Source organism: Mauremys reevesii, linkage group 19 (assembly GCF_016161935.1).
Source record: "Mauremys reevesii isolate NIE-2019 linkage group 19, ASM1616193v1, whole genome shotgun sequence".
NCBI lineage: Eukaryota > Metazoa > Chordata > Testudines > Geoemydidae > Mauremys > Mauremys reevesii.
Genome location: NC_052641.1, coordinates 397,778 through 469,540, shown reverse-complemented (window position 1 = coordinate 469,540; position 71,763 = coordinate 397,778). Strand labels below are relative to the sequence as shown.

The window sequence follows — 71,763 nt, the reverse complement described above, 5'->3', positions numbered from 1 at the left end:
GTCATGGGGATAATCAGCTCCCCATGAGTTCCCAGTGGCCAAAGGGGCAAATGTGACTCTTGGAGCCATACAAAGAGCAGAATCTCAAGTAGAAATAGAGAGGTTCCATATTTGTGTACTGAGCACTGGTGCAACCACTCCTGGAAAATTGTGTCCACTTCTGGTGTCCACAGTTTGAGACAGATGCTCTCACATTGGACAGGGTTCACAGAAGAGCCACATGAATGATGAAAGGATTAGAAAACACTCCTTGTGCTGACAGAGTACAGGAGCTCATTCAAAGAGAAGGGTAAGCGGTGAGCATAAGGGAAGAAATATTTACTAATGAGCTCTTCACTTTAGCAGATAAAGGTTAAGAGCAGACAATGGCTGAAAGTTGAAGCCTAGACCAATTCACACTAGAGAGAAAGCGCGCATTTTTAACCTCAGGGTTTGAAGCCATTCACCGAGGGTTGTGCTGGATCCTCCACAACTGGCCTTTTTTAAAAAAAATCAAGATTGTGTGATTTTCTAAACAATCTGCTTTAATTTCTGTGGGAATTATTTTCAGGGAAATTCAATGGCCGATGTTAAACAGAAAGTCAGACCAGAGTTGTTCCTTTTGGCCTTGGAATTTATGAATCTGTGACTCGCTGCGGGTGTTTGAAATTTGTCCTTTTGGGCTTCCCTCTTCCTCCTTTCCTCTTTTCTCATCTTCTCTTTCCTCTTATTCCATTTCTTCCTGCTGATCTTCTTTTATGGTTTATTTTATTGATGAAAGCAAACGTAAGTAACGTTAAATGAAGGTTTTTTTGGTTTGTTAATTTCTCTATTTTTTTCTTAATATATAATAGTTTTTTCTTTCTATGTACTATTTAAACAATGAAGCTCTTAGTCATCTGTTGTTTTCAGTATATATTTTATTGCCATTCTTATCTTTGTGACAGTCCCTTTTTCACCACTCAATGCTGTGTTTATCAGAGAATTGAAAGTAATTAAATTAAACTGTATTAAAACAAAACTCATTTTATGCAACTTCAGTTTCAGTGAAAGTTCTAAGCTATTACCCTGAATGTGCAAGGAGCAGATAAACAATATCCAACAAAAGGCTGGAATTTTTCATCTTATTTTCACCTAGTCCCTACTAAGGAAAGTAGCAAACAATTGCCCTTTGTAAAGAAACACTGCACCGTACTACAGTACAAACCCAAATGAGCACAGCAGGAGGCTATCCCGGCTATCCACATCTGGCCCTGGCCCTGTTTCATTACAAGCTTCCTTTCTGTAATGATGTTCTGGTAATAAGGAGGCAATCAGTTGTCAAAGGTAGCTCATGCCATGGTAGCCAGGTTGCTAGTCATTTTCCCCAAGTATAAGAACATAAGAACGGCCGTACCGGCTCAGACCAAAGGTCCATCTAGCCCAGTATCTGTCTACTGACAGTGGCCAATGCCAGGTGCTCCAGAGCCAGAAGGGTACCCTGAAGTGACCTACCACAGGACAGGCCCAACAAAGAAAATAACAGAACGCCACTAGCCGTCACCTTCAGCCCCCAACTAAAACCTCTCCAGCGCATCATCAAGGATCTACAACCTATCCTGAAGGATGATCCCTCACTCTCACAGACCTTGGGAGACAGGACAGTCCTCGCTTACAGACAGCCCCCCAACCTGAAGCAAGCACACACCACACAACAACAATAATAACCAAGGAACCTATCCTTGCAACAAAGCCAGTTGCCAACTCAGTCCACATATCTATTCAGGGGACACCATCATAGGACCTAATCACATCAGCCCCACCATCAGGGGCTCCTTCACCTGCACATCTACCAACGTGATATATGCCATCATGTGCCAGCAATGCCCCTCTGCCATATACATTGGCCAACCCAGACAGTCTCTACATAAAAGAATAAAAGGACACAAATCAGACGTCAAGATTTATAACATTCAAAAACCAGTCGGAGAACACTTCAACCTCCCTGGACGCTTGATTACAGACCTAAAAGTCGCAATTCTTCAACAAAATAACTTTTCCAAAAAAATTTCCCCATGCTAATTTTTCCCCTAGTGTTACTCACACCTTCTTGTCAACTGTTTGCTATCCTGATTATCACTACAAAAAGTTTTTTTTTCTCCTGCTGATAATATCCCACCTTAATTGATTAATCTTGTTAGAGTTGGTATGGCAACCCCCATTTTTTCATGTTCTCTGTATATATATCTTCTTACTGTATTTTCCACTGCATGCATCTGATGAAGTGGGTTTTAGCCCATGAAAGCTTATGCCCAAATAAATGTGTTAGTCTCTAAGGTGACACGAGTACTCCTCGTTCTATAAACTACAATAGGGCCAGGATTTCATCCCATGATATCAAAATTCATCTTAGTAAAAGTATCAATGAATCAGTTTGCAGGATTTATATCAAGCATCCTAAAGTAGTTTACATATTGCTCTAATTAAGAGATCATCTCTCTGCTGGAGAATGTTATCTTAGGATAATTGTCTCCGCTGCGAAGCATTTATGGAAAAAATGTTGACGTGTGATATTTATTTTCAAAACCTAAGGCTTTGATCCTCTCTCAATGTTCTGTTACGATGACTTTGTTTCTGTTCAAATTATCAGAATATATATCTAATAATTTTCTCAGCTGAATGTTGAAGCAGTAAAGTAACAGATGTTTCCCAAACAGTTATTGCCCTGAAGCATCGTGATTCGTTTAGAACAACTTATTGTTTGATTCAGCCAGTCAGATCAGTTCAGTTTATTCATAAAAACACATCCAGAGAAAGTTGACAATGGTGATGGAGAGGGTGGGTGAGAGGGGCTGAGCTGTTGTCTTAAATACTCTTTATGCATCTGATTAATTAGCACAGATTTAATTTAATATACATCTAGTTTAAAATTGGAAGAACTTTCCTACTTACTCTCTACTTTCTCTTCATGTAAATTCAAGCATTGCACTATGCAAACTTGGGACAGCTATAATGTTAAAGAACCTGAATCTCTAAATAGGACTCAGGGAGGGCATTTGGATAAAAATCCTAGCACCTTCCCTCTTCTGACAATTGGGGAAGAGGAGTTCTCTGGGCTTCTCCCCAGGCATCGCCCTGATCCCACCCCTATATTTCATATTTACTGCTGATTGATAGATTTAACCCTCCAGTTGGTTTGGTGGCTTTAGCTGGTTTTGTCAAGCTCTGTTATTGTCTCTAAGTCCTTCATCAGCACAGGGAAAATACAATGAATCAGCCTGGCTGATTCTCCTCTGTGTGTCTTTAAAAATACAGTGAATTTAAAAGACACTATTATTGTTTATTTTTTGTTTGCACAGGTTCCATTCTGGGAGCTATGTATACAAGTCATTGTTAAACCTCAGGAACATCTGAGTTCAACTCCTTTAAAATAATGTTTGAACTATAAAGAAAATTAAACAGTGATTTCTTTTGAAATGTCAAGCTATTTTGCCCTTTTTCTAAAAAAATTCTCCGTGTCAACTAAGTCCTTGGATTGTTTGAAAACAAAATGTATTTTTGCATGGGGAAAATTTTATGTTCAATACCCACATGAGTAACACGTGGGTGCTGGGAATCCTGCAAGGGGGGACACAAGGAAGCACTGTCCCTCCTCAGTATGCAAAATGGGAAAAGATCAATGGCTGGAGTAGCTTCCACTGCTCTAATACCCTATTAAAGTCAATGATTTAGGTACATAACTATAGGCACTCAAGTATGGAAATTTTGGCCTATGTGATTTGACCAGGGCCACAGTGGGAGCCAGTGTCAACGCTAGGATTAGTCCTTTGTTCTCATCCCTGAGCCCACTACATACTATATGGCCTCTTCTATTTATCTGCCCCTTTTTGTGGTCAAACGTCATGCTGGATGCTCAGCAGAAGAACTTGTGATAGTCCTAGTGTATCAACGGTAGCCTGAGTGGTGCTGCCCACTCCAGCTGCAAAATGATCTGGGGCCTTCCCAAAAATCAAAGAGCTTCTGGCTGTGATTTGTCAGTCCTCAAAGGCCAGCCAGGTGACTGCAAATAACTTACAATCATTAGGAAAATTAGTATCAAGATTCCAACTCTAGCAGTCAGACAACATTGGTTCAATTTACAAGAGATTACTTTTTATATTCCTTGGTTCCCCAAATTAGGAAGGGCCTGTGACCACAGGTCCTGCAGGGTACAAAGGGCAGGTCTACATCCCTTTCTCTTTGTGCATAGTCCTGCCTGCTACCTTTTCAGTTTCAGTTCTGCTACCACAGCACTGATCAGCACATAAGAATAGGAAAGGGCACACACACACCCCTCCTGGTGTTGGGAGGGGAACACAGGAATGTTATGTGCTCTTATTCAGCACATAAGAATGTTATGGCACATAGGAATGTTATGGAATAACATAGGAATGACTTAGGGCACATAGGAAAGGGCACGCTGGTAGCACACGGCCAGGCAGACCAGTGTGCCTCTGGCTCCCGGGCGGGCTGCGCACCTGTGTCTGTCTGTCTCCCCCAGCTCCACCAACGTGGCCTGATAGTTCACACGCGATCTGGTCACCCTCCCGCTCCCTCCATCCTTCACTCCCTCCCCTGCGTCTCTCCATCCTTGTCCTCTGTCCCGTCCCGTCTCCATCCGTCCCTGCCCCCTTCGTCCCCTCCGTCCCGTCCCTGCATCCCCAGCCCTGTCCTCTGTCCCGTCCTGTCTCCATCCGTCCCTGCCCCTTCGTCCCATCCCCCAGCCCTGTCCTCTGTCCCGTCCTGTCTCCATCCGTCCCTGCCCCTCCGCCCCCTCCGTCCCGTCCCTGCATCCCCAGCCCTGTCCTCCGTCCCGTCCTGTCTCCATCCGTCCCCTGTCTGCATCCGTCACTGCCCCCTTCGTCCCCTCCGTCCCGTCCCTGCACCCCCAGCCCCGCCCCGCCAGCTGCTTTGCCTGCGTCACGGCCCATCCCTTCCCCCCTTCCCTCCCCCACGTGTGCCGAGAACGTTTGTTTTGGTGGTTGCCGCGGTGACGGTGGGCGGAGCCCGGGTGACCACGCTGGTTGGGCGGGGGGCAGAGGGCGGTGACGTCACAAGTGGGGCGGCCCGGTCGCGCGGCGTGACAGTTCCGAACGGACAGTGTCAGCGCTCTGGGCGCGAGCCCCGCCCGCGAGGACACCCCCTCCACCCCCCGCGCACCAGCTCGCAGCAGCAGCGGCTCCCACCGGCAGCGGCGCGAGCAGGGAATCCCCGGGAGCCGTCTCGCGCCGCCCCCTCCTGCTGCTGCTGCTGCCCGGCGGCGGGACCGCGGCTGGCCCCGCCCCCCTGCTCCGGAGGGGCCCGTCCGAGCTGTAATTAAAGGGTTTTTGTCTGGCAACTTTTTCATATTTTTGGTGCAACGTTTTTACCCCCCCCCCCTTTGAGCCTCTCCCCAGCTGGACTCTCCGCCGGGCTCCCAGCCCGAGCAGCCCCTGACACTTCCCTGGGGTGGGGGGGGTGTCCCCCGCTCCCGTGGCACTTGATGGGTCTCGGTGGCACAGCAGCGTGGATCCGGGTCCCGAGCAGCGGCGGCGTTACAGGGCTGTCTGGTTCTCTCCCCGTGTTGTCTGCAGGCAGCCACCCGGCCAATTGGACACGGCTCTCAGCGGCACGCTGCTGCCCTCCCTCGCGATCCTCGCGGCGGGCAGGGAGAAAGCCCTGAGGCAGGCAGGTGTCAGCAATGCGAGTATCCCTCCCCACCCTGCCCAGCCTGCCCGGTGCTCCGCGGTGCCCGGTGCTGGATCGCAGCGCAGGGGAGCTGCCCGGCCCCACCTGGCGAGAGTGACCGGGGCTGAGCTGGGCTGCAAATGAACGGGAGGGACGGGGTGCTGAGTGGTGGATCCTCTCTGATGTCACAATGCTACTGCTCAGCCAGCACCAGGTAGCAGCAAATGTGCAGTGTGTATGAGGGGAGGAGGGGAACAGGGTTTCCCAGGGCTCCTGTTTCCCCAAATTTCCTAAAGAAGACAATAACCTAACTACATAGAACACGCATTAATGATGATGCCACACACATGATAATTAGTCACTGAAATTTGATTCAAGTCTCGCATGGCTTTTTTAGAAACAAGGGTTCCAAAAAAGGAGAGACCTTGTACAACAGAAAATGTTAAGAACATAAGAAAGGCCGTACCGGGTCAGACCAAAGGTCCATCTAGCCCAGTATCTGTCTACCGACAGTGGCCAATGCCAGGTGCCCCTGAGGGAGTGAACCTAACAGGCAATGATCAAGTGATCTCTCTCCTGCCATCCATCTCCATCCTCTGACGAACAGAGGCTAGGGACACCATTCTTACCCATCCTGGCTAATAGCCATTTATGGACTTAGCCACCATGAATTTATCCAGTCCCCTTTTAAACATTGTTATAGTCCTAGCCTTCACAACCTCCTCAGGTAAGGAGTTCCACAAGTTGACTGTACACTGCGTGAAGAAGAACTTCCTTTTATTTGTTTTAAACCTGCTGCCTATTAATTTCATTTGGTGACCCCCTAGTTCTTGTATTATGGGAATAAGTAAATAACTTTTCCTTATCCACTTTCTCAACATCACTCATGATTTTATATAACTCTATCATGTCACCCCTTAGTCTTCTCTTTTCCAAACTGAAGAGTCCTAGCCTCTTTAATCTTTCCTCATATGGGACCCTCTCTAAACCCCTAATCATTTTAGTTGCTCTTTTCTGAACCTTTTCTAGTGCTAGAATATCTTTTTTGAGGTGAGGAGACCACATCTGTACACAGTATTCGAGGTGTGGGCGTACCATGGATTTATATAAGGGCAATAATATATTCTCAGTCTTATTCTCTATCCCCTTTTAATGATTCCTAACATCCTGTTTTCTTTTTGACCGCCTCTGCACACTGCGTGACATCTTCAGAGAACTATCCACGATAACTCCAAGATCTTTTCCTGACTCGTTGTAGCTAAATTAGCCCCCATCATGTTGTATGTATAGTTGGGGTTATTTTTTCCAATGTGCATTACTTTACATTTATCCACATTAAATTTCATTTGCCATTTTGTTGCCCAATCACTTAGTTTTGTGAGATCTTTTTGAAGTTCTTCACAATCTGCTTTGGTCTTAACTATCTTGAGTAGTTTAGTATCATCTGCAAACTTTGCCACCTCACTGTTTACCCCTTTCTCCAGGTCATTTATGAATAAATTGAATAGGATTGGTCCTAGGACTGACCCTTGGGGAACACCACTAGTTACCCCTCTCCATTCTGAGAATTGACCATTAATTCCTACCCTTTGTTCCCTGTCCTTTAACCAGGGGAGGGATAGCTCCGTGGTTTGAGCATTGGCCTGCTAAACTCAGGGTTGTGAGTTCAATCCTTGAGGAGGCCACTTAGGAATCTAGGGCAAAAATTGGTCCTGCTAGTGAAGGCAGGGGGCTGGACTTGATGACCTTTCAAGGTCCCTTCCAGTTCTAGGAGATTGGTATATCTCCATTTATTACCTAGCTCTCAATCCATGAAAGGACCTTTCCTTTTATCCCATGACAGCTTAATTTACATAAGAGCCTTTGGTGAGGACCTTGTCAAAGGCTTTCTGGAAATCTAAGTACACTATGTCCACTGGATCCCCTTGTCCACATTTGTTGACCCTTCAAAGAACTCTAATAGATTAGTAAGACACGATTTCCCTTTACAGAAACCATGTTGACTATTGCTCAAGAGTTTATGTTTTTCTATGTGTCTGACAATTTTATTCCATTGATGCTCTGGTGTATTTGCAGTTGTGTTAAAATTGAATACTGTGACTTTACATGTTGGGAAGGGTTTCTGTAAGTGCTTGCATGCTAGGCAGCTCAGTAACGCAGAACAAAATTGGGACTTAGCAGCAGTCAATCAGCAGGTACCCAGTGAGTTGTGCCTCTCTGTTATAGACAGTAGCCTATGTTCTCTCCCTCTGATTTGGGGGTTCCTATGTACTGTTGTTCTGGTCTTAATAAACAAATTGACAAGATATTGCAAACTTTCAGCAACAGTATTTTATATTTTCTCTAACTTGTCTGCTTGTGTGCCACAAAACATAAAAGCCACAGTCTAAAAATAAAATAAAATTTGAAGCCAAAAGTCCTTTCGAAAGAAAAAAAAGAAGAAAGTTTTCCAGCAGAACATTTATTTCAGCTGGGAAATGTTGATTCTTTGTAATTGAGACATTCCCTGGGAACACGTCCATCTCAATGAGATGTTTGGTGGGCTTTGCCACCAAAATGGAAGAGAAATACTTGAAAATGATACTTGAAATGGTGATGTGAGTTGATAAAATTGGCTGTTGGGAGACAAGCAAGTGATTTAAGGAAGAAGTGAGAAGTTAACTCTGTAGTTGCTAGAGGGAACAGCAGTTGAACTTTGTAAAAATGCTAAAGAGGAAAGTTCTTGGTGTCTTTGAAATGTTTGTAAATAAATCCAGGCAAGAAATTATTTGATTGCAATTATTTGGCTATGAACAATGTAGTCGAATTAGCTAAAGAAATGTATATAGTGCTATGTAATTAAAACCCTATTAGGCTCTAAGGGGCCACTATAAGTAGTGATATTTTCTTTCAGTGTTTGAAAGCAGGAGTTAAAAGTAAAAAGCAATCAAAATTCTGGTAAAGTTAATTATGTCCCTTTAAGGTAAGAATCTTTAAGCTGTGAATAGCTTTGGATCCAGAAGCAAGCCAGAAAGCATCTCCATTAATGCAAATTAGCTAACTGATAAGGTAGAAGCCACTGAAACCTGGGCTGCCTATGAAACATATACAAGAAAATACAGGGTAATTCCCCTCTTTGCCTGAAATCAACAAGGGTATTTGTATCTTTTAAGCAATGACTGACTGCCCAGAAGGGTAGACCTCTGTTTTTTTTGTCTTTCAGATAATCAGAGAAAACTGCTGCCAGCTGAACAGCATTCAACGTACCATGCATTTACTGGCACAATAGGAATTATGTTCTGTGTTCTATGTCCTGTCTTGTGGGGTTTGTCTCGTGGCCAGAATTGCTGTGTTTAATATTTTCATCAAATAGTCTAGTTTAAAATCAAACAGGAGGGTTAAATTAAAAAAAGCAGATACTTGTTTTATTCAACTTGGAATACAAAGTGTTTGGATAAATCAGGAGAACGTGATATACTAAAGTCTAATACATTTACTTAAGTAAGAAAAAGAAACTTCATTGGCCAGATCTTTTAACTGGAAAAATTCTTGTTAAAATTTGCATACCAACAGTCGTTGGAAGCAAGGACATGAAAAGTTAACCCACTCCCATATTGCACATGGGATCCTTCTGGCTACCTCAGATTTCTAGCCAGAGGGCTGGGAGGGTGGGAAGCCATTGGACACAAGAGGTTGTACTGAGTGGACTCCTCAAAGTGGGTGTGCTTGTCCTGGCTTGTTGCTCCAAAGCTCTGTAATAAAGTTATTTTACTGGAAGGGTATATGTGGCATACATTGAATAATAAGACTAATGTACTGTATAGTGGCAATGTTTATGTGTTCATTGTTGGGAAAAGGTGTATGAGTGAAGAGTGGAAGTTTCCTTTGTAGGTTAAAAGAAGCCAAGAAGGGGAGAAGGAAAAAGAACAGAACGAATTAACTGGGGGAAAAAAATAGCTAGTATGCTCAGTCTAAAGATAAGACATTGGCCCCATTCAAGGACACTGCTCGCAGCTAAGACTTAGCTGAAAACCAAGAAAAGGGGGGGGCTTGAATGTGCCCAAGCAGCTATGAGATCTGCAAAACACTGCCAGGCATCAATGAAATGAGTTAGGTTTCTTTTCTCACAAGTAAAGAAGCGCTGCCCAAAGACCCTAGCAGCCCTGCCACTCCTTGGAACCAGGAGCCTGGATCTATGTAAAGGTCCATCAGCGAAAGACTGCTCTGGCTCCACACTGGAAAGGCCCTTTCTGAGTCCTGTTAACCACCAACACTTCCATGAAGTGCCAAGGACTACCTGCCTGGACCCATGATTCTCACTGCAAAAAGACCCCTCCACCTTGGGAGGATTCTCCTACTGATGATTGGCCGATTTCTCCTTCTAGCTTTGCTGTGCCTTCTGGACAGCAGGGAAAAAGGACAAGGTGAAGTGCTAGTAACCTCTCCCTTGTCCACTGACAGACCTACTGTGCCTTTGGATTTTTCTAGAAGAAGCAAAACCATGACAGGGCGATGTGCTGGTAACCTCTCCCCTGTAGGATGCCCTACCACGATTGTTTCGGGGAAAAAGAAGGGACACTTGCTCCACCGAAATTGCCAAAGTCCAGGAATTCCTGATGTTAGCCAAAAGGGCCCGATTCTCCCTGGAGCTTACCCAATTATGCCAAGGAAGCACGGAAACAGGTAGACGAGTACCATTAGCTTTATTGATCGATCAGCTGAGCGGGTGTTCTCGTCCCGGCTAATGCCCGAGAGAGACACACCTTACATGGCCAGATGGGCTTACCTTTATACCCCGAAACAAACAACTTAGCCTACGTTTGTCTACGTCATTTGGTTGACCTATAGACCCTGTGGATAATTGGGTACGCAGGATACATATATCATTTTGTGGGGGCTACAAGAGACATACAGCTGTTGAGGATACATTTGTCATTCTGAAGGGGACACAAGATACATCCGTTGACCCTTTGTACTAGATACTTTGGATGCATACATGTGAACGCAGCTGCATACACTTGGGGAGCCAACATATACTTGGGGAGCCAAACAAAACTGATAAGCGAAATAGCTGACTTAGGTAGATACACGGCCTTCAGTCTAATGAGTTCTGTAAGCTTTCCAACACAGTTTGGACAAGCATAACATAACTTTGGTTTACTCAGGCCTAATACGGAAAGGCTTCATTAGCACTATGATTTTTCCAACACTGACTAGAAAGGACATTAAGAACTCAGCCTGGTGAAGAAACAAAGAATTATACACTAGCAGGAAGAAATTTGTGGGACCCGTGCTTGGGAATGTGGTATTGATTGGATGTTGGGGTTTATTTTACAGGCTGTGCCCTGTGTTTTGGATAAATCCTTCAGCATGTATTGCCCTCCCTAATTGGATTTTAAATGACAAGTACCAAAGGCACCTTGTTGCCACTGCCCCTGCCATGTCCTCCATTACACTGTTACCCCTGTAATATATCCTGTCTGTTACAGCTCCATTTTGTTTCTTAAAGCTGTCCCCTTACTCCATTTTGTTCTTGTTCTCTATGGCCGCCCCTCCCTGGCTGTTAAGTTGTTTACCAGGGCCTCTGCCCTTCTCAAAGGGAGGGCCCCTTAAGTTGTCTAACCAGAGCCATTGCCCGTCTCAAAGGGATGGCCACTTATGCTAAGTGGGACCACTGCCCTGTTCAAAGGGTTAGTCCTGGTATCACCTTGTTAAAACCTGGGCTTGGTGTAGGGTGGCCACTGTCCAGAGCTGCAAGACCTATTGTGTTTTTAGGATCCTGGGCATGAGTCATACCTCTGGGCTCAGGGCTAGTCCAAACATGCCTCTGTGGCTGCCTGCAGTTTTTCTCTGCCTCCTCCTCCCTGTAAGAGGGGAGCCAATCAGAGTTACTGGCGGAAGCTGCCAGGGTTTGCCTTTAAAAACAGACATTTTTTGAACAGACTTCAGAAAGGTTCTTGCATTGCTGCCTGGTCTGATCAACCAGGGGTTCTGGGGGTCCTTTCTCTGCTCTCGTTTTATTTTTGAGCGTATCCCCGTTTTTAAACCCCCCCCCCCACGAAGAACAAATGGCTGCCTGAGAGATCTCCTGATTATCAAGACTGTACCGAGCCTTCTGATGTGCTTGCTGTTTCTGCCTCTGCTGCTGACTTGGGGGATGGTAAGAATCCCTCTGTGAGACTTTCTATACTTTTATTTTATTATTTTAGCTGCTGGCTCTGTCTCCCCAGCACACAGACTCAAGCTAAACCTTGGTCTGTGTCCTAAAACCTCTCTTACAAACAACCCCCCCGCATCCTGGCTGCTGGCTCTGTCTCCCCAGCACACAGACTCAAGCTAAACCTTGGTCTGTGTTTTAAAATCTCTCTCTTAAACCCCGTGGCACTCTGCCACTGAAAATAAGTTTGTGCTGCTGCTAAGTGCTGCTCCTGTGGGCTTTGCCTTGGACTGTTTTCAGCTGTATCCACTGCTGCAGTCACCGCCCCCCCTCTTTGGAGCTGTGTCCTGACACACACCACTCAGCCCTCTGGAACTATCCTTAGCATAAGGTGCACCCATTAAGTTAAGTTTAGCATTATACTTTGTAAGTTAGGCTTAGAGAATTGTTGCATTGTGTTTTAATTTGTGTAATCTTGGTTAAGTTAGCTCATAGATCAGATTTTGCTGTGTTCTGTATAATTGTAATTGTCTGTCTTCCCACTGCAAACATCCCCCCCGCCCAGCTTCTCTGTGTCTTTTACCTTGTTACACTCTCTCTGCTGCTTAAGCTTGCAGCCTGTTTGTTCTGTCTCACTAAGTTTAAATCTCTAGCATAAAACCCCATTGGTTACTTTCTTCCTCTCTGATACCCTCACATTCTACATTTACACCACTGTGACACATTTTTACCTAAAATTGTTTGTTATTTAACACATTTTACCCATAACTGTTAGTTGGTTATATGCTGCTGTGACACACCTTTTTACATAGAAATCGCTAGCTACCTGTTACATTTATACCTCAGTGTTAACTGATTACCCACTGTATTGTATCCTACTGTGTTGTACCCCACTATTGAAACCCCCTTACTGTTCTCCAAAAAGAAACCCTCCCCAATTGTCTACCTTAACAACCCCTTTCCCTCACTGCCGGGATAAGGAACAATTGAGGCCATCACTGAAGTGAAGGAGGGAGATGATTTTCTGACAGGGAGGGACAGCACCTCTCAAAGGTGTTTGGCAGGCAGCCTCCTTCCCAGGTCTGTCCCAACAACACCCAGTTGAAAAGGGACCCTCCCAGCCCTCCTCAGCCCGGTGAAAAGGAGCGAGTGAGTGAGCGTGGGGAGAGCGGCGACTGAGGGAGATGGATTGAGCGGTCCGGGATCTCTGCGAAGGGGCGGGATGAGGGTGTTCAGTTTTGTTGGGTCAGAAAGTTGGCAACCCCAGATCCAGGGGAAACAACTCAAACACCCAATGAGTCTGGCCAGGGGCAGGACATCAGCTTTGAGGGGAGGGGTGGGTGTGGCAGTGACATCACAAAGGCCTTTTGCAGGACCGCGGCCTATTGGGCAAAAGTGGTGGGGAGGGGGTGACCTCACAGAGAGACCCCGACATCAGCCGGGCAGGACAGAGGTGCAGGGCCAGGTCTGTCTCTGAGAGCCCCCGGCTCTGCTGCCGCAAGTCTCCTTCGGGAGGTCTCTCCTCGAGGGCTGAGAGAGAATTCAGATTCATGGATGTGAGCATGAGGAGGAAACACTGGAGTTTTCTCCTTTCCTACCATGGATTGTGCTGAAAAAAAACTTCCCTTTGAGAAGGTAAGAGGCTCAGAGAGGTTTGGAACCTGTTCAGTCTGATCCACCTGGCGCAGGCAGCATTCTAGGCACAGACAGCGCTGGCTTCAGGTGGCAGAATTTGATTTCCTCCTAGGTTTTGATGGTTGGAATCCCTGGGGACATTGGGGTTTGTCCTTTTGGTTTCTCTTTTCCTCTTTCCTCCCTCCTTTCCCTCTTCTCTTGCTTCTTTTCCCTTTTCCCAGCTTCCCTCCCTCTACCGAAGAGGGATGTGTGTGGAGTGCGGCAGGGGAGGGGTATTGCTCTCATTGCAGAGGTCCTCACCAAGAGGTGGGGCTGGATCTGAGAGTGATCCCCTGTGATGGTGACCTGGGCCGTCCTTTGGGACATCTGGTGAGACCCCTCAGCCTCCTGCCCCACAGAGTCTCAGTGGTGATTGGCCGAGCAGGGGCTATTGAGAGTGAGGAGACTCAGGTCCTTTTGGTCTTTTTCAAATCAGGCAAAGAAGTCACAGCCGATCCAATGTACGGACTAATCTTGCTGCTTCTCTCCATTAATTGTCTCTTAGCAGGTGATGATTTCCTCTAATGTTCTAGGTCTTCTAAAATACTTGCTGAATAATTCCACTGAACCACTGTTGGTCTGTAGCTCACTTGAGAGCACTTTCTTCTGATGAGTCAATGTATGAAATTCAAGATCTGAGAGAGAGTTTGAATGTCAGGAGCAGTGTTTCCTCTAATTTGCTATGTCCGTGTGTGCGGAATGAATTTTGCTGAGTGCACCAATACGGAGGTGAGTTGTGTCACCTCTCCTGTCTATTGGTGCTCATTCCAAACTTCATTCTGCAGATGGATCGTGTGTGGCGGGGTGAGGCTGAAGGCTTAGGAGTGTGGAGGGGTCTGAGGTAGAGCAGAGGGTGGGGTGAAAGGGCTCTGTCTGGGGGAGCAGTGTGTGGGGTGGGGTTGGGGATGAGAGGCTGAGAGCTGGAGTAAAGGGTTGGGGTGCAGGGGTGTGAGGGATCCGGCTAGGGATGCGGGCTCTGGGTTGGGGCTGGGAATGAGGGGTTTGGGAAGTTATGCTTCAGTTTTCCCCTTCTAAACTTAAGTCCTGTCTAACCTACAGGACGCTATGGGAATAAGACACCATGCTTTGTGGTGACATGACAAGAGCAGAGGGTGTGAGAACTACAGCAACAGAGATTGGAGGGGGGTTAGAGTCAGATTGTTTCAAATGCTGCATCCGTCGACTGACATTTAACAGCAACGCTTAGCTAACACAAAGGAGAAAGGAATTCTCTGCTAAAGATTCAACCTGCCCCTTTGGACAACTCCACCCCTTCCCTGACTGGACTGTGCTCACAACACCCCCCCCCCTCCAACACACACACACACACACACACAAGCCCACAGCTGGGCACCCAGCACAAAGCAAGGGAGGGGGTTGCTTGGCTTACACTGGGCTACAATTTTTCAGAGGTCGTCTGCTTCAGAGATCAAATGTGCTATTTAGAATGTATTTTGATGTGCTCAATTCAAATATGACAAAACAACTGATTGGCTTCTGTTTCTAAGATATTTAAGTTTTTACATTTTATGTCTATGTATATTGTGTAGATAGCAGAGTTTTAATCATCAATTTTAAACCTAGGTCTTTTTGTGTGTTTATGGTCGCTTTACATGATAGTATTTCACCTCTCCTGTTTATGTAACAATTTAAAAATCAGCAAAAGGGTTATCTAGCTAAAATGTATTATGAAACAAAAGGCAAATACTATTCTGTACATAGTTTAGTCCTATTCAGTCTCTACTCGGCACTTCTTGGCTTGTCTCTTGTATTCATTAAATGGAGCATCTCTTGTCACTGTCCAGCAATAGTCTGCCAGCATTGATGGGCTCCAATTGACCTGATAGCGGTTCTCCATTGTTGCAATGTCCTGGTGAAATCGCTCACCGTGCTCGTCACTCACTGCTCCGCAGTTCGGTGGAAAAAAATCTAGATGAGAGTGCAAAAAATGTCTCTTTAGTGACATGTTGCAACCAAGGCTTTTGTAAGCCTTGAGGAGGTTTTCCACCAACAACCTGTAGTTGTCTGCCTTGTTGTTTCCGAGAAAATGTATTGCCACTAAGTGGAAGGCTTTCCATGCCGTCTTTTCCTTGCCACGCAGTGCATGGTCAAATGCATCATCTCGAAGTTCATGAATCTGAGGACCAACAAAGTCACCTTCCTTTATCTTAGCTTCACTTAACCTTGGGAATTTTCCACGGAGGTACTTGAAAGCTGCTTGTGTTTTGTCAATGGCTTTGACAAAGTTCTTCATCAGCCCCAGCTTTATGTGTAAGGGTGTTAACAAAATCTTCCTTGATTCAACAAGTGGTGCATGCTGAACACTGTTCCTCCCAGGCTCCAATGACTGTCGGAGTGGCCAACCTTTCTTGATGTAGTGGGAATCTGTTGCACGACTATCCCATTCGCAGAGAAAACAGCAGTACTTTGTGTATCCAGTCTGCAGACCAAGCAAGAGAGCAAGAACCTTCAAATCGCCACAAAGCTGCTTTATGCACCTCAAAAGTTGTTTCATGTTGTCCTAGGTTTCCTTCATATGGACTGCATGACCAAGTGGAATTGATGGCAAAACATTGCCATTATACAATAAAACAGCTTTAAGGCTCGTCTTCGATGAATCAATGAACAGTCTCCACTCATGTGCATTGTGAACGATGTTGAGGGCTGCCATCACACCATCAATGTTGTTACACGATACAAGATGGCCTTCCGTGAAGAAGATGGGACTAGATCCTTTTGACGGTCACGGAGCATGGAAACCCTAACGTCACCTGCCAGGAGAGTCCACTGCTGTAGTGTGGAGCCCAACAGCTCTGCTTTACTCTTGGGTAGTTCCGAATCCCTGACAAGGTCATTCCTTTCACCTTGTGTTATGAGGTGTGGTTCAGAGGAGAAGGATGGGAGAAAATGTGGGTCCTGTGACATTGATGGTTCAGGACCAGAAGTTTCGTCCTCTTCCTCTTCCTCGTCTGACTCAAGTGAGAATGATTCTGGTGCATCAGGAAGTGTCAGTCCTTCTCCGTGGGGTACTGGGCATAGAGCTGATGGAATGTTTGGATAATGCAGCGTCCACGTTTTCTTCTTTGTCACTCCTTTCCAAACTGGAGGCACCATGTAGAAGTAACATTTGCTGGTATGATCTGTTGGCTCTCTCCACATCATTGGCACTGCAAAAGGCATAGATTTCCTTTTGCTGTTCAACCACTGGCGAAGATTTGTTGCACAAGTGTTGCAGCATAAGTGTGGGGCCCACCTCTTGTCCTGATCTCCAATTTTGCAGCCAAAAGAAAAGTGATAGGCTTTCTTAACCATAGTGGTTCTACTGCACTTTTGTGATGCAAAAGTCACTTCACCACAAACATAGCAGAAGTTATCTGCACTGTTCACACAAGTACGAGGCATCCCTGCTCACTTTGGCTAAAAAGAAAAGGGTCCCTTTGCAAAATCAAACACTGACAAATAAGAGAGCAAGACACTGTATGATTTCTAGAGCTGATATAGGGCAATTGGTTCAGCTTCATTATGATTGCATCATCCATGACTTCTAGGAATAACATGATGCAATTCATATCATGTATGATTCAATACCAGCATCAGATTGTATCCTTCATTGTTTTGCCTAAAAAGCAAGTACTGTCCAAACCCATTCATAGATTTATTCATAGGTCCAGTCAAAGATGGATTTCAGTCATTACTGGTTTAAACTGAGATCCCGTCCCTTTATAACTCACTTCTCCTCCGCCATTCCCAAGTCAAGGGTCATAAATACTGACCCAATAGCATATCTTGAAAACTAGAGCCAATCAAGAATTTTAAGAATCATTTTCGTTCTCAGTGACCCAGAATTAGTAAAGTTGGACTCCATTTATTTCAGAAGCATTTTGGCTGTAGAGCAGTGTAACAAGCCTCTCCTAGCTGCCTCCTGGTGGGGGGAGGCTGGGGAGCTGTGGGGACCTGTTTGAGAGGGTCACTAGTAGCAGCGTAGCACAGGAGGTGTCCTATCGGGTTGAGTCATTGCAGATGATGATGTCGTGCAGCAGACCCCCGTTTTGCCAACCTTGCATTAGGCAGCTTTCCATGTTAAGCGAACTCCCAGTGCCCACAGGTGCAGCAGCCGGTGATTTGTCCTGTGGCCGCTAGGTGGCGCTGCAGCCTCGCACTTTCCCGTTCCCCCGGGTATGGGAAGGTTTGAGAAGGTGACCTGGCCCCACCCGGCCCCGGTTAGTTGCCGTCAGTGGGGTCTGCTGTGTAAGGGCTGAAAGAGTCAATTTGACTGGCATTTTATGATCTTTCAATCATGAAGGGGAGGAACTGCCTACCCTGACTGAAGCATCTTATCGCGTTTCTAAATTAAAGTGTCTCCTCTTTGTGTGCAAAGAGACAGTTTAAGGGGACGCCACAAACGGGAGATGCTTTTGGTTTGGAAAACGAACTATTTTTGCAAAGATTTTTCATCCAAATTGATTTAGGATTAATGGGGTCAAATTCCATGCTGTGCCCTGTGGCTGTAAGGCATTGGAGAACTGCTGAAGAGGTTAAAGGCCGCAGAGCTGGGGAGCTGGGGGTGGGGCCTCCAAAGTTATTGTGCTCTGGTGAGACTGAGCAGTTGTGGGGATTGTGCAAGCTGTGGTGTTTACATGCACATAGAAATTGTAATGAAACTCCATTTTTAAAACCACTCATGTCTGGGAATGGAAGAGAAGCTCTTTGAAATAAGTGTCCCCTTCATACTCTTCAAGATCACTGGCTGCAACACTCAGCTGCCTCAGGGAACTCAGTGGTGGTGCATTTGAGGGTGGATCGAGAGGTTTCTGGTTCAAGTCCAGCTGCTCTCTTACATGTCCTCTTTTTTAATTGATCTATATTTTCATATCCATCTCCTGTATGTTCAGGAGTTCCGCTGAACGGGGACGTGAAATGAATTTAATCATTCAATATATTCCTGTAAAAATGTACAAACACTGAGCAAAGCTGTCCATCAGCTGAAATCTGTTCCAGTCCTCTGAGGCGCTAGTTTGTTTTTATTCTTGAAACAAAGATAGAGTACGACTGTAGATTTGCAGGACCTTGTTCTCCACGAGAGATGCTGTGCAGAAGAAGAAGAACCAGTGGCTATAAAGTGGACACTAGGGTGTTTAGACTTGCCTTCCAAGGGGAATAATGGGGACAAAAGCCATATCTGGCTTCAAGAATAAGCTTAATGCGTTTATGGAGGGGATGGTATGATGGGATAGGCTAATTTTGGCAATGAATTTGGCAATTGATCTTTGATTCTCAGCAGGTAAGTATGCCCAGTGGTCTGGATGGGATGTTAGATGGGTGGGGATGTGAGTTCCTGCAGAGAATTCTCTCGTGGGTGCTGGCTGGTGAGTCTTGCCCACATGCTAAGGGTTTAAGTGATCAGCATCTCTGGGGTCGGGAAGGAATTTTCCTCCAGGGCAGATTGGCAGAGGCCCTGGAGGTTTCTCGCCTTCCTCTGCAGCATGGGGCACTGGTCACTTGCTGGAGGATTCTCTGCAGCTTGAGGTCTTCGAAGCACAATTTGAGGAGTTCAGTAAGTGAGACATAGGTTAGGGGTTTGATCTAGAAGTGGATGGGTGAGTTTGTGTGGCCTGCATTGTGAAGGAGGTGGGACTAGATGATCATTATGGTCCCTTCTGACCTTAGAGTCTATGAGACCATGAGACCATGGGAGGTGGGGAGGAGCTGTGAGGCCGGCGGGTGTGTGCGGTGCAGGGCATTTGGAGTGTGGGGGCTGCTGGGGGGCCGGTGGGTGCCTGGGCTGCTGCTGCTGCTGCCCCAGCCGGGTCTGTATGGGGGAGAGATCTGCATTAGCCCCCGGTGTGCCCAGCTCGGGGGGGCAGGGAGGGTTCGACTTTGCGGTGGCTGGAGCCAGCCGCTGAGCCGGAGCCTGCCGGCAAGGGGAGAGACCTGGGGGAAAGAGCTGGGGCTGAGCAGGAAAGTGAGTTTGTAGCTGCAGCTCTCACCACCCCAGATCTGCCGCTGAGGCCAAAGCAGAGGGTTCTTTTGGTTCAGTTCTTGGCTAACCTGCATTGAGCTGTGCGCTCATTGCTTACAATCCCTTCAAGCCTATCTTTGCGTAGTTAATCAATGTGTGTTCTATTTCCCCCTAAAACTCTGTGTTTTGCTAGATGTGCTTGGGGCACCTGCTCAGGACCAGAGACTGGTGCATGATCCTCTCCACTTGGAGGGAGGAGCAGACTGGGGAATAAACTGATCCCAATCAGAGAGGTTTCATATTGTTTTTTCATGTTGTCATAGGTTTTCTTCATATGGACTGCATGACCAAGTGGAATTGATGGCAAAACATTGCCATTATGCAGTAAAACAGCTTTAAGACTCGTCTTCGATGAATGAATGAACAGTCTCCACTCATGTGGATTGTGAATGATGTTGAGGGCTGCCATCACACCATCGGTTTTGTTGCACGCTACAAGATGGCCTTCCATGAAGAAGAATGGTTCAAGATCCTTTTGACGGCCAGGGAGCATGGAAACCCTAACATCACCTGCCAGGAGAGTCCACTGCTGTAGTGCGGAGCCCAACAGCTCTGCCTTACTCTTGGGTAGTTCCGAATCCCTGACAAGGTCATTCCCTTCACCTTGTGTTATGAGGTGTCGTTCAGAGGAGGAGGATGGGAGAAAATGTGGGTCCTGTGACATTGATGGTTCAGGACCAGAAGTTTCGTCCTCTTCCTCTTCCTCGTCTGACTCAAGTGAGAATGATTGTGGTGCATCAGCAACCAGCTGTCCTTCTCCGTGGGGTACTGGGCATAGAGCTGATGGAATGTTTGGAGAATGCAGCGTCCACTTTTTCTTCTTTGTCACACCTTTCCCAACTGGAGGCACCATGTAGAAGTAACATTTGCTGGTATGATCTGTTGGCTCTCTCCACATCATTGGCACTGCAAAGGCATAAATTTCCTTTTCCTGTTCAAACACTGGCGAAGATTTGTTGCACAAGTGTTGTAGCATATGTGTGGGGCCCACCTCTTGTCCTGATCTCCAATTATGCAGCCAAAAGAAAAGTGATAGGCTTTCTTAACCATAGTGGTTCTACTGCACTTTGGTGATGCAAAAGTCACTTCACCACAAACATAGCAGAAGTTATCTGCACTGTTCACACAAGTACAAGGCATCTCTGCTCACTTTGGCTAAAGAGAAATGGGTCCCTTTGCAAAATCAAACACTGACAAATAAGAGAGCAAGACACTGTATGATTTAAATAGCTGATATAGGGCAATTGATTCAGCTTCCTTATGATTGCATCATCCATGACTTCTAGGAATAACATGATGCAATTCATATCATGTATGAGGCAATACCAGCTTCAGATTGCATCCTTCATTGTTTTGCCTAAAAAGCAAGTACTGTCCAAACCCATTCATAGATTTATTCATAGATCCAGTCAAAGATGGATTTTAGTCATTACTGGTTTAAATTGAGATCCCGTCCCTTTATAACTCACTTCTCCTCCGCCATTCCCAAGTCAAGGGTCATAAATACTGACCCAATAGCATATCTTGAAAACTAGAGCCAATCAAGAATTTTAAGCATCATTTTCGTTCTGAGTGACCCAGAATTAGTAAAGTTTGACTATATTAATTTCAGAAGCATTTTGGCTGTAGAGGAGTGTAACAAGCCTCTCCTAGCTGCCTCCTGGTGGGGGGAGGCTGGGGAGCTGTGGGGACCTGTTTGAGAGGGTCACTAGTAGCAGCGTAGCACAGGAGGTGTCCTATCGGGTTGAGTCATTGCAGATGATGATGTAGTGCAGCAGACCCCGTTTTGCCAACCTTGCATTAGGCAGCTTTCCATGTTAAGCGAACTCCCAGTGCCCACAGGTGCAGCAGCCGGCGATTTGTCCTGTGGCCACTAGATGGCGCTGCAGCCTAGCACTGTCCCATTCCCCCGGGTATGGGAAGGTTTGAGAAGGTGACCTGGCCCCACCCGCCCCGGGAGATGCCGTCAGTGGGGTCTGCTGTGTAAGGGCTGAAAGTCAATTTTACTGGCATTTTATGATCTTTCAATTATGAAGGGGAGCAACTGCTTACCCTGACTGAAGCATCTTATCGCGTTTCTAAATTAAAGTGTCTCCTCTTGGTGTGCAAAGAGACAGTTTAAGGGGACGCCACAAACAGGAGATGATTTTGCTTTGGAAAGCAAAATATTTTTGCAAAGATTTTTCATCCAAATTGATTCATGATTCCACAAATCAACCTTGATTAATGTTCCTGGTATTTTCTAACAGAAAACTGTGTCGAGGAAAATTGCATGCATCCCTCCAATTGCTGGCCTCTGTCCCTCCCCCAGGGGTCTTGGTGTCTGCTGATGACAGCAAGAGTGAGAGCTGTTGGCTTTTCTCTCTAGCTGTGCCATCGCTTTGCTGTGTGAGCTGGGATTGGTCATTTCCTCTCTCTGTACCTCAGCATCCCAATCTGTGTAATGGGAAATGAGACACGTCTGTAATGCCTGGCAGGAGCAAGGCTGGGCGAGAGAATGGACATTAAAGCACTTTGGGGAGGAGAAAGGGTTGTTTCATGGTGTTGAGTGCAAAGGCATTGTGACATTTGTGAAAATGTCTCGTGTAGAGAAAGAAGAAATGGTTGGGGACAAAGCTTGCAGGAGGATATGAATCAGAGAGGCCAGGGTATGTGTTTGGGGTCTCACCAGTGCTTCCCACCCCTTGCTGTCCTGTGGCAGGTGTAGCACCTGACCCATGGCTCTCCCTTGCCGTATAGGCTCTGCACAATGTCTTGGCCAACCTCTCGGGTGCCATGCTGGGGAGCTGCTGCAGAATCCCCACATATAGACAGGCCCCAATACCTCTTGGTGGTGAGCCCAATGTGCGGGGGGCGGGGGCGGGAGAAGGGAATTTGATCTTAATGCTGGGGAGACCTGGAACGGAGTGACTGGAAGATCCATTTTCCAGCCTGTCCGCCTAGCTGGGATCCCACTGGGCCATCCAGAAGGTTGAAAAAGCTACTAGAGGGGAAGCTGTTCTAGAGTTGATTTTAACAAATAGGGAGGAACTCATTGAGAATTTGAAAGTAGAAGGCCGCTTGGGTGAAAGTGATCATGAAATCCTAGAGTTTGCAATTCTAAGGAAGGGTAGAAGGGAGTACAGCAAACTAGAGACAATGGATTTCAGGAAGGTGGATTTTGGTAAGCTCAGAGAGCTGATAGGTCCAGTCCCATGGGACTCAAGACTGAGGGGGAAAACAACTGAGGAGAGTTGGCACTTTTTCAAAGGGACACTATTAAGGGCCCAAAAGCAAGCTATTCTGCTGGGTAGGAAAGATAAAAAATGTGGCAAAAGACCAGCTGGGCTTAACCACGAGATCTTGCATGATCTAAAAAATAAAAAGGAGTCATATAAAAAATGGAAACTAGGACAGATTACAAAGGATGAATATAGGCAAACAACACAGGAATGCAGGGGCAAGATTAGAAAGGCAAAGGCACAAATGAGCTCAAACTAGCTATGGGAATAAAGGGAAACAAGAAGACTTTTTATCAGTACATTAGAAGCAAGAGGAAGACCAAGGAGAGGGTAGGCCCACTGCTCAGTGAGGAGGGAGAAACAGTAAGAGGAAAGTTGGAATTGGCAGAGATGCTTAATGACTTCTTTGTTTCGGTCTTCACCGAGAAGTCTGAAGGAATACCTAAGAGAGTGAATGCTAATGGGAAGGGGCAGGCTTAGAAGATCAAATAAAAAAAGAAGTTAAAAATCACTTAGAGAAGTTAGATGCCTGCAAGTCACCAGGGCCTGCTGAAATGCCTCCTAGAATACTCAAGGAGCTGATAGAGGAGGTATGTGAGCCTCTAGCTATTCTCTTTGGAAAATCATGGGAGACGGGAGAGATTCCAGAAGACTGGAAAAGGGCAAACATAGTGCCCATCTCTAAAAGGGAAATAAAAACAAGCCAGGAAAGTACAGAGCAGTTAGTTTAACTTCTGTGCCAGGGAAGAGAATGGAGCAAGTAATTAAGGAAATCATCTGCAAACACTTGGAAGGTGGTAAGGTGATAGGGAATAGCCAGCATGGATTTGTAAAGAACAAATCATGTCAGAGCAATCTGAGAGATTTCTTTGATAGGATAACGAGTCTTGTGGATAAGGGAGAAGCGAAGGATGTGGTATACCTAGAGTTTAGTGAGGCATTTGATACGGTCTCGCATGATATTCTTATCAGTGAACTAGGCAAATACAATTTAGATGGGGCTACTCTAAGGTGGGTGCATAAGTGGCTGGATAACCGTACTCAGGAGTAGTTATGAATGGTTTCCAATCCTGCTGGAAAGGTAGACCAAGTGTGGTTCCACAGGGGTCTGTTTTGGGACTGGCTCTGTTCAATATCTTCATCAACGACTTAGATATTGGCCTAGAAAGTACGCTTATGAAGTTTGCAGATGATAACAAACTGGGAGGGATTGCAACTGCTTTGGATGATAGCGTCATAATTCAAAATGATCTGGACAAACTGGAGAAGCGGTCTGAAGTTAACAGAATGCAGTTTAATAAAGACAAATGCAAAGTGCTCCATTTAGGAAGGAACAATCAGTTTCACACCTACAGAATGGGAAGAGACTGTCTAGGAAGGAGTACGGCAGAAAGGGATCTAGGGGTTATAGTGGAAACAAGCTAAATGTGAGTGAACAGTGTGATGCTGTTGCAAAAAGCAAACGTGATTCTGGGATGCATTAACAGATGTGTTGTGAGCAAGACACGAGAAGTCATTCTTCCGCCCTACTCTGGGCTGGTTAGGCCCCAAGTGGAGTATTGTGTCCAGTTGTGGGCACCGCATTTCAAGAAAGATATGGAGAAATTGGAGAGGATCCAGAGAAGAGCAACAAGAATGATTAAAGGTCTAGAGAACATGACCTATGAAGGAAGGCTGCAAGAATTGGGTTTGTTTAGTTTGGAAAAGAGAAGATTGAGAGGGGACATGATAGCAGTTTTCAGGTATCTCAAAGGGTGTCCTAAGGAGGAGAGAGAAAACTTGTTCACCGTAGCCTCTAAGGAAAGAACAAGAAGCAATAGGCTTAAACTGCTGCAAGGGAGGTTTAGGTTGGACATTAGGAAAAAGTTCCTAACTGTCAGGGTGATGAAACAGTGGAATAATTGGCCTAGGAGGTTGTGGAATCTCCACCTCAGGCGATATTTAAGAATAGGTTAGATAAATGTCTATGCAGGATGGTCTAGACAGTATTTTGTCCTGCCATGAGGGCAGGGGACTGGACTCGATGACCTCTCGAGGTCCCTTCCAGTCGTAGAATCTGTGAATCTATGAGGTGCTAAGCAATAGCCAGCATGGATTTATCAAGAACAAATCGTGTCAAACCAGCCCTTGATAGCTACTTTAAGGTGGGTGCATAACTGGTTGGAAAACTGTTCTCCGAGAGTAGTTATCAGTGGTTCGCAGTCAGGCTGGAAGGGCATAACGAGTGGGGTTGCACAGGGCTCAGTTCTGGGTCCAGTTTTGTTCAATATCTTCCTCAGTGATTTAGATCGTGGCCTAGTTTGCAGATGACATGAAGTGGGAGGGGTTGCCAGTGCTTTGGAGTATAGGATGAACTCTCAAACTGATCTGGACAAACTGGAGAAATGGTCTGAGGTAAATAGGATGAAATTCAATAAGAAGAAATGCAAAGTGTTCCACGTAGGAAGGAACAATGAGTTGCACACATACAGAATGGGAAATAACTGCCTAGGAAGGAGCATCATGAAAAGGATCCAAGGATCCTAGTGGACCACAAACTAAATAAGAGTCAACAGTGTAATGCTGTTGCAAAAAAGCCAATATCATTCTGGGATGTATTGGTAGGAGTGTTGAAATCAAGACACGAGAAGTCATTCTTCCACTCTACTCCGTCCTGATTAGGCCTCAACTGGATTCTTGTGTACAGTTCTGGGCATCACATTTTTGGAAAGATGTGGACAAATTGGAGAAAGTCCAGAGAAGAGCAACAAGAATGATGAAAGTCTAGTAACATGACCTATGAGGGAAGATTGAAAGAATTGGATTTGTTAAGTCTGGAGAAGAGAAGACTGAGAGGGGACATTACAGTTTTCAAGTACCTAAAAGGTTATTACAAGGAGGCGGGAGAAAAAATATTCTCCTTAACCTCTCATGATAGGACAAGAATCAAGAGGCTTAAATTACAGCAAGGGAGGTTTAGGTTAGACATTAGGAAAAACTTGCTAAGAGTCAGGGTGGTTAAGCCGTGGAATAAATTGCCTAGGAGGTTGTTGAATCTCCATCCTTGGAGATTTTTAAGAGCAGGTTAGACAAAGCCCTGTCAGAGATGATCTATATAATACTTAGTCTGGCCTTGAGTGCAGGCGACTGGACTCGATGACCTCTTGGGGTCCTTCCAGTCCTATGATTCTGTGATCCAAAGGTCTCTTCTTGCCTTAACATCTACAAATCTCTGCAAAACTAAGTATGGGCCATTGAGCAGCCTCTGATGTTTTCATGTGTCGCCTGCTTCGTGTCCAGAAGTAACACTGAGTGAGTGGGGGTGTGGGTGTGACACAGCAGGAGCAGCTCAAAGATGCAAAGGGGCTGTCCAGGGCGGTGACATCACACTAGCCTTTTACAGGAGCTGGGCTGATTGGTCAAAGGAGGTTGGGAAGCGGTGACCTCACAGAGAGTCTATGAGCAGGGGCAGGTAAAGAGGCTGCAGGGTGGGGGAAATGGCTTTGCTGCAGGACGTCTCCTTCTCAAGGTCTCCCTTGAGGAGTGAGAGAGAATACAGGGTCACGCCTGTGAGCGCGAGGAGGAGCCTCCTTGGGGTTTTCCCTTCCCACTGCTAATTGAGTGAGAAGACAGAAGTCCCTGTGGAGCAGAGAAGAGCCTCAGAGAGGTTTCATGTTGTTGTTTCATGTTGTCATAGGTTTCCTTCATATGGACTGCATGACCAAGTGGAATTGATGGCAAAACATTGCCATTATGCAGTAAAACATCTTTAAGACTCGTCTTCGATGAATCAACGAACAGTCTCCACTCATGTGGACTGTGAACGATGTTGAGGGCTGCCATCACACCATGGATGTTGTTGCAGGCTACAAGATGGCCTTCCATGAAGAAGAATGGGACAAGATCCTTTGACGGTCCCGGAGCAGGCTACATGAGGAAATCAGTCCTTTCGTTGGACTTGCTGGCAGAAGAGCCCAGTGATGGTGCAGCTCCCCGAGCCAGTGACAAACGCAGCACTCCAGCAACTGAGCTCTAGGGCTCGCTGCTGAAAGAAAAGCTTCACGAGTGACAAAGGGAAAAGGAAGGTGCTGATCTTTAGCCAAGGGCAGGGAGCCCCATCCTCCAACATAGAGCATTTCCCTGTTGTCTGTCTGTGCTGGGGCAGGAGAAATAACACGGCCTCCTGCTTTTGCTATTGCAGAGAGTCAGTTCTGACGGTCTCCTCAAACCCAGGGTGCGAAACAGGCCTCAGAGTTGACTGGGTGTAAACAAGAACTACGCAGATAGACTGAGCCAGCTGGGAATTCAGATGTGCCCCTTTCCTGGAGAAATGGACTGAGCTGTGAGGGGACTGGAAGCGGAGCTTCCAATGTTTAACTTGCACTCGTTCAGCATCTTTCCTGCGAGTGCCGTCACTGTAGGTTAAATCCTCCAGCCCAGGACTCCCCACCAGCTGTGGGCCCGACAAGCTTTCCCTGGGATTGGATTCTGTAGAACAGGGGTGCAGGGAACCAGCAGGTGCATCTGACTCCTTGGTGAGGTTTTGCATGCAAGATGTGTGTGTGAGTCTTTGTGTGTCGGAAGCAGTGAGTGTGGCACTCTCAGTGAACCGACAGAGGGCGACGGTGGTCAGAGTGAGACAAAGGAAGAATAAAGAGGCACCGATGGGCATAACGATGATGATTGTGTTGTGTTTCATTCCTTAGATGTGGTGCCACCGCCTGTCCCTTTAGCCTTGTAGTTTACCAAGAGTGAAACTAAATATCTGTTGAGATACAAGGGAATGTGTGTGTCCATTCCTGCTAGCTGCACAGGGGTTTGATGTTGCTGCTTTCAATCCTCCAGCTCGGCCGGGATAAGGAACAATTGAGGCCGTCACTGAAGTGAAGGAGGGAGATGATTTTCTGACAGGGAGGGACGGCACCTCTCAAAGGTGTTTGGCAGGCAGCCTCCTTCCCAGGTCTGTCCCGACAACACCCAGTTGAAAAGGGACCCTCCCCAGCCCTCCTCAGCCCGGTGAAAACGAGCGACTGAGTGAGCGTGGGGGAGAGCAAGTGATGGAGGGAGATCATAGAATCATAGAACCTCAGGGTTGGAAGGGACCTCAGGAGGTATCTAGTCCAACCCCCTGCTCAAAGCAGGACCAACCCCAACTAAATCATCCCAGTCAGGGCTTTGTCAAGCCAGACCTTAAAAACCTCTAAGGAAGGAGATTCCACCACCTCCCTAGGGAACCCATTCCAGTTCTTCACCACCCTCCTAGTGAAAAAGTTTTTCCTAATGTCCAACCTAAACCTCCCGCTCTGCAACTGAGCGGGCCGGGATCTCTGCGAAGGGGCGGGATGAGGGTGTTCAGTTTTGTGGGGTCAGAAAGTTGGCAACCCCAGATGCAGGGGAAACACCTCAAACACCCAACGAGTCTGGCCAGGGGCAGGACATCCGCTTTGAGGGGAGGGGTGGTGTGGCAGTGACATCACAAAGGCCTTTTGCAGGAACTCGGCCTATTGGGCAAAGGTGGTGGGGAGGGGTGACCTCAGAGAGAGACCCCGACATCAGCCGGGCAGGACAGAGGTGCAGGGCCAGGCCAGTCTCTGAGACCTCCCACCCCGGGCTTTGCTGCCGCAAGTCTCCTTCGCGAGGTCTCTCCTCGAGGGCTGAGAGAGGATTCAGATTCACAGATGTGAGCATGAGGAGGAACCTCTGTGGAGTTTTCTCCTTTCCTACCACTGATTGTGCCGAAAACAAACTTCCCTTTGACAAGGTAAGAGGCTCAGAGAGGTTTGGAACCTGTTCCGTCTGATCCCCCTGGCGCAGGCAGCATTCTAGGCCCTGGAAACACTGGCTTCAGGTGGCAGAATTTGATTTCCTCCTAGGTTTTGATGATTGGAATCTCTGGGGACATTGGGGTTTGTCCTTTTGGTTTCCCTTTCCTCTTTCCTCCCTCCTTTCTCCTCTTCTCTTGCTTCTTTTTTCCCTTTTCCAGCTTCCCTCCTCTACCTAGGAGGGATGGGTCTGGAGTGCGGGCAGGGGAGGGTATTGCTCTCATTGCGGAGGTCCTCACCAAGAGGTGGGTCTGGGTCTGAGAGTGATCCTCTGATGGTGTCCTGGGCCGTCCTTTGGGACATCTGGTGAGACCCCTCAGCCGCCCGCCCCTCAGAGTCTCAGTGCTGATTGGCTATCGACACCAAGGAGACTCAGGTCAGTTTGGTCTCTTTTCAAATCAGGAAAATAAGTCACAACCAATCCAATGTATGGAATTAATCTGGCTGCTTCTCTCCATTAATTGTCTCTTGGCAGGTCATGATTTTCAATAATGTCCTAGGTCTTCTAAAATACTTGCTGAATAATTACTATGAACCACTGTTGGTCTCTAGCTCACTTGAGGGCACTTTATTCTGATCACTCAATGTGTGAAATTCAAGATGTGAGAGAGAGGCTGAAAGTCAGGAGCAGTGTTTCCTCTAATTTGTTATGTCCATGTGTGGAATGAATTTTGTTTTGGGCACAAATATGGAGGTGAGGTGTGACACATCACCTGCATATTGCGCTCCTTACAAAATTCATTCTGCACATGGATGGTGTGTGGCAGGGGTGAGGCTGAAAGGTTTGGAGTGTGGGAGAGGCTCGGGGGGGGGGGTTGGGGCGCAGTGATGTGAGGGCTCCGGCTGGGGGTGCAGGCTCTGGAGTGGGGCTAGCGATGAGGGTCTCAGCATTGGAGCAGAGGGTAGGGGCGCAGGGGGTGAGGGCTCTGGGGTGGGGCTGGGAATGAGGAGATTGGGGAGCAGGTTGGCCCAGGAGAAAGAACTGCCCCCTCCAGCCCTCTCCCCACAGCAGCTCAGGGCCAGATGAGAGGGCACCTGTCTCCAAGCCGCAGCAGCGCCAGTGGGGCTGGGTTGGGACTGAGGGAGGCGACAGGATTTATTTTTCCAAAGTCAAAAGGAGGAAGGGATGGAGTTATGCTTCAGTTTTTACCTCATAACCTTATTCCTGTCTAACCTACAGGACACTATGAGAATAAGACACTATGTCATGTGGTGACATCACAAGAGCAGAGGATGTGAGAACTACAGCAACTGAGAGGGTGGGGGATTTAGAGTCGGATTGTTTCAAATGTTGCATTTGTCGGCTGACATTTAACAGCAACGCTTAGCTAACACCATGGAGAAAGGAATTCTCTGCTAAAGATTCAACTTGCCCCTTTGGCCAACTCTGCCCCTTCCCTGACTGGAGTGTGCTCAGAACAGCCCCACCTCCCCCCGCACACACACACACACACACACAAGCCCACAGCTGGGCACCCAGCACAAAGCCAGGGAGGGGGTTGCTTGGCTTGTTTTACTTTTTACTTCGCAGAAGGTTTTTTCAAAAGCATTTTCTGCTCCTGTTCCCCATGGTGAGGAAGCAGATGGTTGTGGGGAAGGGAACTTGAGAGCGGTGGAGCCTGGGCAGTGGGGGGGGGAGTTGGGGGAGGCTGAAGGGGGCAATGGGGGCAGTTGGGGGAGGCTGAAGGGGGCAATGGGGGAAGTTGGGGAGGCTGAAGGGGGCAATGGGTTGAAGGAGGCCGGGGCAGAGAGGCAGTTGGGGGGCTGCTCGTCCCCACGGGAGGGGAGGAGGAAGAGGAGCTGCCCTTCTTTCTGAAGCTGTTTCCTGTTAGATCTTGCAACTTCACTGTTCCTGAGCAGGGTCCTGTGATGAAAAGGAAACTAGAGAGATTCGTGGTCCTGCTTTCAGCAGGGGGTTAGGCTGGATGACCTCCTGGGGTCTCTTCCAACCCTCATTGTCTAGGATTCTGTGTTTCTGTGGAGGACAGGTCCATCAATGGCTGTTGGCCAGGGTGGGCAGGGATGGTGCCCCTAACCTCTGTCTGTCAGAAGCTGGGAATTGGGCGACAGGGGATGGCTCCCTGGATGATTCCTGTCTGTTCATTCCCTCTGGGGCACCTGGCACCGGCCGCTATCGGCCGACAGGACACTGGGCTAGATGGAGCTTTGGTGTGACCCAGTCTGGCCGGTCTTCCCTTCTAATGCTCTTCTCACATGCTCAGTAACAGCTGCAAGCTGCTGCCCTTACGCGCCATCAGAATCTGCTCCCTGCAATCAAAGGCCAGAAAATCCCCCTGAAGGGGGGAATCGGAGGGGCGGGATGGGCAGAGGGACAAAACTGGGACAGGATCAGGGGTTCAGACGGGGGCTGCCATGCCAGGTAGGTGCAGAAGGGAAAACCCCCAGCTAGAGGGAGGCAGAGGGGATAAACTCCCCACTGATGGGGTGAGCCGGCAGCAGCAGTTCCAAACTAGGGTGTGGTGGATGGTAGAAGGACTCGTGTTCCTCGCACGATGGTCCCTCTCAGCCCCCCCTCCCCATGGCTGTGGTGTTAAAGGCCCCGCATGGCCCAGTGCCCAGGCACCACAGCAGTGCTCTATCTAAAATGGTGACTGAGCTGCCAAGGGAGCAGGAGCAGCTCCAGGCCCCAGCACGCCAAGCGCGTGCTTGGGGAAGCAAGCCAGGGGGATCTCCGCTGGTCCCGCAGCTTCAGTGGACCCTCCACAGGCAAGCTGCTGAAGGCAGCCTGCCTGCCGTGCTTGGGGCGACAAAATCCCTAGAGCCGCCCCTGCAAGGGAGACGTGATTGAGGGAAATAGTTTAAACCACTCCCCCACCATCATAAAACAAACTGATGATCATCAGTTCATCCCTTCCCCACTGAACTGCCCAGTGCCTGGCTCGGAGGTAGAGGCAGGAGGAGAGAGACAAGGGTGAGATTTCAGCATCTCCAGGGAGGTCCCACGGCTCCAGTTGCCCCAACAAACGCTGCGGAGTTTTAATCCGTAGCTGCAGGCCAGCTTTAGGGCTATTCCACCAATTCCCCCGAATTGGGACCCACGCCTAAGAGGGCCCCGTACCCAGTAAGACTCCCTTCCTGGCTAGAGGCACCTTTTTAATTTTTACTCACCCGGCGGCACTCTGGGTCTTCAGGGGCATGTCGTCGGCGGGTCCTTCACCCGCCCGAGTCTTCGGCGGCACTTTGGCGGCGGGTCCTTCTGTGCCGCCGAAGACCTGGAGTGAGTGAAGAACCCACCACCGAAGTGCCACCAAAGACTCGGAGCACCGCCCGGTGAGCACAAGCCCCACGTGTTTTTTAACGTGGTTTTTTTGTTTTAGTCATCACTGGCGGGCCCCATCGAAACTGTTCGAATTGGGCCCCGCACTTCCTAAAGCCGGCCCTGAGCATAATTCTAATCAGCCAATCATAACCTCTCCATAGACCCCTTACACGACGACCTTTATGCAATATTGGCTGCAAATCTAGAATAGTGGTCGCAACGGTGATCTATACAGTTACAGTTTATGTCAATAACATCACAGGAGGTAACACGGCATCAGTGAGCCTGATATTGGAATACAGCCTCCAGTTTTGGTGTCCTCGTTTGAAAAAGAAGTTGTGAAATTGGAGCTGGGGCAGCAAAGAGCCACCAAATGTTCTGAGGGCTGGAGAAAATGCCTTCTAGTGAGCTATTGAAAGAGCTCAACCTGTTTAACTTATCAAAAGAAGATTGAAAGATAACTTCATTGAAGTGTTGAAGTGCCTTAATGGAGAGAACATATTGGGTATTAAAGGGCTCTTTAATGTAGCAGAGAATTATTACTATTATGCTTCCCACTGCAGAACTCCAGGTTTAGGCTGTGCAAGAAGCCAGAGCTGGCATGAGGGTTTCACCCATAGTTTTAATAGAGCTCCCGCTGCTTAACTTTGCTCTTCATTCATATCTCCTCAGTTAATATACAGTGAACCAGTGTGAACATAATCTTACTGATTTCAACAAGAATGCTGGTTCTTGAACGTAATCAGAGTTTATTCCTAGTTTGGGGTTTTAATTGACTTCTTATAAATAGTCTAGCTCCTGGCTTAGTTATGGAAAAGTAGGTAGACACTAGACAGACGGATTATTTTTCTATGGGGCTAGATAGAGAGAGACATGGTTACGTCTGGGGTTAGATAGACAGAAGCACGTCATTAGACAGACACAGGAGAAAGGAAGGATGGCCCAGAGGTTATCGCACTCGACTAACACTTGAGGGGTCTGAGTTTAAGTTCTGCCTTCACTGCAGACTTCCTTTGTGACCTTGAGCAAATCACTTAGGGCCAGATTTTTTAAAGGGATTTCAGTTCCTAATTCCCATTGAAATCAATTCAGGCCTCAGATCAGGAGCAGGGGCTGTCTTAAAGTCCTCTGCACAGAATAGCATCTTGACAACGGCTTCACTGTTGTGATGCACTTTTAACCTGTTTCTATGCACATTCCGAGGTGCGTCCCTGCTGCGGGGCCTGTGTACATTGCAGGTAACAGCATGACCCCTCCCTACCACCTCAGAAGGCCCCTCCCATCAGTTTTGCAATTTGTACTTTTCCACAAGGAATAACACCAGCAGAAGATCCCCTGCATCAAACGATCGCTCACAAGGAGAGAGGAACCCCCTTTATCCCATCGAATTGGGACCAGGGCCAGATTAGTTAACCAAAAGGTCGGATCATCGCATGAATGGGAAAGTGCCAGGCTGCATCGCCATCTAGTGACCATAGGAGAGATTGCCCACTTCTGGACCTGTGTGCGCTGGTTGTTGGGTTCATATGGAGAAGCGGAGAATTCTGGAATGTGTTTGCCCCAAAAGAAGCTATTGTGTCATACAGGAGGCCTGTGATATGCAGGGGGTCAGATTAGATGCTCTAATGATCTCTTCTGGCCATCAAGTCAACTAATTTCTGAAAAACGCAGTGGCGCATTGGGAGCAGCGTCTGATGTTTTCCTGTCTAGCCGGCTTGCTGCCTAGAACGAATGCTCCTTGAGTGGGGTGATCCACAGGGAGTAGCTCAAACCTCCAAAGTGCCTGGCCAGGGGCAGGACATTAGCCCAGCAAGGGAGGGGTGTGGCAGTGACATCACAAAGGCCTTTTGCAGGACCTCAGACTATTGGCCAAAGGTGGTGGGGAGGTGGTGACCTCACAGAGAGATGCTGACATCAGCCAGGCAGGACAGGGGTGAGGGGCCAGGGAAACCTCAGAGACCCTGTGGCTTTGCTTCAGCAAGTCTCCTTCTCCAGGTCTCTCTTTGAGGACTGGGGGAGTATTGGGGTTCACTTACCTGAGCGCCAGGAGGAACCTCTTTCGAGTTTTCTCCTTCCCTTTTAGTGATTTTACTTGAAAAGAGCCGACCCTATTTAGAAGGTAAGAGCCTCCTCGAGGTTTGAAACTGTTCAATCTGATCCATCTGGTGACAGTTGAATTCATGGAAAACATGATCTTAAGGAGGCAGAATTTTATTCCAAACCTGGGATCTTGTCCCTTAGAATCACTGAGGACATTAGGGTTTGTCCTTTTTGTTTCACCTTTTCCTCCATCCATCCCTCCTTTCTCTTCCTCTCTTGCTTCTTTTGTCCTTTCTCCTGTTCCCCTCCTAACACCAGGAGAGGGTGTGTGTGTGTGTGTGTGTGTGTGTGTGTGTGTGTGTGTGTTGCGGGGGAGTGCTCGGCAGCTCTCACTGTGGGAGGTCCACCCCAAACTGTGGAGCTGCAGTAGTGCTGGGGCAGTGATCCCCGCCAGTGACCTGGGCCATCCTTTGAGCTCTCTGGTGAGACCCCTCAGCCTCCCATCCTCAGTCTCTACCCTGATTGTCTGAGCAGGGCGTTAATGACAGGGAGGAGACTCAAGGCCTTTTTGTTCTCTTTTAAGACCAAGTAAATAAGTCATAACCACTTATATGTTTGATGGATTTTGCTGCTTCTCTGCATTAATTTTCTCTGAGCAGTTCATGATTCTCTCTAACATTGCAGTTCTCCTAAAACACTGGCTGAATAATTACTGTGCATACTTGTTGGGCTGGAGCTCATCAGAGAGCACTTTCTTGAGGTCATTCAATGTATGAAATTCAAAATCCAATGGTTAATTTGACAATCAGGGCTCTGGGTCCTATTCCCAATTCAGCCATTGACTGGCTGTGTGACCTAAGACAATTCAATTTTCCTTTCTCAGCCTGAGCGTCTCCTCTTTCAAGTAGGGGTAATAATGATCCGCTCCTACCTACCTCAACACACTCACTCTTCCCCAACACACACACACACTGTCTCTCCCCACACACAAACAGTCTCCACACTGCAGCTGAAAAGCAGCTGGCAATCTAGTAGGATGACCCTGGAACAATGGGATAGAGAAACCTGCATCACTGAAAATGCAACCACTATGGTATTGTAGGCCAGCTTCCTAAAGCCTCAGCCTCAACCACTTAACACTGGGGCCTTTCTACACTCTGGTTCTGTTCTCACTGAAGGATCATTACCAATTGTTCGCTCAGACCAGCTTACCCAGCACCCTCACTGCTGTGCAGCTCTGTATGTGTGGCCATGGCTGAACAGCAAGAATTCCTGCCCATTTCCTTCTGGCTGGAGCATGGTTTGTGGTTAATGATGTTGCTGTAGATTGTTTCCTTCCTGCCTTGGCAATTCAGACAGTCCCTTTTCCCAACATATCTCCAGCACATGAGTCCCTGGCTGGGTCTCCTGGGCAGGGGAAAACATCCCTTGTTTGGTGTTGCAAAGGGGATCGTGCATAGCTGAGATGTCTCTCGGTTTGGATCAAAGGGGAATGTTGGATGGAATATATCACACAACCCTCCCTGCTCCCCAGAGCCCCATGGGGAGAATGTAGAGAAGGGGAGTCATTCCTCCCTGCACTCCCAGAAGAGTTGCTAGGACTCCTTCCTGCCAGCTACTCACCCCTGGATTCATGCTTAGTTCCTAGGATCTTTCTGCTCCAAAGGCTCCATAGTCCTGGGGTGGGGAGGGTGTCACTGCACAGTCTGAAACACAAGAGAGGTTTCTGGAATTGAAGGAAGGAACAGAAAACGGAGAGGAAAGAAACAGAGAGAAAACGCCTCGTCTCTCTCCCCTCCCCCTGCCTCCCCCATCAAGAAATGTTACCAAGGACCAGCATTAGGGGAAATGGTGTCCTGGGCAAAACTTGTACTTTGGCAAAGTTCTTGGTTCAGGCTTGTAGCAGTGATGGAATAAACTGCAGGTTCAAATCAAGTCTCTGGAGTACATCCACAACTGGGATGGGCCATTCAGTTCTTTGTACAGAGCTTCAGTTTGTAGCAATGTCCCTCCAGAGGTAGGAAGCAGGACTGAAGACAAGATGGAGATGAGGCATCAGTCTTTTATAGTCTCTTGCCATGTGGTCTTTCCTTTCTTTGTCCCAAGGACACTCTATCCAGCACGTGACATCGAAAAACCTTAGATTTCTGTCCATAGGCAGGTCCCTGCCCACCTTGCTGAGCCACAAGGCATATCTGCCTTCTCTCAATGGGTCAATTGTGTAGCTGATGGTCCTTAATGGGCTATCAAGCAGGCTAGGCAGAGCTGACACCAATTTGTCTGGCTGGGGTGTTCCCAGAAGCATAGCACAAGTTTGAAATACAGGCAGCATAGAGCCAATATTCATAATGTCAACTACAAAATGATACATATCTAGAGATAGCATAATTATAATCAGCCAATCATAACCTCTCCATAGACCCTTTATGTGACCACCTTTATACAATATTGGCTGCAAATATAGAACAGTGGTCACAACGGTGATCTATACAGTTACAGATTATGTCAAGAAGGTCACAGGAGGTGACATGGTATCAGCGGGACTGATACTGGAATACTGCCTCCAGTTTTGGTGTCCTCATTTGAAAAAGATGGTGTGAAATTGGAGTTGAGGCAGCAAAGAGCCACCAAATGTTCTGAGGGCTGGAGAAAAATGCCTTCTAGTGAGCTATTGAAAGAGCTCAACCTGTTTAGCTTATCAAAAGAAGATTGAAAGGTGACTTCATTGAAATGTTGAAGTGCCTTACTGGAGAGGAAACATTGGCTATTAAAGGTCTCTTTAATGTAGCAGAGAAAGGCATAAAAATACCCAATGGTTGGAAGGTGAAAAGAGACAAATTCATATTACAATTAAGGCATAAATATTCAACAGCGAGGATGATATACCACAGGAACAAGCTACCAAGGAAAGTGGTGGATTCTCCGTCTCGTGACATCATTTCATGAAGACTAGATGCCTTTCTTGAAAGTGTTTACCCCCAAAGTAGCTAGTGTGTCATACAGGAGGCCTGTGATATGCAGGGGTCAGATTAGATGCTCTAATGGTCTCTTCTGGCCATAAAGTCAACTAATTTCTGAAAAACTAAGTGTAGCATTGGGAGCAGCGTCTGATGTTTTACTGTCTAGCTGGCTTGCTTCCTAGAACGAATGCTCCTTGAGTGGGGTGATCCACAAGGAGTAGCTCAAACCTCCAAAGCAGGCTAGGCAGAGCTGACACCAATTTGTCTGGCTGGGGTGTTCCCCAGAAGCATAGCACAAGTTTGAAATACAGGCAGCATAGAGCCAATATTCATAATGTCAACTACAAAAATGATACATATCTAGAGATAGCATAATTATAATCAGCCAATCATAACCTCTCCATAGACCCTTTATGTGACCACCTTTATACAATATTGGCTGCAAATATAGAACAGTGGTCACAACGGTGATCTATACAGTTACAGATTATGTCAAGAAGGTCACAGGAGGTGACATGGTATCAGCGGGACTGATACTGGAATACTGCCTCCAGTTTTGGTGTCCTCATTTGAAAAAGATGGTGTGAAATTGGAGTTGAGGCAGCAAAGAGCCACCAAATGTTCTGAGGGCTGGAGAAAAATGCCTTCTAGTGAGCTATTGAAAGAGCTCAACCTGTTTAGCTTATCAAAAGAAGATTGAAAGGTGACTTCATTGAAATGTTGAAGTGCCTTACTGGAGAGGAAACATTGGCTATTAAAGGTCTCTTTAATGTAGCAGAGAAAGGCATAAAAATACCCAATGGTTGGAAGGTGAAAAGAGACAAATTCATATTACAATTAAGGCATAAATATTCAACAGCGAGGATGATATACCACAGGAACAAGCTACCAAGGAAAGTGGTGGATTCTCCGTCTCGTGACATCATTTCATGAAGACTAGATGCCTTTCTTGAAAGTGTTTACCCCCAAAGTAGCTAGTGTGTCATACAGGAGGCCTGTGATATGCAGGGGTCAGATTAGATGCTCTAATGGTCTCTTCTGGCCATAAAGTCAACTAATTTCTGAAAAACTAAGTGTAGCATTGGGAGCAGCGTCTGATGTTTTACTGTCTAGCTGGCTTGCTTCCTAGAACGAATGCTCCTTGAGTGGGGTGATCCACAGGGAGTAGCTCAAACCTCCAAAGTGCCTGGCCAGGGGCAGGACATTAGCTCAGCAAGGGAGGGGTGTGGCAGTGACATCACAAAGGCCTTTTGCAGGGGCTCAGACTATTGGGCAAAGGCGGTGGGGAGGTGGTGACCTCACAGAGAGATGCTGACATCAGCCAGGCAGGACAGGGGCGAGGGGCCAGGGAAACCTCACAGACCCTGTGGCTTTGCTTCAGCAAGTCTCCTTCTCCAGGTCTCTCTTTGAGGACTGGGGGAATATTGGGGTTCACGTACCTGAGCGCCAGGAGGAACCTCTTTCGAGTTTTCTCCTTCCCTTTTAGTGATTTTACTTGAAAACAGCCGACCCTGTTTAGAAGGTAAGAGCCTCCTCGAGGTTTGAAACTGTTGTCTGATCCATCTGGTGACAGTTGAATTCATGGAAACATGATCTTAAGGAGGCAGAATTTTATTCCAAACCTGGGATCTTGTCCCTTAGAATCACTGAGGACATTAGGGTTTGTCCTTTTCTTTCACCTTTCCTCCATCCATCCCTCCTTTCTCTTCCTCTCTTGCTTCTTTTGTCCTTTCTCCAGTTCCTCCTAACACCAGGAGAGGTGTGTGTGTGTGTGTGTGTGTGTGTGTGTGTGTGTGTGTGTTTCGGGGGAGTGCTCGGCAGCTCTCACTCTGGGAGTTCCACCCCAAACCCTGGAGCTGCAGTAGAGCTGGGGCAGTGATCCCTCCCAGTGACCTGGGCCATCCTTTGAGCTGTCTGGTGAGACCCCTCAGCCTCCCATCCTCAGTCTATATCCTGATTGTCTGAGCAGGGGGTTAATGACAGGGAGGAGACTCAAGGCCTTTTTGTTCTCTTTTAAGTCCAAGTAAATAAGTGATAACCACTTATATGTTTGATGGATTTTGCTGCTTCTCCGCATTAATTGTCTCTGAGCAGTTCATGATTCTCTCTAACATTGCAGTTCTCTTAAAACACTGGCTGAATAATTACTGTGCATACTCGTTGGTCTGGAGCTCATGTGAGCACTTTATTGAGGTCATTCAATGTATGAAATTCAAGATCTGATGGTTAATATGAAAATCAGTGTTAGGGGAAATGGTGCCCTGGGCAAAACTTGTACTTTGGCAAAGTTCTTGGTTCAGGCTTGTAGCAGTGATGGAATAAACTGCAGGTTCAAATCAAGTCTCTGCAGTACATCCACAACTGGGATGGGCCATTCAGTCTTTGTACAGTGCAGGGGGTTAATGACAGGGAGGAGACTCAAGGCCTTTTTGTTCTCTTTTAAGACCAAGTAAATAAGTCATAACCACTTATATGTTTGATGGATTTTGCTGCTTCTCTGCAGTAATGAGGCAAGTATGAAGCCTCATTCAAAGACCAGGGGTCACTATATTACTGCACAGTCAATCAATGCAGTCAATCAATGCAGTTGTAGATAAATCTCTGCATTATGCATTTTTGTATAACTTGTATATGACTTTGTATTGAACCTTGGTAATATGTTATAGCGGGCCCCTAAGGTAGTGTAATTAAGGTAAAAGAAAAGTGTCTTTTTGCTAGAAGTAGAATAAGATCTCCCCCCCACTTGGTAATCAACTGCCCTGTTGAATGAATGAGGTGTGACTGAGCAAGGCGTGGAGGGCAGTACCTCCAGACAGCTGCAATCCTTGGAGAGGGGCTGGCAGCCCAACCAAGGACAATCAAGCTTGGCAAGTGGGCTGACTAGAGAAGAGCAGACATACTGATGGCCTCGGGGATAAGAAGCAAACACCTTCCTGTGGGAACAACCCCCAGCCCAGAGAAAAGCAGCTAGAAGGACCAACAGACACAGTCACAGATTTTGAATCTGGGAGATTTGACCCTCTCCATCCACCGACTCACTGCTTGCCTCCTCACCCCCCCACCCCAAGTATAAAGCCTCATTCAAAGACCCAAGGAGTCACTATATTACTGCACAGAGCCCTCCCCCCCCCCGACGAACTCTGCCCCTCACCTGCCTCAGGCTCTGCAAGGGAGTTTGGGTCGGGCGAGGAGGTCTGGGGTGCAGGCCCTTGGTTGGGGCAGGGGTTGGGGTGTGGGATGGTTGAGAGGTTGGGCTCTGGAATGGAGTTTGGGTGCTGGGTGCAGGCTCCAGGCTGGGGCACAGGGTGGGGTGCAGGATGGGTGGAGGCAGGGGCGACTCTAGGCACCAGCAAAGCAAGCAGGTGCTTGGAGCAGCCCATTTGCAGGGGGGCAGCCAGGAGATCCAGCCTGAGCTGAGAGACCAACAGGGGGGCCCTGGGAGCTGTAGTCCTGGTTTAGCTCCTGCAGCAGGAAAAACTACATTTTCTCAGCATTCTGGCCGCTATCAACAGGAAGAAAGGGGGAGGGAGTACGGTAGCTGAAAATGGAGAGCTGCTAGGGGAGGGGTGGCACTGTGAATGGGGAAGTGTGCCCAAGTTGTAGAAGGCTTTCTAGCAGATATCCCCTTCAGAAGACATCCCCAGACTGGATTAGAGATAGTGGTGTGACTCTCCTGCAGCCCCAAAGGGAAGGAATGTGGTGGAAATGGATGACAGTCCCTCTTTCTTATCTGATAGCTAGGAAGGGACGTGTGGATCCCACTAGATTTAAGAGTAAGGAGGAGAGGCTCTACTGGAGGATTTCCACTTCTGAGCCATCGAAGCAGAAATTGACTTTTCCTTTCCAGATTTAGCTAATATTCAGAAAGGGAATCTAGCACCTGCCTTCCAGATTTGAACACACACAAAATTCAGGAGTGCTGAAGCTCAATTTGGGCAGCTGTTACTTCATTTCTCCCAAATCAAATATACTGATTCACTGTAATTTGCTGTAGAAAAAGTAGGATAAACTTGAGCAAGAAATGCTTCCCAGTGGTTTTTAGGACTGGAATTGCTATTTTCAACAGCCATTGCCTTTGTTTGTTTGTTTTATAGTTTTATTTGTTTAAAAGGAAGACAGTGATATTGCATTGGCAAATTGCCCATAGAAACAAAGAATGGAACATAAGAATAATAAAGGCACCTCAACGTTTCCTCATTTCTGTAGGACAGTCTTATAATATGCATCCAGATATCCTTTAATCACACAAGCTGGAAATTGTTCCATGTTACTGCAGTTCTGTAACCATATGGGAACCAATCCTGTCTGTGTTCTGTGCACATCCAAAATTCCTGCTGAATGACCCACTCTGGGAGCAAGTTACCAGTGACCCAGGGCTGGGGTGGAAGGAGGGTGCAAGTGGGCAGGGGGAGCCCAGAGCTGGGGCAGCACGGGGTGCCTGTGTGGGGAAGATCCCAAGGCTGGGGTGGCAGAGGGTGCTGGTGTGTGTGGGGGAGAGCCCAGGGCTGGGATGGCGTGGGGTGCGGGTGTGTGGGGGAGAGCCCAGGGCTGGCAGCAGGGGGGTACAGGTTGGGGGGGAGGCCCAGAACTGGGGCAGCAGGGGGTGTGGGTGGAGGGGGCAGAGCCCAGGGCTGGGGCAGCAGGGAGATTCAGGGAGGAGCCCAGGGCTGGGGTGGGGGCAGTCAATTTTTTTTTGCTTGGGACAGCAAAAAACCTAGAGTTGGCCCTATCTCCACCCACCGTGAGGTAGGTAGGAGCGGATCATTATTATCCCTACTTGAAAGAGGGAGAAGATAAGGCTGAGAAAGGATAATTGACTTGTCTTAGGTCGCATAATCAGTGGCAGAGTTGGGAATAAGACCCAAGAGCCCTGATTTTCAAACTAAGCATCGGATCTTAAATTTCCTACATTGAATGATCTGAGTAAAGTGCTCTCAGATGAGCTCCAGACCAGCAACAGTGCACAGTAAGTATTCAGCCAGTATTTTAGGAGAACTGAAATGTTAGAGAGAATCATGAACTGCTCAGAGACAATTAGTGCAGAGAAGCAGCAAAATTCATCAAACATACAACTGCTTATGACTTATTTACTTGGTCTTAAAAAAGAACAACAAGACCTGAGTCTCCTCTCTGGCAATAACCCCCTGCTCTGCCAATCAGGGTAGAAACTGATAATGGGAGGCTGAGAGTTCTCACCAGAGAGCCCAAAGGATGGCCCAGGTCACTGGTGGGGATCACTGCCCCGCAACACACACACACACACACACACACACACACACACACACACACACACACACACACACACCCCTCTCCTGGTTTTGGGAGGGGAATAGAAGAAAGGATAAAAGAAGCAAGAGACGAAGAGAAAGGAGGGAGGGAGGGATGGATGAAAAGGTGAAACAAAGGACAAACCCCAATGTCCCCAGTGAATCTAAGGGACAAAATCCCAGGTACACAATAAAATTCTGCCTCCTTAAGCTTGTTTTTTCCATGCCTAGAATTCAACTCTCACCAGATGACTGAGACTGAACAGGTTTCAAACCTCGAGGGGGCTTCTGGCTGTGATTTGTCAGTCCTCAAAGGCCAGCCAGGTGACTGTAAATAACTTACAATCATTAGGAAAAATTAGTATCAAGATTCCAACTCTAGCAGTCAGACAACATTGGTTCAATTTACAAGAGATTACTTTTTATATTCCTTGGTTCCCTAAATTAGGAAGGGCCTGTGACCACAGGTCCTGCAGGGTACAAAGGGCAGGTCTACATCCCTTTCTCTTTGTGCATAGTCCTGCCTGCTACCTTTTCAGTTTCAGTTCTGCTACCACAGTACTGATCAGCACATTCTTCAGTAGCATAGGGAAGGGCAGGCACCATCACACAAGGACTATTACACAGAGACCTGCCAAATGCACACAGCAAACAAATGAAAACAAGAGATGAAAATGTTATTTTTCATTAATCCCTTTCAGTGACAGCAACCTCCGTGGCTAATTGTAACAATAGTAGATGCAGCATTTTCTGATTGAAATGATTTTCAAGTTGTGGGTGCCTTTATGAACAGTAATTGCCTACATCTCTGACACAAGTACTTTTCAATTCCATTAAACCTGGGGTTTTGCTCAATTACACACGATATCTTGGAATTTTTCTGGCATATTCATCATCACATACATCACCTACAAGACTCCTGCCATAACAAGGGGTTCTTTATAGGGTTTGAAATTATTAAAGTGACCCAGCACTTTTCAATTGTAACAGCTCAGGACAAAGTAGATCTCCTGATCCCACTTATGTAGCTATTTAAATGTAACCTAGTTATAAGGTGGCCTAACTTACTGATATTTTTGACACGTTTTCAAAAAGTGGCCTCTATTTAAATCCATGCAAATATCTGTATGCACACTTTCTGAGCACTGCAAGTCTGAATCTATCACCTGTGCATGCATCTGCTGTTACCTGAAACATGCACATGCTGCTATTTGCATGAAAACTTCTACACGCCTGAATAGAGGAGGATCCTTTGAAAATGTGGCCTTTTAATTATATTTCATACTCCACAAGAGTAGCCTAAAAACAACAACGGGATATAATAAGGCCCTGGCATCAAATGAATAAGGAACAATATAAAAATCAGCAGCACTTTATAAAGAGGACAGGAACAAAATATACAGTAACCATAAAACCAACAGATAAAACAAAACCCAGATTTCCCCAGGTGCAATCTAACAGGACAATTTTGCCTTCATAACTCTAGCAATACTCATCTATTTCAGCATGTAATGATCCTGTTTAAAGTATCCAGGAAACAATAAACTCTGGCCCCGGTGCTTGTACATGTTCACTTTGTTGAGTGTGGCTCACATATCTGGACCTCCCAGCTGTTAACAGCTTCACCAACCACCCCTCTGTCTTTGCTTCTGTGTATGTCACTTCATTCTGGCTCTGCAAGGTGTCTGAAGTCCCAAATGCAGCCGCGGAGCGAGCGCCGCTGCTCTTCCCCGGTCCGCGCGCGGTCCGTCTCTTCCGGCTCCGGTTGAGCTCCTGCGCCGCCGGCCCGCGGCACGGGTCCCGGGAGCCGAGGAGCGCTGCGTCGAGAGCTCGCGCGGGCGCTGCTCAAGCCGGCCGCTGGAAGACGGGACCCGCCGCAGTCATGCGCGCGCGGGTCCGTCCGGGTCCGTGGTGGTGGGACCTGCCGCAGGCCGGAGCTCAACCAAGCCAAATGCAAAACCCCTCCGGAACGGCCGCCGCCCAAGCGCCTGCGCGCGCTGGTGTCTAGACCGCCCCTGCCCAAATGCCACTTGTCCTTCTGTAAACCTATCCCAGCGGTATCCTCCCCCAACTGCCTCCTTTGTGGTTCAATTCTACACCATTGAAATCAATGGAATTTTTTCCATTGACTTCAATTAGAGCAAGATCGGGCCCTTCAGCAATTTCCACCCAGTTCTTTCTATTATGATTTGTACCAATCAGGGTTCGGGGCCTCATTGTTCTAGGCACTGTCTAACAAAACAATGGTCCCGTGCCCCAAATATTCTGCAGCATCATCCAAAAGATGCCAGAAATGCAGTCCAGTGAATTACCTTGATAACCTCTGGTGTAATCTTTCTTAATATCTGTGGTTTCTAATTCTATCAATTACTAGACAATTAAATTAAGGGGGTTAAGTTACACAGTGGTTTCTGAGAGCAACTGTTTTGAAAATCCAGTTAAAAATGTATTTTAAAGGTAAATAAATGCCTAATCTTTGCCTGAAACACAAGCAATATGAATTTTTTTTAAAATGTGTGCTACCATCTCCAAGCCTCATCCTCTCTCCAGTGAAATCCCTCTTCAAATGCCTGCACTTTTCATTTCCACCCATGCCCTTTCCCTTTCTGCCTTTACAGAGCTATTAAATTTGTTAGTCTCTAAGGTGCCACAAGTACTCCTCATTCTTTATGCTTAATGATGTACTTCTAATAAAGAATTTAATTCTAATTTTTGCCTAGAGTGACTCTGACTTTCAAATTATATTTAAACATAGGAACTTATGGAATGGTTTAGGAATAAAAATAAATTAACATGTACAGAAATATGAAATAGAAAAACAAATAGGACAATTTCACTGCTCTACATGGGAAATCCCACACAGAGCTTATTTCATCTTGTGAATTTTTCTGCAGACTAAGCTAAGGGGGGGAAAAGAAAGAGTTTCTCTAATTGTTTTAAACCATGGATGAAAAGAACCTAACATGATCACCCTTGATTAACATGCTTATTATATAATATATAAACAGGGAAACCAGGGAGACAACCCTGGGCCATGAAAATAAATAAGGAAGCTTTCACAAGAATCAAAACAAAGCATCATTCAGAATCTGTAAACAACTGAGCCCGCTGATCCTAAAACTCATATTATAGGTAGACATGTACCTCTTTCTCTCTATTTGAAATAGTTAGATAACATCCTTAATGTTTTATTATTCTTCATGTCTCCACATTAATCCTTTTATATTGATAGTTCCCAATGTATCCTCTGCCAAGAAATGGACTTTGTGCAGAGAAAATCCATTTTCTAGTGCCAAAGATATTGATAATTAACATTTATGTCATGAAACTTGTAATACCAGTTTGCTAAAATAAAGCTAAGCTTTTCATTATTATTTTAGAGTTTAATTTAGTCATCCAAGGTTACTCAGCTTCATGTTTATAAATTATACAGGGCAGGGACTTAACTCCTCTTGATCGACCTGTTTTGGAATTATGACTGTACAAGTAAGGAGGTTCATAACCTTGTTTGAATATCTGATCCGGCCTTGAAAGAAGGTGATTTATGGGATCGACAAACCCTCATCATTTCAAGAATCGGCATCTGAGAACAAGATTTTCCTCTATAACACAAAGAGCGGAGCAAATCAGTTAAGTCTCTACTAGAAGCTACAACTTTGTTTATGTAAGAGTCATACAAGGTTACAAGGTCTGAGAATAGTCTGCCAGTAAGAGTATGGATTTTAGAACAAATAAATAGCTACATACTGCATAAAAATTGGAAGTTTTGAAACTACTTGTCTGATAATTCAGCACTAGCCATGCTACAGCATGTTCTAATTTACCATTTGGTATATGCTTTTGAAAATACTGAAAGTACATGCCAGTGGTCAACTAAATCATAGAAAATTCAAGCCCTATTTTACATGATGGGTGAGACATTGAAAACTGCATGACTTAGAAATGCCAGTCCCATTAAAAGTTAATGAGACTTATGTTCCTAAATCACTTACTCTCTTTGAAAATCTCACCCATTTTCGTTTCCAGGGCTACTGCTGCCAATCACCAGTATTTTTAAGATAGTACATTTTTTGTAATTATCTGGCATAATAAAAGCACCAAAATTGTTTCCTGGAGAAAAACAAATCCAGAAACCCTAAAATACTGCAGCACTTCTGTTTCACTTTCTGTACCAATGATGAGAGGATTCTGTGAAGACAGACTTTTTTTTACAGGATCTGAAAAATTTCTATAGTAATCAAACATATATGCCCATATTAAGCACCATAGACTGCCAAATTCCAGAGAAACAGAAAACACTCTAGACTTGTGCATGGAATCACTTTTATGTGTTATTTCAAATGCCCTTCCTGAAGTTCTTATGGTGATCTGCGGAGGGAGGGGGGAAGAATTCTGAAGATAAAAGTCAATTCCAGTGCCATTTCTATGATTGTGGAACCATGGGAAGCCAGGGGCACTGAATTTATCACAGTATTTACATTACTGTTACAAATCCAAATGTTTCACCTATTTTCTAGGAATACTTCACCTTGGTTAAAAAGAACCAAGCAAAATCAAGGTGCAACGGTAATACAATTAGGGCATTACCGATGCACCCAAACTTGTAGATTGTGCAAGGAATATCAGGTTGCAACCTGTATAAGTGCAGGTAACTGTGCAAAAAGGGGCTAAAACTGTTTTTCTTTAATAATTGTATTCTCTGCCATGCATTGTCAGGGACTGAAGAAAGCACATGCCCAGCTTTCATTATCTGAAGATAACCTTCCAAATGTAAACCAGTGCAGACCTGTCTTCCTGAGTCTGCAAACTGGCAGTTCCAGAGCTTCTATTCCGCCTCACAATGCTGCCAAGCACTAGCAGCTTTGGTCAGTTTCACTGCTGTTATTCAGAACCCCAGGGGTGACGGTAAAACTGAGAAAAATGGTGCCTCTTTCAGGAAAAGTAAGTTCAAGCAGAATCAGGCACTGGAGCTATTCATAGAGAAGCTCAATCTCGCTTCCTCCTCCCATGGAGTAGGAGGAGGGAGGATTTCTCCCTTTGGGTCTTGAAAAACAAGAGTGAAAAACAGGGTGCTGGGCTATGGGGAGATCTGTGTGTGTCAGGGCACTGCGGGTCTGTGTGGGGCATTGTGCAGTTATGGTGTGGGGCTGTGGGAAGGGCACTGGGAGGGAGGAAGGAAGGAGGGGAAATCTGTGTGTATTGGGAAACTAGAGAGTGGGGTTTCTGTGTGGGGTGCTGGGCAGCTGTGGTGGGGCTGTGGGCAGGGGTGTGCTGGGCGAGGTGTGTGTGCACAGCACTGTGCATTTGTGGTGGAAGAGTTGTAGGGGTGCTGGGCAGGGAGCTCTGTGGCACAGCATGGGCGCACCCCAATAGGAAAGGGCACGCTGGTAGCACACGGCCAGGCGGACCAGTGTGCCTCTGGCTCCCAACGGGCTGCGCACCTGTGTCTGTCTGTCTCCCCAGCTCCACCAACGTGGCCTGATAGTTCACGCCATGATCTGGTCACCCTCCCGCTCCCTCCATCCTTCACTCCCTCCTCCTGTCCCTTCCTGCATCCCCCAGCCCTGTCCTCTGTCCGTCCCCTGTCTCCATCCGTCCCTGCCTCCTGCATCCCCAGCCCTGTCCTCTGTCCCCTCCGTCCCTGTCCCCAGCCCTGTCCTCTGTCCTGTCCGTCCTCCTCCGTCCCTGCATCCCCAGCCCTGTCCTCTGTCCTCCCCTGTCTCCATCCGTCCCTGCCCTTCGTCCCTCCGTCCCGTCCTGTCCCTCAGCCTGTCCTCCGTCTCATCCGTCCCTGCCCCTCCCGCCCGTCCCTGCATCCCCAGCCCTGTCCTCTGTCCCGTCCCTGTCTCCATCCGTCTCTGCCCCCTTCGTCCCCTCCGTCCCTGCACCCCCCAGCCCTGTCCTCTGTCCCGTCCCCTGTCTCCATCCGTCCCCTCCCGTTCATTTGCAGCCCAGCTCAGCCCCGGTCCCTTTCGCCAGCTGGGGCCGGGCAGCTCCCCTGCGCTGCGATCCAGCACCGGGCACCGCGGAGCACCGGGCAGGCTGTGCAGGGTGGGGAGGATACTCGCATTGCTGACACCTGCCTGCCTCAGGGCTTTCTCCTGCCCGCCGCGAGGATCGCGAGGAGGGCAGCAGCGTGCCGCTGAGAGCCGTGTCCAATTGGCCGGGTGGCTGCCTGCAGACAGCACGGGGGAGAGAACCAGACAGCCCTGTAACGCCGCCGCTGCTCGGGACCCGGATCCACGCTGCTGTGCCACCGAGACCCATCAAGTGCCACGGGAGCGGGGGACACCCCCCCCACCCCATGGAAGTGTCAGGGGCTGCTCGGGCTGGGAGCCCGGCGGAGAGTCCAGCTGGGGAGAGGCTCAAAGGGGGGGGGGGGTAAAAACGTTGCACCAAAAATATGAAAAAGTTGCCAGACAAAAACCCTTTAATTACAGCTCGGACGGGCCCCTCCGGAGCAGGGGGGCGGGGCCAGCCGCGGTCCCGCCGCCGGGCAGCAGCAGCAGCAGCAGGAGGGGGCGGCGCGAGACGGCTCCCGGGGATTCCCTGCTCGCGCCGCTGCCGGGGGGAGCCGCTGCTGCTGCGAGCTGGTGCGCGGGGGGTGGAGGGGGGGGTGTCCTCGCGGGCGGGGCTCGCGCCCAGAGCGCTGACACTGTCCGTTGGGAACTGTCACGCCGCGCGACCGGGCCGCCCCACTTGTGACGTCACCGCCCTCTGTCGCCGCGGCAACCACCAAAACAAACGTTCTCGGAACACGTGGGGCAGGGAGGGGGGTAAGGCTGGGCCGTGACGCAAACAAAGCAGCTGGCTGGCAGCGCGCGGCAATGACGTCACCGAGGAGGAGTCCGCGACGCAGGGGCGGCTCCTCCCCCCGCCCCCCCGCTCGCGGGCAGCGACCCGGCGCCTCGCGCACCTGTGCTGGAGGGGAGGCGGCGGCGGATGCAGGGAGGGGACGGAGGGGGCAGGGACGGATGGAGACGGGACGGGACGGAGGACAGGGCTGGGGGGATGCAGGGACGGGACGGAGGGGACGAAGGGGGCAGGGACGGATGGAGATGGGACAGAGGACAGGGCTGGGGGGATGCAGGGACGGGACGGAGGGGACGGAGGGGCAGGGACGGATGGAGACGGACGGACAGAGGACAGGGCTGGGGATGCAGGGACGGGACGGAGGGGACGGAGGGGCAGGGACGGATGGAGACAGGACGGGACGGAGGACAGGGCTGGGGGGATGCAGGGACGGGACGGAGGGGACGGAGGAGCAGGGACGGATGGAGACGGGACGGGACAGAGGACAGGGCTGGGGGGATGCAGGGAGGGGACGAAGGGGGCAGGGACGGATGGAGACGGGACGGGACGGAGGACAGGGCTGGGGGGATGCAGGGACGGGACGGAGGGGACGGAGGGGGCAGGGACGGATGGAGACGGGACGGGACAGAGGACAGGGCTGGGGGGATGCAGGGACGGGACGGAGGGGACGAAGGGGGCAGGGACGGATGGAGACGGGACGGGACGGAGGACAGGGCTGGGGATGCAGGGACGGGACGGGGGCAGGGATGGAGACAGGGACGGGACCGAGGGGACGAAGGGCGCAGGGACGGATGGAGACGGGACGGGACGGAGGACAGGGCTGGGGGGATGCAGGGACGGGACGGAGGGGACGGAGGGGGCAGGGACGGATGGAGACAGGGGACGGGACGGAGGACAGGGCTGGGGGGATGCAGGGACGGGACGGAGGGGACGAAGGGGGCAGGGACGGATGGAGACGGACGGACGGAGGACAGGGCTGGGGGATGCAGGACGGAGGGGACGGAGGGGCAGGGACGGATGGAGACGGACGGGACGGAGGACAGGGCTGGGGGGATGCAGGGACGGGACGGAGGGGACGAAGGGGGCAGGGACGGATGGAGACAGGACGGGACGGAGGACAGGGCTGGGGGGACGCAGGGACGGGACGGAGGGGACGAAGGGGGCAGGGACGGATGGAGACAGGACGGGACGGAGGACAGGGCTGGGGGGATGCAGGGACGGGACGGAGGGGAGGAAGGGGGCAGGGACGGATGGAGACAGGGGACGGGACAGGGGACAGGGCTGCGGGATGCAGGACGGGACGGAGGGGACGGAGGGGCAGGGACGGATGGAGACGGGACGGGACAGAGGACAGGGCTGGGGGGATGCAGGGACGGGACGGAGGGGACGGAGGGGGCAGGGACGGATGGAGACAGGACGGGACGGAGGACAGGGCTGGGGGGATGCAGGGACGGGACGGAGGGGACGGAGGAGCAGGGACGGATGGAGACGGACGGGACAGAGGACAGGGCTGGGGGATGCAGGGACGGACGGAGGGGACGGAGGGGGCAGGGACGGATGGAGACGGACGGGACGGAGGACAGGGCTGGGGGATGCAGGGCCGGGACGGAGGGGACGGAGGCGGCAGGGACGGATGGAGACAGGACGGGACGGAGGACAGGGCTGGGGGGACGCAGGGACGGGATGGAGGGGACGGAGGGGTAGGGACGGATGGAGACGGGACGGGACAGAGGACAGGGCTGGGGGGATGCAGGGACGGGACGGAGGGGACGGAGGGGGCAGGGACGGATGGAGACAGGACGGGACAGAGGACAGGGCTGGGGGGATGCAGGGACGGGACGGAGGGGACGAAGGAGGCAGGGACGGATGGAGACAGGACGGAAAAGAGGACAGGGCTGGGGATGCAGGGACGGGACGGAGGGGACGAAGGGGCAGGGACGGATGGAGACGGACGGGACAGAGGACAGGGCTGGGGATGCAGGGACGGACGGAGGGGACGAAGAGTGCAGGGACGGATGGAGACGAGACGGGACAGAGGACAGGGCTGGGGATGCAGGGACGGGACGGAGGGGACGGAGGAGCAGGGACGGATGGAGACGGGACGGGACAGAGGACAGGGCTGGGGGGATGCAGGGACGGGACGGAGGGGACGAAGGGGGCAGGGACGGATGGAGACAGGACGGGACAGAGGACAGGGCTGGGGGGATGCAGGGACGGGACGGAGGGGACGAAGGGGGCAGGGACGGATGGAGACAGGACGGGACGGAGGACAGGGCTGGGGGGATGCAGGGACGGGACGGAGGGGACGAAGGGGGCAGGGACGGATGGAGACGGGACGGGACGGAGGACAGGGCTGGGGGGATGCAGGGACGGGACGGAGGGGACGAAGGGGGCAGGGACGGATGCAGACAGGGGACGGGACGGAGGACAGGGCTGGGGGGATGCAGGGAGGGGACGGAGGGGGCAGGGACGGATGCAGACGGGACGGGACAGAGGACAGGGCTGGGGGGATGCAGGGACGGGACGGAGGGGACGAAGGGGGCAGGGACGGATGCAGACAGGACGGGACGGAGGACAGGGCTGGGGGGATGCAGGCACGGGACGGAGGGGACGAAGGGGGCAGGGACGGATGGAGACAGGACGGGACGGAGGACAGGGCTGGGGGGATGCAGGGACAGGACGGAGGGGACGAAGGGGGCAGGGACGGATGCAGACAGGGGACGGGACAGAGGACAGGGCTGGGCGGGACGGGACGGAGGGGACGGGGGCCGGGACGGATGCAGACGGGACGGGACAGAGGACAGGGCTGGGGGGATGCAGGGACGGGACGGAGGGGACGAAGGGGGCAGGGACGGGTGGAGACAGGACGGGACGGAGGACAGGGCTGGGGGGATGCAGGGACAGGATGGAGGGGACGAAGGGGGCAGGGACGGATGCAGACAGGGGACGGGACAGAGGACAGGGCTGGGGGGATGCAGGGACGGGACGAAGGGGGCAGGGACGGATGGAGACGGGACGGGACAGAGGACAGGCTGGGGGGATGCAGGGACGGGACGGAGGGGACGAAGGGGGCAGGGACGGATGGAGACGGGACGGGACGGAGGACAGGGCTGGGGGGATGCCGGGACGGGACGGAGGGGACGGAGGGGGCAGGGACGGATGGAGACGGGACGGGACGGAGGACAGGGCTGGGGGGATGCAGGGACGGGACCGAGGGGACGAAGGGGGCAGGGACGGATGGAGACAGGACGGGACGGAGGACAGGGCTGGGGGGATGCAGGGACGGGACGGAGGGGACGGAGGGGACGAAGGGGGCAGGGACGGATGGAGACGGGACAGAGGACAGGGCTGGGGGGATGCAGGGACGGGACCGAGGGGACGAAGGGGGCAGGGACGGATGGAGACAGGGGACGGGACAGAGGACAAGGATGGAGAGACGCAGGGAAGGGAGTGAAAGATGGATGGAGCGGGAGGGTGACGAGATCGCAAGCGTGAACTATCAGGCCACGTTGGTGGAGGTGGGGGGGAGACAGACAGACACAGGTGCGCAGCCCCGTTGGGAGCCAGAGGCACACTGGTCTGCCTGGCCGTGTGCTACCAGCGTGCCCTTTCCTATGTGCCCTAAGTCATTCCTATGTTATTCCATAACATTCCTATGTGCCATAACATTCTTATGTGCTGAATAAGAGCACATAACATTCCTGTGTTCCCCTCCCAACACCAGGAGGGGTGTGTGTGTGCCCTTTCCTATTCTTATGTGCTGATCAGTACTGTGGTAGCAGAACTGAAACTGAAAAGGTAGCAGGCAGGACTATGCACAAAGAGAAAAGGGATGTAGACCTGCCCTTTGTACCCTGCAGGACCTGTGGTCACAGGCCCTTCCTGATTTGGGGGGAACCAAGGAATATAAAAAGTAATCTCTTGTAAATTGAACCAATGTTGTCTGACTGCTAGAGTTGGAATCTTGATACTAATTTTTCCTAGTGATTGTAAGTTATTTACAGTCACCTGGCTGGCCTTTGAGGACTGACAAATCACAGCCAGAAGCTCTTTGATTTTTGGGAAGGCCCCAGATCATTTTGCAGCTGGAGTGGGCAGCACCACTCAGGCTACCGTTGATACACTAGGACTATCACAAGTTCTTCTGCTGAGCATCCAGCATGACGTTTGACCACAAAAAGGGGCAGACAAATAGAAGAGGCAATATAGTATGTAGTGGGCTCAGGGATGAGAACAAAGGACTAATCCTAGCGTTGACACTGGCTCCCACTGTGGCCCTGGTCAAATCACATAGGCCAAAATTTCCATACTTGAGTGCCTATAGTTATGTACCTAAATCATTGACTTTAATAGGGTATTAGAGCAGTGGAAGCTACTCCAGCCATTGATCTTTTCCCATTTTGCATACTGAGGAGGGACAGTGCTTCCTTGTGTCCCCTTGCAGGATTCCCAGCACCCACGTGTTACTCATGTGGGTATTGAACATAAAATTTTCCCCATGCAAAAATACATTTTGTTTTCAAACAATCCAAGGACTTAGTTGACACGGAGAATTTTTTTAGAAAAAGGGCAAAATAGCTTGACATTTCAAAAGAAATCACTGTTTAATTTTCTTTATAGTTCAAACATTATTTTAAAGGAGTTGAACTCAGATGTTCCTGAGGTTTAACAATGACTTGTATACATAGCTCCCAGAATGGAACCTGTGCAAACAAAAATAAACAATAATAGTGTCTTTTAAATTCACTGTATTTTTAAAGACACACAGAGGAGAATCAGCCAGGCTGATTCATTGTATTTTCCTGTGCTGATGAAGGAATTAGAGACAATAACAGAGCTTGACAAAACCAGCTAAAGCCACCAAACCAACTGGAGGGTTAAATCTATCAATCAGCAGTAAATATGAAATATAGGGGTGGGATCAGGGCGATGCCCTGGGAGAAGCCCAGAGAACTCCTCTTCCCCAATTGTCAGAAGAGGGAAGGTGCTGGGATTTTTATCCAAATGCCCTCCTGAGTCCTGTTTAGAGATTCAGGTTCTTTAACATTATAGCTGTCCCAAGTTTGCATAGTGCAATGCTTGAATTTACATGAAGAGAAAGTAGAGAGTAAGTAGGAAAGTTCTTCCAATTTTAAACTAGATGTATATTAAATTAAATCTGTGCTAATTAATCAGATGCATAAAGAGTATTTAAGACAACAGCTCAGCCCCTCTCACCCACCCTCTCTCCATCACCATTGTCAACTTTCTCTGGATGTGTTTTTATGGATAAACTGAACTGATCTGACTGGCTGAATCAAACAATAAGTTGTTCTAAACGAATCACGATGCTTCAGGTCAATAACTGTTTGGGAAACATCTGTTACGTTACTGCTTCAACATTCAGCTGAGAAAATTATTAGATATATATTCTGATAATTTGAACAGAAACAAAGTCATCGTAACAGAACATTGAGAGAGGATCAAAGCCTTAGGTTTTGAAAATAAATATCACACGTCAACATTTTTTCCATAAATGCTTCGGCAGCGGGAGACCATTATCCTAAGATAACATTCTCCAGCAGAGAGATGATCTCTTAATTAGAGCAATATGTAAACTACTTTAGGATGCTTGATATAAATCCTGCAAACTGATTCATTGATACTTTTACTAAGATGAATTTTGATATCATGGGATGAAATCCTGGCCCCACTGCCACACCCCTCCCTTGCTGGGCTAATGTCCTGCCCGTGGCCAGGCACTTTGGAGGTTTGAGCTACTCCCTGTGGATCACCCCACTCAAGGAGCGTTCGTTCTAGGAAGCAAGCCGGCTAGACAGGAAAACATCAGACGCTGCTGCTCCCAATGCTACACTCAGTTTTTCAGAAATTAGTCGACTTTATGGCCAGAAGAGACCATTAGAGCATCTAATCTGACCCCCTGCATATCACAGGCCTCCTGTATGCAGGCCCGCCCAGAGGGGGGGGGCAAATGGGGCAATTTGCCCCAGGCCCAGCAGGGGCCCCCACGAGAGTTTTTCGGGGCCCCTGGAGCAGGGTCCTTCACTCGCCCGGGGCCCTGGAAAACTCTCATGGGACCCGGCCCCAGAGCTTCTTCGCTCCCGGTCTTTGCCTGCCAGGGTCCTCTCTGGGACAGAAGGACACCCCCCACCACCACCGAATTACCGCCGAAGCGGAACCTGCCGCCGGAGTGCAGCCGGGTCTTCGGCGGGGGGGGTCCTTCCGTTCCGGGACCCGCCACTGAAGTGCCCCAAAGGCCCGTGGTGGGGGCTGCACTTCGGGGGCGGGTCCCGCTTCGGCGGTAATTCGGCGGTGGGGGGCCCCCGCTGTGGGTCTTTGGGGCACTTTGGCAGCGGGTCCCGGAACGGAAGGACTCTCCGCCGCTAACTTACTGCCAAAGCGGGGGCCCCCCGCCACCGAAGACCCTGGACCCCCAGAAACCTCTGGGCGGCCCTCGATTTAACAGGGGTTTGTTTCAACTTATTGCCCGATTAAAATCTATGGCTAAAAGGCAGCCACTGTTGTTAGTACTTGTACCTGTGTTTGGTGCCACCTCCTTTCCCTTTGGCCTTGTAGTTGACCAAGGGCAAAGCTGAACATCTCCTCAGACACCAGGGAGTGTTTATGTCCATTCCTGCGAGCTACACCGGGTTTGATGTTGCTGCTTTCAATCCTCTGGCTCTGCCGGATAAGGAACAATTCAGGCTGTCACTGAACTGAAGGAGGAAGATCAGTTTTTGACAGGGAGAGGGACGCCTCCTCTTCAAGGTGTTTGGCTGGCTGGCAGTCCTGATCCCCAGATCTCGCCCGTGGGGCTCCAGCAGTTTGGGGACCGGATCTCTCCCTTGGCCCCACCTGCTGCCTCCAGGCGCTCCTCCCCAGGGGCCCCAGCAGTGCAGCGGAGCTGAGCAGCATCTGCCTGCTCGCTCCAGTGGCTGTCGGCCCCTCCCCATGGCAGGGCAGGGTGGGGCTGGGCCTCCATGCGCTGCCCCCACCCCGAGCCCCTGCAGCCAATGGGACACTGCGGGGGTGATGCCCGGGGGCAGCAGAACGTTGAGGCCCCCCAGCCCACCCCACCTTGGAGACCCAGGTAAGCGCCTGACTCCCTCCCAGAGCCTGCACCGCCACCCCCTCCCCACATACCCCCTCCTCCCTGCAAACTCCCTCCCAGAGCCTGCAGCCCGGTCCACACACACCTGCCCCCAACTCCCTCCCACAGCCTGCACCCTCTCCCTCCACACACACCCTCCTGCCCACCCTAATCTCCCTCCCAGAGCCTGCACCCCCACCCCTCCTCCTGTTCCCCCTACTCCCTGCCCCAGCCCAGAGCCTGCACCCAACACCCAAACTCCCAGAGCCGTACAAGGAATTTTTGTGCCCGAGGCAAGGGCCAGCTCCAGGCTCTTTGGCTGCGGGTCCTTGATCCCTGTCGGAGGGAAGGACCTGCCACTGAATTGCCACCGCCGCTTCATTCATCCTTCGGTGGCAATTCAGCAGTGGGTCCCTGAGTCCCTCTCGGAGAGAAGGACCCACTGACGAACTGCCGCCGAAGAAGTGGCAGCGGAAGCGCCTCTGATCGTGGTAGAGCTGCGCCCCTCCACTTTCTGCATCCGAGGCAAGTGCCTCACTCGCCTCGCCCATGTTACGGTGCTGCAAACTCCATCCCAGAGCCTGCACCCCAGAACCCCCCCCCACCCAAACTCTCTTCCAGAGACCAGCCTCTCACCCCTTCTGCACCCAAACTCCCCCCAGAGGCTGCACCCCTCCTGCACCCCAATCCCCAGCCCCAGCCCAGGGCCTGCACCCTAGACCTCCTCCTCACCCACACTCCCTCCCAGAGCCTTAGGCAGGTGGGGGGTGGAGTTTTGGGGGGCTGGTTCTGGGCGGTATGAGTGACATTATTGGCCCACTGGGAGGATTGGAGGACTGGCCCTGGCCCTAAGGTAAATTGAGGTTGAGACCCTGCTTTAAGGGATTGGAGCAATGCTGGAGAGACTGACGGGCAGGAGCTGGGGAGCTGTGTGTGCTCCAAGGAGAGTTGTTGTGCTCTGGTGACACAGAGCGGGGTGGGAGTTTGTAAGCTGTGGTGTTTGTATAGAGATAAAGTTTACTAACCCCAGGTTAAAAACTGTTCCTGCTCTGGGCTATACAGGATGTTCTCTGTTGAGAGTATAGCTCAGTGGGTGAATGTTTCCTGTAGGGTAATGGGTTCCTAGTTCCACTCCAAATGAGTCCCTTAAAGAAACTTTTTCAAATGAAAATCGATTTCCACACCCATCTCCAGTATGTTCAGGAGTTCGCTGAAGTTGAGGGGGGCTTGAAATGAATTTAAACACTATTTTCCTATGCAAATGAATAAAGACCTAGCAGAGCTGCCCAGCAGCTGAATTCAGTTCCAGTCCTCAGCGTCTCTAAGAGGGACACTCGGTAGCTGAGGCATGTGGGACACCTCTGGGATGATGACAGGAGAAAAAATGCTGGATTCAATGAAAGCTGAGACCATAGGAGGAGAAGGTGAATGGCAACACCACACATAGTCATAACACTCAGACACGGGCTTCACTGTCACTACCCCTGTGTTTTCCATCATTTATATCCAGGGGTGAAAGTAACTTACAGGACTTACCGGTACTGCCGGAGTCCCGAGGGGGCGTGGCCTCATCCAGAAGGGGCGTGGCCTCATCTGGGGGGGCGTGGCCTCTCAAGATTTAAAGGCCCTGGAGTACCAGCTGTGGCTGGGAGACCAAGGGCCTTTAAATGAACCAGGGCCTCCCAGCTGCAGAGGTAGCCCTTTAAATTCTGGCCCCAGCCCAGCCACCAGAGCCGCGGCCGGGATTCAAAGGGCTCTGGGCTGACCGCAGCCGCAGCAGCCCAGAGCCCTTTAAATCCGGCCCCAGCCTGGCCGCCGGAGCCGCGGGTGGGGGGTTTAAAGGGCTCTGGGCTGCCAGCTGTGGCGGGGAGCCTAGAGCCCTTTCAATCCCCACAGCAAAAGCCGGTGCAGTCCGGCACGGCGTATTGGCTCTTGCCGCTATGCCGTACCAGCTTGTACCAGCTTACTTTCACCTCTGTTTCTATCCTAAGGAACACACCTCCCCTCCCCACGCACTGTCACACACAACCTTCTCCCTTGAGCCCCATCCAACCCTCCCCCACACACGCCACGGGACACAGCCTCTCGGTGACTCACCCCGATGGGGGCTTGTCTCTGCATCTCCCCAACAGGGGAGCACGGAGCCGAAAGGGCCACAGGAGACCAGTGGAGCTAGGCAGGGATAGAAAAGACTTCCCCTCCCTTTCCTTCCCCTCCCTGAGTCCCGTTAATCTCACCCATCAGATGCTCCAGCACCAGGTGGGCTCAAAGCACCAACCTTCCCCTGAGCAACGGAAGGGGGAACCAGCTCTTTCACATGGAAGGAGGCTCCCCACCTCTGCTGCTGCCATTCTGCAGCCTTTCATATGGATTTGTATTAGCTAATGCAACCCCCCCACTCCTCTAATCCAGCCATGAAACATGAGACAAGCTCCTGAAAGCAGGGCCCAGTGGTGCAATGGGTTAGTGCCCAGGACTTACAGAGCAGTGCTGAGTGGAGTGATGCTGAGGTTGTGAGTTCAAACCTCACCTGCAGCCCTAGTTTCCTTTAAGCAAATGGCTTCTGCCAATCAGTTTGCCCTGCAGAAAATACAATTCCTGCTCAGAAGACACTGAGGTCCCCTTGCTTTACAGAGAGCAGGGCAGATTCCACAGATCTACCAGGCTCTGCCCTCCACCAGCTGCCTGTGTCAGGAGGGGTCAGGCAGAGCCCAGAGCACTGCCCCTGACTCCCTCTCAGTCTTTGCTCCCCAAACCACCTGTGTGCTCACCCACTTCGCTGTGAGACTCAAACCCTGCCTGGCTTGCTGTATGCTGGTGTGGTTTTCATCTGTCACGTTGATGTGCATGTGGGTCCTGTGTGATTTTGGTGGATGTCTTGCATAGTTCTGTGTGCATGGATGTGTGTATGATTTTTGCATTAATATTGTTTTTTGCTTTGTATTCTTTTGATATGTGGGTTTTGTGTTTCCTGTTGTGGGCTTTTGCTGTATTTTTGGTGTGGATTTGTTCTTTCTATATTTTGTGAGGTTTTCCTTTTTGTGTATATGGCTCTGTGTGCTGTGTGGGTTTGGTTTTGTTATGTCTGTGTGGGCCTGTGCAGTGTGTGATTTTCTCATTCTCTGTGTGCGTGTTTGTCTCTCTGTTTGTATCTTCATGTGTAAATTCACTGGAACTTTTCAAAATCTGCACAGCTTTGCCAATTTTCACCAGGAATTTTTCTCCATTAACAAATTCTCACTTGTTCCCTACCCGTTGGTGACCATTGCCCCAGGGGCCTGTCAGTCTCAGGGTCCTGATTTCCCATTGGCCCTTCCCCCTTCTATTGGGACTGGGAACTAGCCAACCAAACCCCACTAAGTTTTAGTAAAGGGCCAACAGTCCCTTACACAAGCCAGCCCTGTGAGAGTCTCCAATGTCCCAAGAGACCAATACAAGCTGGTCCCATGGTGTAAAGGGCAGCACTCAGGACTCTGAATCCTGCAATCTGAGTTCAAATCTCAGTGGGACCTTGTGTTAGCTGGTGGTAAAGATCTGGTGCTCAAAGTGCTTTCTTGTCTCCAGCTATACAAAAGTGGGTCGTTAACTCCTTTTCCCCACCAGAGCCAGGTCTTTGGTGGGGTTTAGAAGTGGCTCTAGTGGTTGGGATTCTCACTGCTTCACCTGATGCCCACAAGTCTGGTGCTTGTAGCCACACTTTTCCTCTTGCTCACATGGCACTTGAAGAAAGCAGTGCCAGGGCCAGGCTTGATAGGCAGGAGGGAGGCAGAGTCCCAGGCTGGAGCCCAGCACACCTCTCCTCCTCTGGGCACCTGGAGCAGAGGCGGCTGGTGCTGACAGCTCTGAGGGAAGGCTTATAAGCCACAGAGTGACTGAGGGCGGGGCTAGACGAGGGCAGGACCATGCCTATGTGTGGCCAGCAGACAGGCAACAAGACTCCCGGCCAGCCTGCTCCCTGCCATGCCAAACCCCACTGAAGGCCACCCGCAGACCACCATGCGGGCGGCTGCTGATGCTCTGTGTCCAACATCAGTAGACGGTAGGAAAGCAGGGCCAGCCCCTGGTGGGGCCTCTTACTGTTCCCATACTCCATGCTCACTTTTGCAGTGGGGCAGGAGATGTTATCCCAAGAGGCTTTTCTCCAGCTGGTGAGAAGCAGAGAAACATCCAGGCTCCCAAGGCGCTATGTAGCAACCCCTCAAGCACAGGGACAGAGGGAAACTGCTCCACACGCTAGCCCGGCAGCCGTCCATTTCCTTTGGGAATTCAGGAATAGCAAAGGCTAGACTGGAAGCACCTGGGGCTCATGCCCCAGCCTTTGTGACATCCAACCCCAACTCTTCCCGGGCTCTAGCTGAAGCCAGAGCATTGGCCTGAGCGGCCAAGAAGAGGTTCCAGATTTGAAAGGAGCAGGACTTTCAGCATGAAGGTAAAACTGCATCAACGCAACCACAAAGGGACTTGACCTCAAGTTTTTGATTCAAAGTCAGGCACCTTATCCGTTAAGCCATGCGGGCGCCTACTTCATGCACTTCTTGGAAAAGGTGGACACTGTGGGTACGTCTACACTACGGGACTATTCCGAATTTGCATAAACCGGTTTTGTAAAACAGATTTTATAAAATCGAGTGCGCGCGGCCACACTAAACACATTAAATCGGTGGTGTGCGTCCATGGTCCGAGGCTAGCGTCGATTTCTGAGCGTTGCACTGTGGGTAGCTATCCCGTAGCTATCCCATAGTTCCCACAGCCTCCCGCCCCTTGGCATTTCCGGGTTGAGATCCCAGTGCCTGATGGGGCAAAAATCATTTTCGCGGGTGGTTCTGGGTACAGCCTCACCCCTCCCTCCCTCCCTGACAGTGGCAGACAACCGTTTCGCGCCTTTTTTGCTTGGTGAACCGTGCAGACGCCATAGCACAGCAAGCATGGACCCTGCTCAGCTCCATACCGCAATCGTGGATGTTTTAAACACCTCGCGCACTCGTGCAGTATATGCTGAACCAGGACCTTCGAACCGAGGCGAGTAAGAGGCGGATACGGCAGCGCCGGCGATGAAAGTGATGAGTACGGGGACAAAGAATTATCTAAAACATCGGTCCCCGGAGCTTTGTAGATCCTGATGGTAATGGGGCAGATTCTATCCATTGAACGCCGATTTTGGGCCCGGGAAACAAGCACTGACTGGTGGGACCGCATTGTGTTGCAGGTGTGGGACGATTCCCAGTGGCTGCGAAACTTTCACATGCATAAGGGCACTTTCATGGAACTTTGTGACTTGCTTGCCCCTGCCCTGAAACGCCATAATACCAAGATGAGAGCAGCCTCACAGTAGAGAAGCGAGTGGCGATAGCCCTGTGGAAGCTTGCAACGCCAGACAGCTACCGGTCAGTCGGGAATCAATTTGGAGTTGGAAAATCTACTGTGGGGGCTGCTGTGATGCAAGTAGCCAAAGCAATCACTAAGCTGCTGCTACGAAAGGTTGTGACTCTGGGAAACGTGCAGGCCATAGTGGATGGCTTTGCTGCAATGGGATTCCCTAACTGTGGGGGGGCGATAGATGGAACCCATATCCCTATCTTGGCACCGCAGCACCAGGGCACCCAGTACGTAAACCGGAAGGGGTATTTTTCAATGGTGCTGCAAGCACTGGTGGATCACAAGGACGTTTCACAAACATCCACGCGGATGGCCAGGGAGGGTTCATGACGCTCGCGTATTCAGAAGCACTACTCTGTTTAAACGGCTGCAGCAAGGGACTTACTTCCCAGACCAGAAAATAACAGTTGGGGATGTTGAAATGCCTGTCGTTATCCTGGGGGACCCAGCCTACCCCTTGATGCCATGGCTCATGAAGCCATACACAGGCAGCCTGGACAGTGGTCAGGATCTGTTCAATTACAGGCTGAGCAAGTGCAGAATGGTGGTGGAATGTGCATTTGGCCGTTTAAAGGCTCGCTGGCGCACATTACTGACTCGCTCAGACCTCAGCCAAACCAATGTCCCCTATGTTATTGCTGCTTGCTGTATTCTCCACAATCTCTGTGAGAGTAAGGGGGAGACCTTTATGGCGGGGTGGGAGGCTGAGGCAAATCACCTGGCCGCTGATTACGCGCAGCCAGACACCAGGGAGATTAGAAGAGCACACCAGGAAGTGGTGCGCATCAGAGAAGCTTTGAAAACGAGCTTCATCAATGGCCAGGGTACAGTGTGACTGCTGTGTTTGTTGATGAACACCCAACCCCCTTGATTGACTCAGTCCCTGTAAGCAACTCCCCCTCCCCCTTCGAGTACAGCTTACTTATGCAAATAAAGTCACTCTCATTTAAAAAGCATGAATTCTTTATTGATTCATTATAATAAGAGGGAGAGAAGTAAGGGTGTGCTTTGGGAGGAGGAAAGGAGGGATGGAGAAGGCCATTAAAAAAAAATTCAGAGTAACGGCATCCTTCTGGTTGGGCTGTCCACGGGGGTGGAGTGGGCGGGTGCACGGAGCCTCCCCCCACGCGTTCTTACACGTCTGGGTGAGGAGGCTAAGGAACATGGTGAGGGGGGAGGGTGGTTATACAGGGGCTGCAGCGGCACTCTGTGATCCTGCTGCCGTTCCTGAAGCTCCACAAGACGCCGGAGCATGTCAGTTTGATCACGCAGCAGCCCCAGAGTTGCATCCCGCCACCGCTGATCTTCCTGCCGCCACCGCTGATTTTCCTGCCGGTCTTCCTGCCGCCACCTCTCATCTCGGTTGTCCCTCCTGTCCTCACGTTCACTGGCCTCTTTCCTGTAATTTGAAACCACGTCCTTCCACTCATTCAGATGAGCTCTTTCATTGCGTGTAACTTCCATAATATCCGAGAACATCTCATCTCGCGTCTTCTTTTTCCTCCGCCTTATCTGTGCTAGCCTTTGGGATGGAGGAGGGACGCTTGAACAATTTGCAGCTGCATGAGGGAGATAAATATTTAGAAAGATACATTTTACAGAACAATGGTTATACTGTTTCACAGTGAACATCACTATTCACCTAGCACATGTGATTTCCTACAAGGTCGCATTTTTCATCTTAATAGTGACTGCTTGCAGCTCTGGGTTTACAGATCTCACAGACACATCAGGTCCAGGCATCAGAATTCAGCTTGCATGCGGCCATGGTAAGCCACTGTCTCAGTGATTTACCCTCCCCAACGCATGGCTAATACCACGCTAGCTCCCTGCTAATCAACAACCTTCCGCCCCCACCCACCGGTGACCAAACAGAAAAGATCATCGGCATTTCACTCCTCCCCTCCCCCCGCTTCGCTACGTGCAGGAAAGTGTTTTTTTTAAGCTGCTGCATTCCACGAAAGCAGTAGAAAAATGGCCACCCCCCTTACTTAAATTCCTGATTTTTAACCAGGTTATCCTGAACGATATCACTTTGCTGAGGATAACAGAACAAGATAAAGAGCGGATGCTTCTTGAATGCCAGCAGTCCCCGGGACCATACGCTGCGATGCTTTGCCACGCAATGATACCTGATTACTTGCTACATGCATGGCATGGTAAAGTGTCCTACCATGGTGGGCGGAACAAGGATGCCTTGCCCAGAAACCTTCTGCAAAGGCTTCTGGAGTACCTACAGGAGCGCTTCATCGAGATGTCCCTGGAGGATTTCCTCTCAATCCCCGGACATGTTAACAAACTTTTCTAAGTAACTATACTGTCTGAATGCATCCCAAGTCCTCTGGGCAAATCAATCATTAAAAAAGGCTTGCTTAAAAAACACTGTTTGCTATTTGCAAAGGTACACTCACCAGAGCTCCCTTCCAGGGCGTCATTCTCTGGAATAGTTGATTGTGAGGGCTGGGAGCAGGGTAATTCCGTCAGGGTGATAAAAAGCTCCTGGCTGCTGGGGTTCACGGAGTGCTGTGTGCTCTCTGCGAGGTCTTCCTCTTCTTCTTCCTCTTCATCTTCCCCATCTGCATAATCCTCAGACATGGCAGAGATTACAACCCCCACCTCGGAATCCACGGTCAGGGTGGGGTACTTGTGGCGCAGCCCCTAAAATTGCATGCAGCTCATCATAGAAGCGGCATGTTTTTCGACCTGCCCCGACCTTCCGCTTGCTTCTTTGGTTTTCTGGTAGGCTTGTCTGAGCTCCTTAACTTTCACTCTGCACTGCACGGAGTCCCTGCTGTGGCCTTTAGCCGTCATAGCCTTAGAAATTCTTTCAAATACTTTTTCATTTCGTCTTTTGGAACGCAGTTCTGTTAGCACTGAATCCTCTCCCATATAGCGATCAGATCCAGTACCTCCCGAGCGGTCCATGCTGGGGCTCTTTTTCGATTCTCAGGAGACTGCATTGTTAACTGTGCTGATGAGCTGTGCGTGGTCACCTGTGATGATGAGCTCTCCACGCTGTCGAAGCAGGAAATGAATTTCAAAAGTTCGCGGGCTTTTCCTGTCTACCTGGCCAGTGCATCCGAGTTGAGAATGCTGTCCAGAGCGGTCAGTGGTGCACTGTGGGATAGCTCCCGGAGGCCAATACCGTCGATTGCGGCCACACTAACCCTATTCCGATATGTTAATACCGATATTAGCGCTACTCCTCTCGTCGGGCAGGAGTACAGAAACCGATTTAAAGAGCCATTAAAATCGATATAAGGTGCCTCCTAGTGTGGACGGTTGTGGCGTTAAATCAGTTTTACGCTCGTAAAACTGATTTAAACGCCTAGTGTAGACCAGGCCTGTGTTTCTTGGGTCACCTATTGAGGGGGGGCGAGACTCTCTGGCACAAGAAGTCGAGTTCCCAGTGAGATGTGAGACTTAATTATACGGGGCCAGGTGCAGGGCTTTGACAGGGAGGCTCAGGCATGGGGGATTGGGGTGCAGCGGACGGACCGGCTGTCTAGCTGTGGAGATTTAGTCGCACTGAGGCACAGGAGGGAGGAGGAGGAGGAATCCTGCTGACAGGCAGTGGCTGTGCAGAAAGAGGAGGAGTTCTGGGGACTTTCTTTGCCTCTTTTGCCTGCCTGCTCACTCCTGTGGTGAACGGTGAAGATGCTCTTAACAAGCCCAGGTCGCTCAGTTGGTAGAGCATCAGGCTTTTAATCTGAGGGGCCAGGGTTCAAGCCCCTGTCTGCGTGCTCAGCTTTTAAGTTGCCTTGTGTTCCAGGAGCCAAATTCTGTTCACAGCCACATGCGGATTCCCAGAAGCTGTGGCCATTTCCTGGAAAGGCTCCTTTCCTTAGCGATCAGGAGAGAGGTCACATCCACAGGAGCAGGTGTAGAAAGCACAGTCTCTGGCTGCCAGGAAGCGGTGTGCCAACATAGTGTTCTCTACAATGGCGTTTAGATCGGGATAATTTACGTGGCTCAGCACCTCTGCCCAGGCAGCTCCCCCAGCCTGACACACACACACAGCCCCTGCATCCTCCTCAGCCCAGAGGTGAGCCCCCCAGCTGAGTGGGGAATCAGAACCCCCCGAAATTACCCTGGGACCAGCATGATCTGCCTCCGCCCTGCCCTGCTCTGCATGTATTCGGAGTGAGTCGGTTTCCCTGTCCTGCCATGTGTCTCTTCTCCTCCCCAGTTCCTTCCAAACCACCCCATTTCCCTGCACCCCGGGCTGGGTCTCTGCCAACCCCCCTTCTCCCCTCCTGCCCCCAATATCTCCCTGCCCCTACAGGTCTATAGGGCTGGATCCCTCCCTCCCCCCTTCTCCCCTCAGTTCCTGCCTCTGGGGGTCTATGGAGATGGGTCTCTCCCCCGCCATCCCCTCTCCTGCCCCCCCATATCCCGCTGCCCCTATGGGTCTATGGGGCTGGGTCTCTCCTCATCCCCTTCCCCAATATCTCCTGCCCCTGGCTGTGACATGCGATGCCGTGGGCGGGGGCTGGGCCGTGTGCGGGGGCCACGGCCGGCTCCAGGGTTTTGCCGCCCCAAGCGGCAGGAAAAAAAAAATCTGTGATCACAATCGGCGGCAGCTCCACTGCACCACTTTCTTCTTCAGCAGCAATTCAGTGGCAGGTCCTTCCCTCCAAGAGGGACCGAGGGACCCGCTGCCGAATTGCTGCCAAAGACTCGACATGCCGCCCCTTCCTGGCTGCCCCAAGCACCTGCTTGCTGAGCTGGTGCCTGGAGCCGGCCCTGGCTGGGGCTGTGACGTGCTGGGACCTGCTCACTCCCCGAGGGCAACTCACTCACTTGAAACCAGCAGGACAGAAGGTGTCATGTGTCCATGGGCGGGGTTATGCAGATGAGCAGTGTCTGGCGGCAGTAGGGAGAGCAGCGAGATGAACCGAAGGAGCCCGGCGGAGAAAATTCTCTGCGTGTGGACAGAATTCCACCAGTTTTCTCTGTGTTGGGGGTGGGGGGCAGATTTCTTGATATCACAGCCCCTGGGGGAGGGGTTTGAATCATAAGTCCAAAGTGGGAGAACAACTCCCCCCACTTGTGCTCAGTCTCCACTAGGGGGCTGGGCTGGGATCACTAGGGAGGGAAGCACAGGGAAAAACAGTTTCCCCTATGGAACCCAGGAGTCCTGGATCCCAGTTCACTCCACCCCCAGAGCCAGGGATAGAACCCAGGGGTCCTGGTGCCCAGCCCCCTCCCTGCTCTGACCACTCAACCCCACTGCCCTCCCAGGGTGGTGCAGGGGTCACTGGGTCTGTGTCTCAGCTCAGCTAAGGGCCTTGACTGATTTTCCCAAAGTGCTTCCTTCTGAATCCATCCGACGAAGTGGGGATTCACCCACGAAAGCTCATGCTCCCACACGGCTGTTATTCTATGAGGAGCCACAGGACTCTTTGCTGCTTTTACAGATCCGGCACATCTGCCCCCCCTGCCCAGTCACTGCCCACCCCCGTGTGGGGGCACCAGCACTGTGCCGGGTCGTGATGGGAAATTGTCCAAGCTGGCCCAGGAGAGACGTGTGTGTCCCTGCTGCCCCTGCTGGTGGGGCTGAGCCCTACTCTGTGTGTGTGTGCATCTGTGACACTGTTTGTATCAGTGTGTTGCTGGGCTAACCACTAGGAAATGGCTTTGCAGGATTTTGTATTCTGCAGCAAGTCACACACACACACACACACATACACACACTCTGACGCACAAAGAGACTCACACAATCGCAAGAACACTCAGACACCACACACCCAGAGGGACATGCTAGCCCAACCCCCAAAGAGAGCAACAATCACCGCCCCCAGCCACACTCACAATCACCCCCCCACACACACCATAATATTCACAATCGTGCTCAGAGATACAACTGCACGCAGTTCACTCCCACAGCTCCCAATACAAGGACCTCCTGCCCCACACAGCATGTGCCAAGGCCTGGAACTCACTGCCACTGGATGGCTACCAATGAGAATGATCCCCATGCAGGATCATGTGCTTGGACCCCTTGTCCCCTCTTGGGGTGCGCTGTGCAGCGTGGCTGGGGATTGTGCAATGGCCCAGCACCAGGCAACGCAGAACGGACACCACACGCCCTGCCCTGCCTCAACTGAGCTACTCTCCTGGTGCATTGGAGACCAGCACCCCACACCGTGGCACTCCTGCCCCACAGGGGGAGAGCTGCAGCCCCCGCCACATTCCGCAGAGGGGAGAAGGGTCAGGCCAGCCAGCCCTTGTAAGATGGGGAAATCTCCACTGGGGTCGACGGTATGGGGCTGCGACATACAGAGAAATAGTTGTCGTGCCGGCAGAGGGCGGCAGAGCGCATACACACACACACAATTGCAAACATACACAGACACATGCATGAATCCTGACACACACACACACAATTGCTAATATACACAAACACCCGCACAAATCTAGCCAACACCAACACAAGCCTGAGAGCCAGGGGAGCAGAGCAGGCTGGGGCCGGGTAACTCCACGTCCCGCACGAGGAAGCCAGCCCCATCCCCACGGAGGCCTGGGACCAGCCCCTCTGCTTGCCCCCACGGAGGCCTGGGGCTCCAGCCTGCTCTGCTCCCTGGCTCTCAAGCTTGAGGGGAGGGGGAACCGCCCACCGCACGCGCCGGCGGCAGGGCTGGGAGCCCGGGACGTGGACCCGGCGGGGGCTGGGTCACTCCACTTCCCAGGCAGGGAGTGCAGGGCGGGGGGCGGGGCGGGGGCCATGGGGAAGAGCCGGGCAGCCCCCCTGCAGCAGCTCCCCACCCCAGCTCACCTCCACTCCGCCTTCTCCTGAGCTAGCCGGCCCCGCTCCACTTCTCCCGCCTCCCAGGCTTGCGGTGCCAATCAGCTGTTTAGTGCCGCAAGCCTGGAAGGGGAGGAGAATTAGAGCGGGGGCGGCGTGCTCAGGGCAGAAGACGGAGCAGAGGTGAGCTGGGACAGGGAGTGGTTCCCCTGCACGCCCCCCCCCCCATTGCTTGCTGCAGGCAGCCCTCCCCAAACCTCCCAGCCCCTGCCCCAGCTCACCTCCACTCCACTGCCTCCTGAGTGCGATTTTTGGTGCCCCCAAGCACTTTGCACCCTGGACGGCCGACTAGTTCGCCTAGTGGTTGCACCGGCACTGGCCACTGCCTATCCTCAGTTTTCCTCCTCGGTGAGACTAAATCTCCCACCTAGACAGCCGGTCCATCCGCTGCACCCCAGCCCCATACCCGAGCCTCACCGACAAAGCACTGCACCTGGCTCCAGACAATTAAGTCTCACGTGTCGCTGGGAACTCCACTTCTTGTGCCCAGAGAGTCTCGGCCCCCCTCAGTAGCTGACCTGAGAAACACAGTGTCTGCAAAAGCAGCAAAGAGTCCTGTGGCACCTTATAGACTAACAGACGTACTGGAGCATGAGCTTTCGTGGGGGAATCCCCACTTCGTCGGACGCATCAGTGTCTGCCTTTTCCAAAGAAGTACCTAGAGGGACTTTTACCATGTGGCCTAATGGATAAGGCGTCTGACTTTAGATTAGACAATTGAGGGTTTGAGTCCCTTCGTGGTTGTGCTTGTCCGGTTTTACCTTTGTGCTGAAAGTCCTGCTCCCTTCAGGGCCTGAACCTCTTCTTGGCTGCTCAGGCCAATGCTCTGGCTTCAGCTAGAGCCCCGGGAAGGAGTTGGGGGGTGGGCGTCACAAAGGCTGGGGCATGAGCCCCAGGTGCTTCCAGTCTCGCCTTTGCCATTCCTGACTTGCCAAAGAAAATGGGCGGCTGCCCGGGCTAGGGTGTAGAGCAGTTTCCCTCTTCCAAATGTGCATCTGTCCCTGTGCTTGAGGGGGGTTGCTACATAGCACCTTGGGAGCCTGGGTGTTTCTCTGCTTCTCGCCAGCTGGGGAAAAGCCTCTTGGGGTAAAATCTCCTGCCCCATGGCAAAAGCGAGCACCTTGAGTGGGAACGGTAAGAGGCCCCACCAGGGGGGCTGGCCCTGCTTTCCTACCGTCTTCGATAATGGCCACAGAGCATCAGCAGCCTGCTTGTCTGCGGGTGGCCTTCAGTGGGTGTTTGGCATGGCAGGGAGCAGCCTGGCTGGGTGCTTTTGTGCCTGTCTGAAGGCCACACCTAGGCATGGTCCTGCCCTCCTCTAGCCCTGACCTCAATTGTTCTGTGGCTTTTAAGCCTTCCCTTGGAGCCATCAGCACCAGCCGCCTCTGCTCTAGGTGCCCAGAGGAGGAGAGGTGCTGGGCTCTGTGACGAAGTGGGGGATTTTCTTAGGGTTTGCTGTGTTTTCCAGTGGTTTGCATGCACAGGGAGTGGGACTCAGTGTTCCCAGGTGTTACTGGTTTAACGAGGTGAGGGGAAAGGGAGTTTGTTGCTACAGAAGACCGGAGAGGGACTTGGGACCCCGGCTGATGGCCTGGAGGATGGAGACCCCAGCGACTGGTGACCTGGTGACCCGGAGACCCAGCTCAGGAGTCACAGGCGGTTCTGGCCAGTGGGAGGACAATGGGCTGCGGGAGAGGACCCCGTGACCAACCTGTTCCAGCCAGAGGAGGGCGGAGAGGAGAGGAGGCCCAGGCAACCCTGTTTACCTGGAGAAAAGACAATGGACAGCGGTGGGGCTTGGGGCCGGAGATATCGGAGGCCTAGCTGGGAAGCGGGGGGCTTGGGGCTGGCGAGGGGAAGCAGGCAGAGCCCACCTGGCTGCAGGGGGACTGGGATGTGCTGTTATTGTGAGAGGCCAGGTCTGAGGCCCTGAGAGTTTCCTGTGCTGTGTTCAACTCTCAATAAACCCTCCTGTGTTACGCTGGCTGAGAGTCGCTCTGGGCTAGAGAACAGGGGGCATCAACCCCTTTGGGGGTGAGGAGGTCCAGGGGGTCCAGAGCACGTGGACTCCCTGAGGGGGCCCACGGCGAGAGACAGACGTGCTAAGGCTCAGAGAGGGGCAGCTCCAGGAGGTGGAGGGGCCTGACCCCGAGAGAGAGTGGACCCCCGAGAAGAGCTGTCGCACTGAAAGGGGCACCCCCCACGGACCGCACGGGGCCAAGAGTGGGCACGATCTGTGAGTCCGTGACAGGCAGTGACATCACAAAGGCGTTTGCAGGACCTCAGACTATTGGCCAAAGGTGGTGGGGAGGTGGTGACCACAGAGAGATGCTGACATCAGCCAGGCAGGACAGGGGCGAGGGGCCAGGGAAACCTCAGAGACCCTGTGGCTTTGCTTCAGCAAGTCTCCTTCTCCAGGTCTCTCTTTGAGGACTGGGGGAGTATTGGGGTTCCCGTACCTGAGCGCCAGGAGGAACCTCTTTCGAGTTTTCTCCTTCCCTTTTAGTGATTTTACTAGAAAACAGCCGACCCTGTTTAGACGGTAAGAGCCTCCTCGAGGGAAGGGGTGTCCTGGGGGTGTCACAGTTCAGATGCCGGTGCTCCCCCATTCAAGGAAGTTCCCACCACCCTGATCTGTGTTCGCAGGGTGGGAGAGAGCAGCATCCACAGCAGTGATTTGCTCCTGGCTGCTGGAGCAGAGCAGCAGGCTCAGCTGTCAGAACTTCCTGGAGCTATGAAAGGAGAGGCCCATGGCTCTGTAGCAGGACTGCAGGGCAGGCGAGTTCACAGAGGGTATTAGGGATACTGGCAGAGGCCAGTTATGGTGATATAATGAACAGCAGTGTCTACACTGACACTCTGTCACTTTAAGTTTGCTGCAAAAGCTCTACTCTTCTCATTGAAGTGGTTTTATTTTGCCACCAAAACAGGGCAGTTTTGTCGCCAAACGTGGCATTGCAGTGTGTACACCAGCCAAAAGCTGCTGACCGAGGGAGCGTTGTGTGTTTTTCACACACCAGAGCAATATAATTCTGCTGAAATAACTTTGTAGTGCAGATCTGGCCAAAGATTCACACACACACAGCTTGCAAGGAAAACCTCACCTGCTCCTCTGCTTTGTGGGGCCAGGTGGGGTCCAGGGAGTCAGGTGTGAGCAGACACTGTACATTAGTCACAGGCAGGCTTTATGGTTTAGCTGGTTAAAGTACCTGTTTTGTAAACAAGAGATCCTGGGTTCAACTCCCAGTGGTGCCTTGTTGAGATGTTTTGAGAGCACCTGGTATTGGCTACTGTCAGAAGACAAAATACAGAGCTAGATGGACCTTTGGTCTAGCCCAGTGTGGTTTTTCTTATGGTTTAAATTACACTCACAGGCACTGATAATAGAATTACTGAAAGTTTGGGATTTAAGAGCTGATAGGTCAGTGGGCCAAGCCCTCGTGGATGACCCTCCTCTGGGACAGAGGCAGGTTTGGGCTCGCACCAAATGCTCATTGTGGCTGCCAGAATCTGTGGGCAGCTCATTTAGTTTCCACCCAGGGTTGAGTCCCTGGTTCACACATCGAGGATAACAACCCTTTGTTTCTCCTGCCCCAATAACATGGAGACTGGGA

The 71,763-nt window shown here is 50.4% G+C and overlaps 1 non-coding gene across 1 annotated transcript; it reads left to right on the top strand.

Moving 5' to 3' along the window:
• The first annotated feature begins 59,405 nt into the window (after positions 1–59,405).
• Positions 59,406–59,477, top strand: TRNAQ-CUG. The gene has a single exon. It is a non-coding gene; the product is annotated as a tRNA-Gln (tRNA).
• The last annotated feature ends 12,286 nt before the right edge of the window (positions 59,478–71,763 follow it).